This window comes from Muscardinus avellanarius, assembly GCF_963383645.1.
Source record: "Muscardinus avellanarius genome assembly, chromosome: 16".
Taxonomy (NCBI): Eukaryota; Metazoa; Chordata; class Mammalia; order Rodentia; family Gliridae; genus Muscardinus; species Muscardinus avellanarius.
Genome location: NC_137802.1, coordinates 52,789,630 through 52,856,975, shown reverse-complemented (window position 1 = coordinate 52,856,975; position 67,346 = coordinate 52,789,630). Strand labels below are relative to the sequence as shown.

Below are 67,346 nucleotides of genomic sequence, written 5' to 3'. Positions count from 1 at the left end.
AGCTGAGGCTGTCCGCGAACTGCTATCCTCCGATCTCAGCCTCCCGAATGCTGGGATTACAAGCATGCGCCACCTCGCCCGGCTTTTTATTCTTTATTTCGAAGCAGAGTCTCACTGAGTTGCAAAGGGCCTCACTAAGTAGCTGAGGCTGCCTGTGAACCGGGATCCTCCTGTCTCAGCCTCCCAAATGCTGGGATAGTGTATTTTTCTATCTGGGGGACCTTAGTGCGGTTGATGTAAGGATTTTTACTAAGTCCAGGAAGGCTGAAAACTCTGCCTGGTGAAAAGGTTCTGTTGCTTAGTTTTTCTTTCCCTTATGGTTGACCGTTACTAGCAAAATTAGCTCATCCTGGACTTACAGTCATTTAAAATTTCCACTGTTGCCGGGCGTGGTGGCGCACCGCGCTTGGGAGGCTGAGACAGGAGGATCGCGCAGGTTTGAAGCCAGCCGCGCTGGCTTAAGAGACCCTGTTTCCAAATAAAATATATATAAAAAATAAGTCTGGGAGTGTAGCCCGGAGGTAGAAGGGCTTCCAGGAACCCCAGTACCACCAAAAAAAATAAAATAAAATAAATAAAATTTCCTCTGTTTTTATCATCTGCTTCTTGTCCCACATCAGAATCCTTTGGCAGCCTCCGTTCCAACATTGTGACACTGTGTTTTGTAGTGGAACAGCAGAGGGTGCTGTGAGCCTGTGGCTGCAGAGGCCTCCATCAGAAAAACAGGACGGTGAGCCCTGCGAGTCACCAGGTGCTGCACACTCGTGCTCCAAAGACCTTGTCCAGGCGATGAGGGCAGTTCTCAGGACGCAAGCAGGGACTCAAGGGATAAGTTTTAGCCTTTTGGAAAATATCATACATGTGATCTATATGCATGCTGGGGATCGAATCCAGGGACATTCTACATCTGAGCTACACCCCCAGCCTGGTTTTATTTTTATTTCGAAACAGTGTCTGCTAGGTTGATGAGAGTCTCACTACTGGCTGAGGCTGTCCTCAAACCTGCAATCCTCCTGTCTCAGCCTCCCAAGTCACTGGTCACTGAGATTACAGACTTGTGCCACCACAACTTTTTTATTTTTTTAAGAGATGGAGGTAGGCCAGGCATGGTGGTGCACCTTTGTGATCCCAGCATTCAGGAGGCGGAGACCGGAGGATCGCAGTTCATGGACAGCCTCAGCTACTTAGTGAGGCCCTTCACAACTCAGTGAGACCCTGTTTCAAAAAGTAAAAAGACTAAGCCCTGCATGGTGGCGCACTGCTTGTGATCCCAGCATTTGAGAGGCTGAGACTAGAGAATCGCGGTTCGCAGAGAGCCTCAGGTACTTAGTGAGGCCCTCTGCAACTCAGTGAGACCTGGTTTCAAAATAAAGAATAAAAAAATAGGGCAGGGGGTGTAGCTCGGAGGTTGAATGCCCCTGGGTTCCATCCCCAGTACCGCAAATAAGTAAGTAGGTAAATAAATAAATAAATAAATAAATAAGACTTAAAAAAATAAGACTGGGGTTATAGCTCAGAGGTACAATGCCCCTGGGTTCCATTCCCAGTACTGCAAAAAAAAAAAAAAAAAAAAAAAAAAAAAAGTCATGATCAGCCAGGTGTGGTGGTTCATGCCTGTGATCTCAGTGTTTGGTCTAGGAAAAAGGGCAAGGAATGTAGCTCAACAGCATAAAGAGAAAGCTTTAATGCAAACCTGAGAGGGCTCTCTCTCGGCAGAACAAAGACAGCTACTAGGACAGTCTAGGATTGGCGTTTTTATGGGGCAAGGGCAGGGGAGGGGTGAGTCTATAGAGGACCTCATTGAAGACTAGTATAGATACATACTGATTGGGTCAAACTGGGGCAATCCTTCATTAGCACAGCAGGTTACCAGGTGCCAGTTTGTGGTCGGGACAGTGCAAAGAACAAGTGCTTTCCTGGTAAGGGTCTGGTGGAAGCGTGGTTACAGGTATAGGAGGATTCAGCCTTGGTGGTTTTCCTCTTGCACTAGCTCAGAGAAAGAAGAGTTCTAGTAGGCTGCCTCTTGCACCTGGGAGGCTGAGACAGGAGGATTGCAGGTTCAAGGACAGCCTTAGCAACCTAGTGCGAGGATTGCAGGTTCAAGGACAGCCTTAGCAACCTAGTGCGACTCAGCACATTTAGTGAGACCCTCTTGCAAAAACAAAAAATTAAAAAGGGCTGAACATGTATCTTGGAGGTAGAATACCTCTGGGTTCAGTTCTCTCTCTCTCTCTCTCTCTCTCTCTCTCTCTCTCTTTCTCTCTCTCTCTCACACACACACACACACACACACACACACACACACACACACTCATGATCTAAAAATAAAGCAAGCTAGCCAGGCGTGGTGGTGCACTCTTGTAATCCCCGCGCTTGGGAGGCAGAGACAGGAGGATCGGGCAGGTTCGAAGCCAGCTGCGCTGGCTTAAAGAGACCCTGTTTCCAAATAAAAATATAAAAATAGGTATGGGGGTGTAGCCCGGAAGTAGAAGGGTAGAAGGGCTTCCAGGAGCCCCAGTGCCGCCAAAAATAAATAAATAAATAAATAAAATAAAGCAAGCTATATTTGGCATCTCAGCCTCCCAAATACTGGAATTACAGGTGTGTGCCACTATGCCCGTAGACTTTCCAATAGTTTCCAACATTTCTGAAATGGTCTTTTTTCTAGTTCCTTCGTATGACTTTTTTCTCTAATTAGAAAAATAAGAACTATAATTTTTTTTTTTTTTTTTTTTTTTTGCGGGTCTGGGGATGGAACCTAGGGGCATTTGATCTCCGAGCTACACCCCCTGCCCTGTTTTTTTTAATTCTTTATTTTGAAGCAGGGTCTCACTAAGTTGCGGAGTAGCTGAGGCTGTCCATGAACCACGATCCTATAGTCTCAGCCTCCCAAATGCTGGGATTACAAGCGTGTGTCACCATGCTCAGCTCAAAAACTATAATTTTAATTTTTATTATTTATTTATTTATTTATTTTGCGGGGCTGGGGATGGAACCCAGAGACATTTGACCTCCTAGCTACACCCCCTGCCCTATTTTTTATTCTTTATTTTGAAACAGGGTCTCAATAAATTGCGGAGGGCCTCACTAAGTAGCTGAGGCTGTCCGTGAACCGCGATCCTCTGGTCTCAGCCTCCCGAATGCTGGAATTGCAAGCATGTGCCACCATGCCCGGCAAGAAATATAATTTTTAAAAGTTAAATAAAAGCACTCTGCCAGAGCAAGAAAGACCTGAAGCTCCCCAGATGTGAACTTAGCAAAACAACAAAAATAAAGCTCAGTCTCCTAGAACTTGCTTGGCTATGGTTTTCGGCCAGAAGGAGTCATTGTCTTGGAAGGATGTCTGGCCCTCAGGAGACTGCCTCCAACAATGGGCATGAAAGTCTGGCAGCCTGCTGGAGCGTGTGTGTGTGTGTTTGTGTGCGTGCACGCACGTGCATGAATGGTGGGGACTGTGTTTCCTGCAGGAGGAAACAGGAGGACAGGTGGCCAAGCAAGGAGACCCCAGCCAATGCACATCACTGTCCACAAGACCTGGCATAAGGGTGGTTGGCAAGGCCAAGGAAGACTCAACGCAAGAGAAAGAAATACAATCACCGTGTTTCCAAACAGAAATACTTCCAACAAGGTAAATTTTTTTTTTTTGGTGGTACTGGGGTTCCTGGAAGCTCTTCTACCTTAGGGCTACACTCCCATACCTATTATATATATATTTTTTTATTTGGAAACAGGGTCTCTTAAGCCAGCAAGGCTGGCTTCGAACCTGCGCGATCCTCCTGTCTCCGCCTCCCAAACACAGGGATTACAAGCGTGCGCCACCACGCCCGGCTCAACAAGGTAAATTAAAAGTTGCAGAGGGCCTCACTAAGTAGCTGAGGCTGTCCTTGAATCGCAGTCCTTAGGTCTCCACCTCTCGAATGCTGGGATTACAAGCGTGTACCACCACGCCCGTCCTTAATATTTTAATAAATTATATATTAACCTTTTTATTTTGAAGTCTTTCACAGACTTTTTTTATTTTTTGCAGAACTGGGGGTTGAACCCAAGGGCATTCTACCTCCAAGTTACACCCCTAGCCCTATTTTTTATTTTCTTATTTATTTATTTATTTATTTATTTATTTATTTATTTATTTATTTTGTGGTACTGGGGGTAGAATCCAGGGGCTTTTCTACCTCCGGACTATACTCCCAGACCTATTTTTTTTTTAATATTTTATTTGGAATCAGGGTCTCACTAAGTTGCTGAGAGCCTAAGTGGCTGAGGCTGGCTTAAAGGGGAAAGATGAAAACTTCCAGAGCTTGCGGCTGATCATAATGAGGTATAAAAAGCACACAAGCCGGGCGTGGTGGCTCACGCTTGTAATCCCTGCACTTGGGAGGCTGAAACTGGAGGATCATGCAGGTTTGAAACCAGCCTCAGCTACTTAGTGAGGCTCTCAACAACAACTTAGTGGGTCCCTGTTTCCAAATAAAATAGAAAATAGGTCTGGGAGTGTAGCCCAGAGGTAGAAGGCCCCTAGGTTCCATCCCCAGTATCACACACACACACACACACACACACACACACACACACACACACAAAATAGGGCTGGAGGTATAGCTCGGAATTAGAATAACCCTGGGTTCCATTCCCAGTACCACACACACACACACACACACACACACACACACACACACACACAAGCACACAAACATTTTTTTTGTGTGTGTGGTACTGGGGGTGGAACCCAGGGACTTTTCTACCTCTGGGCTATATTCCCAGACCTATTTCATACTTTATTTGGAAACAGGGTCTCAATAAGTCGCTGAGAGCCTTAAGTAGCTGATGCTGGCCGGGAACCATGATCCTCCTGTGTCAGCCTCCCAAGTACTGGGATTATAAACTTGCACCACCACACCTGGCTAAAAATGAGTTTTATTACCCCTGCAGTGCTTTGCATAGAATATGTTCCCTGTTTTGTGATGTTTGAATCATCATGAAGGTGCCAGAGAACTGGGAACAGGGACAGGGGCTGAGGCAATGTGGAATTATGAGGTAAGCCACCGGCAGGGTGTGTGACCATCAACCAAAAAGAAAAGGCCCCACACTAAAAGCTCATGAGGTTGGAACAGGATTTCGTTCATACTTCTCTCTTACTCTAGAACCTCCAAGGGTCCATCTAGATCTTGAAAAACAGCAACAAAACTTAGTCATGAACTCCCAGTAATAAGCATCTCCGTTTGCTTCCTGCCTATAGACCTTTCTGGAAGAAGTCAGAGTTGTACGTAAGCCTGCCCTGTCTGAATGTTCAGTATATATATGTACTAGAGAATGAACCCAGGAACATTCCTCTGCCTTTTTACTTTTTATTTTGAAACAGGGTCTTGGTAAGTTGCTGAGGCTTGCCTTAAACCCAAGACCCTCCTGTCTCGCCCTCCCAAGGACTGGGATTTTAGCGTGCACAGCTACGACTGTCCTTTTCCAATTTTGAATTGGGACTGCCTAAGAATATCTCTTTATTGGGTCATTTGTGGAATGCTAGTCTCCTTGAATCTATAATTTGTTAGCTGGTTTTCCAAGCTGGGGGTAAACAGCGCTATGTTGTTTATGACTAACAAAAGCATCCTGAGGACTCCTCCTTGCCTGCGGGGCCTGGCCAGGCACTGAGATTGAGCTCCCAGCAGCTGGAGCTATCCGCGGCCTTAGGGTCAAGGGGGGAAAGTGGACAGGGCTGCCTGAGAGGGAAAGTAGAGGGGGCGCTTCGGGAACTGGGCCAGGTGGACTTGAGACACGGTGGGCACCCTTCATTAAGGACGTGGTACCCAGTGTGGCGCCATGAGCTATGTGAAGGGGGGAGAGTGCTGTGTGCACAAGCCCAGAGGAGGCTGGATGTGGTCCGTGGAGAACACTAGAGGCCTCAGCTTGGTGCGTGGGTTGAGGGGATGTGATGTGTGGACAAGCCCCAGGCTGAGTGGACGTTGGGAGGCCATAGGAAAAAAAATTTTTTTGGTAAGAGCTTTATTGAGATATAATTTATAATATAATTTTGAGCCAGGCTTGGTGGCACACGCTTGTAATCCCAGCGCTTGGGAGGCTGAGACAGGAGGATCGCACAGGTTTGAAGCCAGCCTCAGCTACTTATAATTTTGTTTTGTATTGTTTGTGGTACTGGGGATGGAACCCAGGGGCATTCTACCTCCGAGCCACACCCCCAGCCCTATATTTTTATTCTTTCTTTACTTTTTTTTTTTTTTTTGCAGGTCTGTGGATGGAACCCAGGGGCATCGACCTCCGAGCTACACCCCCTGCCCTATTTTTATTATTTATTTTGAAACAGGGTCTCGCTAAGTTGTGGAGGGCTTCACTAAGTAGCTGAGGCTGTCCGCGAACCGCCATCCTCTGGTCTCAGCCTCCCGAATGCTGGGATTACAAGTGTGTGCCACTACGCCAGCTATTCTTTATTTTGAAACAGGGTCTCACTGAGTTGCAAAGGGCCTCACTAAGTAGCTGAGGATGCCGCGAAGCGCAATCCTCCTGTCTCAGCCTCCCAAATGCTGGGATTACAAGTGTGCGACACCACACCTGGTTTATAATATAATTCACACAATAAAATCCACCCATTTAAAATGTAATAATTCAGCGGGGCGTGGTGGCGCACGCTTGTAATCCTAGCATTTGGGAGGCTGAGACTGGAGGATCGCGGTTCGTGGATAGCCTCAGCTACTTAGTGAGGCCCTCTGTAACTCAGTGAGACCCTGTTTCAAAATTAAGAATAAAAAATCGGGCAGGGGTGTAGCTCGGAGATAGAAAGTGCCACAAAAAATAAATTAAAAAAAATAGGCTGAGGTGTAGTTCAGAGGTAGAAAGCCCCTGGGTTCAATCCCTAGTACAGCAAAATAAGTATTTAATTAAAATAATAAAAAAATAAAAAATGAATGTAGGGACATTCTACCATCTAGGAACACCTACAGCCTTGTTTATTTTATTTTATTTTTGTTCTGACACAGGGTCTTGCTAGATTTCTGAGCCTGGCTTTGAACCTGCAATCCTCCTGTCTTGGGCTCCCAAGTACTATGATTGCAGTGTGCACCAGCGTGCCTGGCAAAAGTCTTTTTTCTTTTAATATGAAAATACATAATTTTTTTCAGAGGGAAAACAACTTGAGATAAATCAGAAAACATCTACAAATTAATCATTCTTTTTATATACTTCAAAATTGTACTTAGTGCTTTTCTCTTTCTGGTCCTCCGGAAAAACACCTGGGTATTCTGGGAGAACCTTGTGTTTCTCAAAATCAATTTCTGGGGAAAATGTGTCACTTTCAAATTCCTATGTGACACTTGTCACAAACAGTTTAAAATGGCCTAGATTGCTCAGGACTTCTTTATAAACAACTTTCTCCTACTATCCCAGCCTTGTCCGCTTTACTTGCTAATTCTGGCTGCTCAAGAAGGTTTTTTTGAGCCGGGCGTGGTGGCGCACGCTTGTAATCCCCGCACTTGGGAGGCAGAGACAGGAGGATCGCGCAGGTTCGAAGCCAGCCATGCGTGCTGGCTTAGGAGACCCTGTTTCCAAATAAAAAATGTAAAAATAGGTCTGGGAGTGTAGCCCGGAGATAGAAGGGCTTCCAGGAACCACAGTACCACCAAAAAAAAAAAAAAAAAAAGAAGGTTTTTTTGTTTTTTTGTTTTTTCGGGTCTGGGGATGGAACTCAGAGGCATTCAACCTCCGAGCTACACCCCCTACCAAATTTTTTTATTCTTTATTTTGAAAAAGGGTCTCACTGAGTTGCAGAGGGCCTCACTAAATAGCTGAGGCTGTCCGCGAACCGCGATCCTCCAGTCTCAGGCTCTCCAATGCTGGGATTACAAGCGTGCGCCACACCTGGCTGCTTGAGAAGTTTGAAGGCATCGTCCAGACTTTATTTATTTATTTTTTTGGTGGTATTGGGGTTCCTGGAAACCCTTCTACCTCCGGGCTATAATCCTAGACCTATTTTGTATTTTTATTTGGAAACAGGGTTTCTTACGCCAGCGCGGCTGGCTTCGAACCTGCGCGATCCTCCTGTCTCCGCCTCCCAAGCGCGGGGATTACAAGCGTGCGCCACCACACCGGCTCGTCCAGACTTTTGGTGAGAAAATGAGTTCTCTGTGGAAGCTGCCTTCTACTGAAGAGGTGGCAGTCATTTTTTAAGAAATCCTTAAATTTTTTCAATCACCCAAGGTGCATTTGATCCACCTTAAAAAGTTTACATTATCACGGTCAGGCTCTCCCCTCCCCGTGGCACTGGGGATTGAACCCGGGGCAGCATGCTGGCCAAGAGCTGCTCCCCTCCATCTGCGGTCTTAAGTTCTCCCTGGACTGTGCCAGCCTCAGAGCTCATTAGCTGACATTACAATCAAGTTAGTTTTGGTTGCAGGAAGAGTCCCCTTCCTTCCTTCCTTCCTTCCTTCCTTCCTTCCTTCCTTCCTTCCTTCCTTCCTTCCTTCCTTCCTTCCCCCTCTCATTCCTCTTTCTTTTTATACTGAGAATTGAACCCAGGGGCATTCTGCCTCTGAGTTACACCTCCAGCACTATTTTTATTTGGAAACGGGGTCTCACTAGGTACTGGCCGAGGCTTTCCTTGAACCTGTGATCCTCCTGCCTCAGCCTCTCAGATACTGGGATTACAAGTGTGCACCACGCCTGGCCTCATCTTTATTTTTGTGTTGAAAATTCGTAGCTCCTTCCCCCACTGACGATTATGGAAGAAAGGAGGAAGGTTAATCTTAGTCGGCATCGTGGGAAACCTGGCTGAACATTCGAAATGCTCGTGTGTACCACGTCCTGCCTGGAGAAACTTCTGGCAGTGCGTAACAAGAGCTATGAAACTTTTCAAACCTTTGACCCGGTAATACCCGTTTTGGGAATATACCCCAAGGAAATAATAACCCAAAAGGGAAAAAATGTAATGTGTACAAAGATGTTCCCGTGCTATTTATAAGAATGAAGAACTGGAAATAATCCAAAGGCCAAATAAGGGAAAGGCTCAGCGCATTATGGTATGGTGACACAGGAGACACGGGGGAACACTTCTCGGCGGCAGGAATGTCGTGCCTGCCGGCTCCAGCAGATTCAGTTAAGTGACAAAAGAACACCAGATGGAAAGTTTAAAGCCATGTAAAATGTGTGGTGGACAAAGCAATTTGGGACTTAATCTTCAGGAAGGAGGAATGTAGTTTAGCGTCGGGATCGCATACCTCTTCTGCGAAGTTGCTGGTGAACTGCAGCAGTTACTGCGGCTCCCTCCGGGTCTGGCCATTTTGAGCCTAAGACGGCTATTTGAGCTAAGTATTAGGGCACATGCCTGTGCTTCTAGTACTTGGGAAGATGAGAGAGGAGGATCACAGTGCTGAGGCCAGCCTCAGAAACTTAACGAGACCATCAGCAACTTAAAGAGACCCTGTTTCTCCTCCTCCTCCTCTTCCTTCTCTTCCTGCTGTACTAGGGATTGAACCTAGGGGCATTCTACCTCTGAGCTATACCCTCAGCATTATTTATTTATTTATTTATTTATTGGCATTCTACCTCTGAGCTACACCCCCAGCCCTATTTTATTTATTTATTTATTTATTTATTTATTTATTTATTTATTTTTGGTGGTACTGGGGGTGGAACCCAGGGGCTTTTCTACCTCCAGGCTATACTCCCAGACCTTTATTATATTTTATTTGGAAACAGGGTCTCACTAAGTTGCTGAGAGCCTCACTCAGTAGCTGAGGCTGGCTTCGAACCTGCGCGATCCTCCTGTCTCAGCCTCCCAAGCGCGGGGATTACAAGCGTGGGCCACCACACCTGGCTTATTCTTTTTTTTTTTTTTTTTTTTTTTTTGCAGGTCAGGGGATGGAACCCAGGGCATTCAACCTCCAAGCTACACCCCCTGCCCTACTTTTTATTCTTTATTTTGAAACAGGGTCTCACTAAGTTGCGGATGACCTCACTAAGTAGCTAAGGCTGTCTGCGAACAGCGATCCTCCGGTCTCAGCCTCCCGAATGTTGGGATTACAAGTGTGCGCCACCATGCCCGGCTCTGACTTATTCTTTATTTTGAAATACAGTCTCACTGAGTTGCAAAGGGCCTCACTAATTAGCCGAACCTGGCCTTGAACTGTGATCTTTCTGTCTCAGCATCTTGAATGCTGGGATTACAAGAGTGTACCAACACGCCCAGTTTGTTTTTTATTTTTTGAAACAGGGCCTCACTAGATTGCTGAGATTCACTAGATTGCTTGTTGTTGTTGTTGTTGTTTTTGCGGTACTGGAGGTGGAACTCAGTGCCATTCGACCTCCAAGCTACACCCCCAGCCTTATTTTTTTATATTTTTATATTATTTTTTTTATATTTTGAAACAGGGTCTCACTGAGTTGCAGAGGGCCTCACTAAGTAAGTAGCTGAGGCTGTCTGCAAACCGTGATCCTCCTGTCTTTGCCTCCCGAATGCTGGGATTACAAGCGTGCGCCACCACTCCTGGCATGAGATTCGTGCTATACATTGCTGAGGCTTTCCTTGAACCTGCAATCCTCCTATCTCAGTCTCCTACATACCACAATTACAGGAGTGTGCCAGCATGCCCTGCCAAGACTCTTTCAAAAACAAAAAAGGAGCCAAGGGTGGTGGTGCATGTTTGTAATCCCAGTACTTGGGAAGCTGAGAAAGGTGGATCGCAGTTCGCAGTCAGCCTCCGCAACTCAGTGAGACCCTGTTTCAAAATAAAGAATAAAAAATTGGGCTGGGGGTGTAGCACGGAGGTCAAATGCCCCTGGGTTCCATCCCCAGACCTTCACAAAAAATTAATAACAATAAAAATAAAAAATAAAGAATAAAAATTAGGGCTGGGGTGTAGCTCGGAGGTTGAATGCCCCGGGTTCCATCCCCAGTGCCACAAATAACCAAAGAAACAAGCAAAGCAAAAACAAACAAAAAAAGGGCTGAGGGCATATTTTAGAGGTAAAACACCCCTGGGTTCAATCCCTAGTACCACAAAAATAAAATAATATTTAACCACTAGAAAGCAAGAACATGCCCGCTGGAATAATCTATTGGTACTTAAAAGTGTACACACATCATTTAAAACCCTGTGTTCTACTCAATCCTTATCTTAACAACATCATGAAAAGGCTATTTGGCCACCTGGGAACAGTGGCACATGCCTATAATTCCTGTACTAGGGAGGCTGAGGGAGGGGACTGCAGATTTGAGGCCAGCTTCAGTCATTCAGTGAGGACCTCGGCAACCCAGCAAGATCCTGTTTTCAAACAAAAAAAAGGGCTGCGAGTACAGCTTAGATGTAGAACACCCTGGGTTCAAGCCCCATTGTGAAAATAGAGGAAGTGGCGACATGGCCTCTTAAATTTTTTTCAACTTTAAACTGGTCTGGAGCTGGGTGTGATGGCGCAGGCTTGTAATCTCAGCACTTGGGAGGCTGAGACAGGAGGATCACAGGTTCAAGGACAATCTCGACCAGCTCTGAGGCTCTCATCAACCTAGTGTGACCCTGTTTGAAAATAAAAATAAAATAAGTTAGTGGTGTAGTTCAAAGGTAGAATTTACCTGGATTCAAGCCCCAGTAGCATACATACACACACACACTCATAAAATAGATACAAAATTGTGCTGGATGTGGTGGTGCACACTTGGGAGGCTGAGACATGAGTATCCCAGGTTCCAAGACTGCCTCAGCAAGTACTGCGATTCTCATCAACCTAGTGAGACTCTGTTTCAAATTAAAAATTAAAAAAAATAGGGCTGGGGGTATAGCTCAGAGGTAGAATGCTCCTGGGTTCAAGCCCCAGTAGCAAACACACACACACACACACACACACACACACACACAATCAACTTTAACTTGGACAGCAAAACATAATTCATTTAGGATCTTTTTACTAGTAACTAACAGAAAGTGAAATAGAAGTTTGTACCAGCAGTATTGGACCCCAATTTTTTTTTTTTTTCGGTACTGGGGACAGGACCCAGAGGCATTCTATCTCTGAGCTTCACGCCCAGCCCTATTTTTTAATTCTTATTTTTGAAACAGGGTCTCACTGAGTTGCAAAGGGCCTCACTAAGTAGCTGAGGCTGTCCATGAACTGCGATCCTCCTGTCTCAGCCTCCCAAATGTTGGGATTACAAGCGTGCGCCACCACGCCCGGCTCCTGGACACCAATTTTTGCACTGAGACCTCAAAGAGTACACCATGGGCCGGGGCGAGGCTCAGCGGTGGAGCACTTGTCCGGTGTGCGCAAGGCTGGGGTTGGATCCTGGTGCCTGAGCAGAGCAAGGAGGGAAAACCCCAAAGAAACAGATGTGCATATTGCATTCCTTTGGTTCCTGCTGGCATTCAGGACCAGTGTTAGGAGTTTGTCTTAACTAAGCTCTGTGTTTGTTCATGGAAAAATGTTATTTGTTTTACTCACTCTTCTCCCTGGTGATTTAACAACAATGTTGAGCACATCAAGAGCCTTAGGGAGAGAGTTTATCCACGGAACTCTTACAACAGGTGGCTCTCCTCCAGGGCCTGTCCATCTCACCCTGACTGTTGGGCTACAACTCTGGGTCAGTCCACACACTTTATCCTGTATGGAATGAGGTCCGCATCTGTGGGTCCTTGGTAATACCTTCCGCATCGGGGCCTCTACAACAAGAGTAGTTTTGCTTACGTGATCCCACTGTGATGATTCCCTTTGCTTTTTTTAACTTTTTATTTTTTGTGGTGCTGGGGATAGAACCGACGGCCTTCTACCTTCAGGCTACACCCCAGACCTATTTTTATTTCTTATTTGGAAACAGGGTCTCGCTAAGTTGCTGAAGCCTCACTAAGTTTCTGAGGCTGGCTTCGAACCTCTGATCCTCCTGTCTCAGCTTCCCAAGTATGGGGATTACAAGCGTGCGCCATGACACCTGGCTTGCTTTTTTCTTTTTGGTGGTACTGGGGTCCCTGGAAGCCCTTCTCCCTCCGGTCTACACTGCCAGACCTTTTATTTATTTATTTGGAAACAGGGTCTCTTAAGTAGCATGGCTGACAACGAACCTGCGCGATCCTCCTGTCTCTGCCTCCCAAGCACGGGGATTACAAGCGTGCGCCACCACGCCTGGCTTGCTTTTTTTTATTTTTATTTTTCAAAAAAAAATTTTTTTTTGTGGTACTGGGGATTGAACCCAGGGGCATTCTGCCTCTGAACTATACCCCCAGTCCTTTTTATTTTTTATTTTCAAACAGGTTCTCACTAAATTGTGCAAGGCCTCCCTAAATTGCTGAGGCTGGCCTTAAACCTGCGATCCTCCTGTCTCAGCCACCTAAGTACTGGGATTACAAGTGTGTACACTTGTACCCCCACACCTGGCTCCCTTTGACCTAGGGCTGGGGATGTAGATTAGTGTCACAAGGCTGAGCATACGAGAAGCTTTGGGTTCCAACCTCAGAAGCAGCATCTCTACCACCAACAAAAACCAAGCAGACTTGGTTGGAGGGAAAGATCTTGGGATTTAGAGTCTGCACAAGTAGTGTTCTGATGTTGAGTAGAAAAATAGGCTCTAAGCGAAAATTATTTATTTCAGGTAAATTGTGACTAAGCCTCCTCTTATTTTTTGTGGTACTGGGAATTGAACCTAGGGACATTCTACCTCTGAGCTACGCCCTCAGCGCTATTTTTTATTCTTTATTTTGAAACAGGTTCTCCCAGGGCGTGGTGGCACACGCTTGTAATCCCAGTGCTTGGGAGGCTGAGACAGGAGGATCACACAGGTTTGAAGCCAGCCTCAGCTACTTAGTGAGATCTGTTTCCAAATAAAATATAAAATAGGTCTGGGAGTATAGCCCGGAGGTAAAAAAAAAAAAAAAAGCCCCTGGGTTCCATCCCAAGTACCACAAAAAAGAAAGAAAGAAAGAAAGAAAGAAAGAAAGAAAGAAAGAGAAAGAAAAAGAAAAAAGAAAAATGAAACAGGTTCTCACTAAATTTCAGAGGGCTTCACTAAGTAGCTGAGGCTGGTCTTAAACTTGGGATCCAAGCCAGGCGTGGTGGTGCATGCTTGTAATCCCAGTGCTTGGGAGGCTGAGACAGAAGGATTGCACCAGTTCAAAGCCAGCCTCAGCTACTTAGTGAGGCCCTCAGCAACCTAGTGAGACCCTGCTTCCAAATAAAGTATAAAATAGGTCTGGAAGTATAGCCCGGAGGTAGAAAAGCCCCTGGGTTCCACCTCCAGTACCACAACAAAACAAAACAAATAAATAAAAACAAAACAAAACAAATTAAAAAACACCCCAAAACCCTGCGATCCTCCTGTCTCAGCTTCCCAAGCACGGGGATTACAAGCGTGCACCACCACGCCCAACTCCTCTTAATTGATTTATTACAGTCTGCTTTCATTCTGGTACTCTGAACATTTGGGGCTCAGTAGTTTTTTTTTTTTTTTTTGTGGTACTGGGGTTCCTGGAAGCCCTTCTCCTTCCGGGCTACAATCCCAGACCTATTTTATATTTTTTAATTTGGAAACAGGGTCTCTTAAACCAGCAAGGCTGGCTCCGAACCAGCGCGATCCTCCTGTCTCCGCCTCCCAAGTGCGGGGATTACAAGCGTGCACCACCGCGCCCAGCGTTGGGCTCAATAGTTTTTTTGTTGTGGGCTACTATGCATTTCAGGACCATGTGTAGGGGTGCTGGGGATTGAACCCAGGGTTATTCTACCTCCAAGCTACACGCCTGCCCCCCCCTTTTTTTAGGTGGTACTGGGGTTCCTGGAAACCCTTCTACCTCCGGGCTGCACTCCCAGACCTATTTTATATTATCTTAAGCCAGCGTGGCTGGCTTCGAACCTGTGCAACCCTCCTGTCTCCGCCTCCCAAGTGCGGGGATTACAAGCATGTGCACCACGCCCGGCGCCCCTGGCCCTTTTTAAATTCTTTATTTTGAAAGGTTCTAAGTAAGTTGCTGAGGCTGTCCTCATACCTGTGATCCTCCTGTCTCAGCCTCCCAAGCACAGAGATTACAGGTGTGGGACATCATGCTGGTCTAGGTTTTAATTTTTGTTAAAATAGGTTAAATCAGCCACCACATTCCTCAAGGAGGAATGCATTCATGAGTCTGATGGAGTCCTCATGTTGGGGGGGGGTAATTTATTCTTGGGAAGTTTCTAGAACCATATTTCATAGCTATGGAGGTAGAAGTTAGGGGAGAGGTCTGGTGGCCACCTTGACTAGCAAGCCTGGGGACAGAGCCAGATCAAAGACTGAGGCTGCTGCAGAAGTTTCTCCAGCGTCCATTCTGATACCTGTGGGGCACCAGCCCTCACAAGGCTCCTGAACCAAGGAAACCTTTGGAGGCTTTGAAACTGGGGTGTCTGGGGGGGTTACCAGTCTGCAGGGAGAGGATGCCACTCTCATTCCATCCCCATCATCAGGTGGGTAAACAGGGACTGGTAAGGAAGACCTTGGCAGCTTAGAGACACGATCCAAATAAAGAATCCTGACTGCCAGGCCTGGTGGCACGAGCCTGAATCCCACTACTTGGGAGGCCGAGACGAGAGGATCACAGGTTCAAGACCAGCCTCAGCACTTTAGCAACACTCTCAGCACCCTATCAAGATCCTTAAAAAGACTAAAAATGGGAGGCGGGGGCTGGGGGCTGGGGGTGTAACTCAGAGATAGAATACCTTTGAGTTCAAGCCCCAGTACCACACACACACACACACACACACACACACACACACACACACCCCTGATTAAAGCCACTGTGGTTGTTAAATCACTTAAGCCAAATCACATCTCTCCAGGTTCCCCTGATTTCACTACCGGTGTGGATCCAGCTGGGATCCGTTGCAGGGTTGCCAGCTGACTGGGGTTGAAGGAGGAGATTAGAAGGGAAAGACCGGAATGAAAAGTTGAAATTCCCCCATCAGAAGACGAGCTGTCTCAGTGAGTCCAAAACCAGCTCACAAAAGAGGGGAAGGAATTCCGTTTGCTCCTTTTGTCTCTGGAGAGGAAGGAGCTCAGATAAGAAAGGCTGGGAATCCCCAGTTCCTGGTGGAACACAATGAGGTGAGTCCTGCCAGCCTTCACATGTGGGAATCCAGTTGATCTAACCAGGAGGCCGGGCCTGTGGGATGCCCAGAGCAAGAGAAGAAAGTGCGAAAAAGGCAGAGTATTGAAAGTGTGCTGACTTAATCTGGGTGTGGTGGCGCATGTTTATAATCCCAGCATTTGGGAGGCTGAGACAGGAGGATCACAGGTTCACGGCCAGCCTCAGCTACTTAGTGAGGCCCTTTGCAACTCAGTGAGACCTTGTTTCAAAAAAAAAAAAAAAATAGGGCTGAGGGTGCGGCTCGGAGGTAGAATGCCCTGGGTTCCATTTGATTATCACAAAAAGGGAAAAAGAAAAAAATGTGCTGGCTCGAAAAGCAGACTCATGCTAAAAAAAATCCCCAAAGGTCTCCAAATCAAAAAACACCGTAAAAACACAGAACTGTTTCCTCTTAGAGTCAGTTATATCTCTGCCCTGGGGAGACTAAGGAAAGCCAAGGAAAAGAGAACCGCAGACTTGCTTAGGAGAAAGCCACCCTGAGCGCAGTGATTCTCGCTGCGGTTTGGTTCTGTCTCAGGCAAGCTGGCTCTGCCATTTCATGTCTATTTCTGTTGTAACAGTTGCATGTTGACACAGCAGCCCAGGTATGTGCAGGAGGCTGGCAGAGAGGAGACTGTGCTCTGCTAATAATCTGGGGCAACCTGGGGACAAGGTATGTTTGCAACTTAGATCAGCCATAAATCTTTCTCTCCTCAACTTCTAGATCTATGAAAAATAAAATTAAATTTTTATTAATTAATTATTAATTATTTTTTATTTCCTATTTTATTTTATTTTTTGGTTTTTTCGTTTTTTAAAATTTTTTATTGGTGCATTATATTCATACATCATATTGGAGTAAAAAACTTGTGTGGACATACACGTACACTCTATTTTTTGTGGTACCAGCTACCACTGAGCTACACCCCACTCCTATTTTTATTCTTTATTTTGAGACAGGGTCTTACTAAGTTGCAGAGTGCCTCACTAAGTAGCTGCGAACCTGGCTCCTCGAACCTGGCCGCGAACCTGGATCCTCCTGTCTTAGCCTCCCAAATGCTGGGATTACAAGCATGCACCACCATGCCCCGCCATTATTCCATTTCTAGATAATTTTTTTAAAGTATATTACCAGAAAGATATTTGGTGATTCTTCCATTCTTAAGAGGTTCCTGAAAACTCTTGGCTACAAGCCAGGTGTGGTGGTACAAGTGTATAATCGCAGTACTTGGGAGGTTGAGTCTGGAGGCTCAAAGCCGGCCTAAGAAATTTAGTGAGGTTTTCAGCAACCTAGAAAAACCCCATTTCCAAATAAGAAATAAATTAAAAAAAAACAAAACAAAACAAAACCAAGCCAGGCGTGGTGGCACATGCTTGTAATCCCAGCATTTGAGAGGTGGAGACAGGAGGATTGTGGTTCGTGGACACCCTCAGCTACTTAGTGAGGCCCTCTGCAACTTAGTGAGACCTGGATTCAAAATAAGAATAAACCAGGTAGCCAGGTGTGGTGGCTCACGCTTGTAATCCCAGCATTTGGGAGGCCGAGACAAGAGGATCACGGTTCACAGACAGCCTCAGCTACTTAGTGGGGCCCTCTGCAACTCAGTGAGACCTGGTTTCCAAATAAAGAATAAAAAATAGGGTAGAGGGTGTAGCTCAGACGTCGAATGCTCCTGGGTTCCATTCCCAGACCGGAAAGAGGAGGAGAAGGAGGAGGAGGAGGAGGAAGAGGAGGAGAAACAACCAGGCATGGTAGTGCACACTTGTAATCCCAGCATTTGGGAGGCTGAGACAGGAGGATTGTGGTTCGCAGACAGACAGCCTCAGCTACTTAGTGAGGTCCATTGCAACTCAGACCTTGTTTCAAAATAAAGATAAAAAATAGGGCTGGGGGTGTAGCTTGAAGGTAGAATGCCCCTGGGTTACATCTCCAGTACCGCAAAATAAAATATAAAATAAACAGTCTTGGGGTGCAGCTCAGAAGTAGAATGCCTCTGGGTTCAATTCCCAGTACCACAAAAAACTCTTGGATACAAATACACACCTATAATCCCAGGAGGCTGAGACAGGAGGATCACAAGTTCTAGGACAGCCTCAGCAAATAGTGAGACTCTCGTCAACCTTGCGAGACCTGGTTTCGAAATAAAAGTAAAATAGAAGCTGCACATGGTGGTGCACACTTGTAATCCCAGCATTCAGGAGGCTGAGACAGGAGGATCGTGGTTTGCAGACAGCCTCAGGTACTTAGTGAGGACCTCTGCAATTTAGTGAAACTGTCTCAAAATAAAGAATAAAATAGGGCAGGGGGTGTAGCTTGGAGGTCAAATCCTCCTGTGTTCCATCCCCAGACCTGCAAAAAAAAAAAAAAAGTAAATAAATAAAAGTAAAATAGAACTGGTAGTGTGTAGCTCAGAGTTAGACTGCCTCTGGGTTCAATCCCCAGTAACAAAAATTACATAAGTAAATAAAAATTTAAAAATAAAAAGGACTGAGGATGTAATTTTTTTACAGTTAAAGCCAAATAAAGCTGTATTTTTATACTATACAAAAGAAAATTTACATTCTTAATGTAACTAGATACACCTAGGGGAAAATTACACATCTCTCAAAAAACACAGTCTTTAATATCTTAGATTATTAATGCTTCTGCATTGCAGACTGATACTGAATTTTATACATCTTTATTTATAATAACAAAGTATTTTTCATCTCTGAAAGATATTTAAAGGTTAACAATGACTACATTTCACATTTCCACAATCAACACATTAATCAGTAAGACTGGATAATGGCTTACATGCACCAATATATATGATCTTAAATTGTGCGGGTATTTTTTTTTCTTCAGCTTTGAAAAAAAAAGAGAGAAATTTTCACTAGTCCTCGGTTAGAAGGACATCACTCAAGAGAGATCATTTTTCATTGCATATTCTATTTAAATTCTATTTAAATTTTCTAGCACCAGCCGGGCGTGGTGGCGCACGCTTGTAATCTCCGCGCCTGGGAGGCTGAGACAGGAGGATCGCACGGGTTCGAAGCCAGCCTCAGCTACTTAGTGAGGCTCTCGGCAACTTAGTGAGACCCTGTTTCCAAATAAAAAAAAATATAAAAACGGTCTGGGAGTATAGCCCGGAGGTAGAAAGCCTCTGGGTTCCACCAAAAAAAAAAAAAGTTTTTTCTAGCACCATTCTCTGAATACCAAGCTATATAGGTCGATGCTGGTAAAACAATAATAAAAGAGCTAATCTACAATATGAAAGTGGGATATTTTCTGTCTACTTGGCCATTGTAATAAAGATCAGATCACATAAAGCCGATGTAGTAAGAATCCTTCAGAAATTATGGCCAAATAATCTGGAGAAAAATAGAGGGAAAGTAAGATGATGTCATCTGAAAGGAGAATAACCCGGGTTCAATCCCCAGTACAAAAATAAAAAGACATTTGTTCTAGTTCAGCGATGACTACAGAGCAAAAAGCAATAAATATTAATAATTCAGCAGCTAAAATAATGGTTTTCGGAAGACAAGCCAGCAACTTTTGACAGGTCACAACCAGTCAATTGATTAGGCTGGAATTTCAAGTGTGCAGACGTGTCTCCAAATGAAATGACCCTGGAACATATATTGGAACAGCAAAGCTGTCGCCAACTGTGAGGGGGAGCGGGTGGGCGGGGGGGGGCACCCGCATTGCATCTAAAACCCGATGACTTGATCAATCTTGTTTTGAAATTCTTCCCAAGCGCCAGGTGTGGCGGCGCACGCTTGTAATCCCCGCGCTTGGGAGGCAGAGACAGGAGGATCGCGCAGGTTCGAAGCCAGCCGCGCGCGCTGGCTTAGGAGACCCTGTTTCCAAATAAAAATGTAAAAATAGGTCTGGGAGTGTAGCCCGGAGGTAGAAGGGCTTCCAGGAACCCCAGTACCACCAAAAAAAAAAAAAAAAAAGCAGACAGAGTTATGACACAGGACGTCATCCTAGAAAATCAGAAGAGATGGAAAAACTGAAAACACTGTAAAACTCTTCCTTCCCTCACCCTGTGGAAAATAGTCTTGCAGGTCCATGGAAGGTTAAATATAGAGTTGCTTCATAACCCACCAAGTCCACTCCTAGGAATACTTTCAAGAGAAATGAAACCAAACGTCCACACAAAAAAGGACAGAAATCTTCACAGCAGTAGTGTTCCAAATAGCCCAAAGTTGGAAACAAGCTTTGTATCCATCAACTGAGGTATAAGCGAAATGTGGCAGGTACCAACAATGAGATATTGTTTGTCCAGAAAAGTAAATGAAGCCGGGCGTGGTGGCGCACGGTAGTAATCCCAGCATTTGGGAGGCTGAGACAGGAGGATCTCGGTTTGAGGACGGCCTCAGCTACTTAGTGAGGCCCTTTGCAACTCAGTGAGACCTGGTTTCAAAATAAAGAGTAAAAAATAGGGCAGGGGGTGTATCCTGGAGGTCGAATGCCTCTGGGTTCCATCCCCAGACCCGCAACAAAACAAAACAAAACAAAAAAGTAAATGAAACACCAAAACATGTTTTTTTTTTTATCTTTTTATTGAAACAGGGTCTTTCTGAGTTGCAAAGGGCCTCACTAAGTAGCTGAGGCTGTCCGCAAACCATGATCCTCCTGTCTCAGCCTCCCAAATGACAGAATTACAAGCGAGCGCCAGCACGCCCGGTTACCAAAACATGTTATAACACAAATGAACCTTAAAAACTTCTCACTAAGTGAAAGAAGCCAGACCCAAAGGCTTTTACTGCAAAATTCATTCATATAAAATGTCCAGACTATCCCAATACTTGGGAGGCTGAGACAGGAGGATTGCAGGTTCGTAGCCAGCCTCAGCAACTTAGTGAGGCCTTGAGCAACTTAGTGAGAACTTATTTCCAAATTTAAAAATATATATACATATAATTTAGTATATGATTATAGATATAAATGTAATTATATATTATATCTCTAGGGATATAGCCTGGAGGTAGAATGTCCCTGAGTTTCTTCCCTAGTAACACACAGAGACACACACACACACACGTGCCCGGGTTTGATGGCACATTCTTTTGTTTTGTTTTTGGTGGTACTGGGGGTGGAACCCAGAGGCTTTCTACCTCCGGGCTATACTCCCAGACCATTTTTATATTTTATTTGGAAACAGGGTCTCACTAAGTTGCTGAGAGCCTCACTAAGTAGCCGAGGCTGGCTTCGAACCTGTGCGATCCTCCCGTCTCGGCCTCCCAAGCGTGGGGATTATAAGCGTGCGCCACCACGCCCGGCTGGTAGCACATTCTTGTAATCCTAGTACTTGTAAGCCTAACAGGAGGATCACAGGTTCACTGCCAGCCTCAGCTACTTAGTGAGGCCCTCTGCAACTTAATGAGACCCTGTTTCAAAATAAAAAATTAAAAAAGGGGGGGGGCTGGGGATGTAGCTTGGAGGTAGAATGACTCTGGGTTCAATCCCTAGTTCCACACACAAACACACAAAAACGTCTAGAATATGCAAATCTATGAGACAGAATGTTCATTAATGGCTGCCTAGGGCTACACAGGTTGGGGGGAGTGAGGGTGACTTGAATGGGTCTAAGGTTTCTTTATGAAACCCCAAAAATAAAATAAAATAAGACAACAATTATAAATTGATTTGTTGTAGTACTTGTACCACTGGGAACATACTAAACACCATTATGCTATTTATTTATTTATTTATTTATTTATTTTTGGTGGTACTAGGGATTGGACTCGGGCATTTTACCTCTGAGGTACACCCCCGGCCCTATTTTATTTTTATTTTGAAACAGGGTCTCACTAGGTTACTGAGAGTCTCAGTACCTGCTGAGGCTGTCCTTGAACCTGCGATCCTCCTGACTCAGCTTCCCAAGTACTAGAATTACTAGCCTGGGTCACCACGTCTTGCTTCCATTGTCCATATTTGTGAAGTCTCCAATCTAAGCAATCTTCCATAGTGTGTCTATTTTTTTATCCTTGTGTATAAATCTATATATCTAAACTACTTTCTAGAAATTCTATATTCTCACTCTAGCTGGATTCTAGAAATAGCAGGTTTCTTACTGTCTGGCCAGGATAGGGAGAAAATGATTTTTGAGCTCTTTTTTTTTTTTCTTTTTGAGGTACTAGAGATGGAACCCAGGGGCATTCTACCTTTGAGCTATACCCCAGGCCTATTTTTTTATTCTTTATTTTGAAACAGGGTCTCACTGAGTTGCAAAGGGCCTCACTAAGTAGCTGAGGCTGTCTGCGAACTGCCATCCTCCTGTCTCAGGCTCCCAAGTACTGGGATTACGAGCAGCCTTGTTCTGCACTGGGACTTGCGTGTCCCGACTGTTTAGTTTGGTAGTGACCCTGCCTTCCGCCCTCAAGTTGCAGCTTGATTCCACAAACTGTTCACGCTGACCTGTGATCCAGTACCTGGTGTTCGGTCTTGGCCAACAACGTATCTTTCTGGTTCTGAAGCTGAGCACTGAGACCATATCTCCTGCTCTGATCTCCATTAAACTTCAACTGACCCTGGTCTTCCTCTAGAATCAGGGGAAGCATGTTGTCTTCCATTGCAGGGAGTTTGGTGATCAACAATGGGGTCTCTGGGCAGCAACCCCTTTAACATATCTCATTGTGTAATATGTTACGAAATACTCATGGGCAAACTGATCCGTGACAAGAATAGCCTGAGAAAATAAGAAGCTTTGTTCTAGAGATCTGCAGAACTGAAAAGCATGTTGTGACTAGGCGTTTAGATACCCATCATTTGGCCACAAACCTCCACCTGTGAGAAGGTGCCTGTCAGGCTGTGATCACTCATCTCCTGACCCCAAATCAGCCTCTCGGGAGGACGGCCCTGTAGGCTGCCGTCTTCTGACCTGGAAGCTTATCATAATGAAGTTCTTTCTCTCCCACCACATCACCTGTCACTAACAGACTCACTGTGCGTTGAGCAGAGAGAGCCCGTGTGTAGTAGCGGTTCTGTGCAAATACTGTGCCCACATTGATCTTGTCCAACTCTACCTGTTCCCCCGTGGATCCTTTATGAGTCTTCCGACCCCTACTGGAGTCCTGGTCAACTCAAGACAGAGTACCTTCTTTCTCTAAAGGGAAAATGTAGGTGCAGAAAAAAGAGAAAAAGGTAGAATTTTTATTTTTTGGTACTGGGGATTATTCTATCTCCAAGATACACGCCCAGGCCTTTTTTTTTTTTTTTTTAAACAGGGTCTTGCTAGATTGCTGAGAGTCTTACTAAGTTGCTGAGATCTGTCTTAAACCCGAGATCCATGGGCCAACATGCCACGCAAGACCTAAAAATTTAGCTGGGTCAGAATTAGAACTTTCCAATCACATTGCATCTAAAATACAGTAATCAACAAGACTTCATTCTCTTTTCTTTCTTTCTTTCTTTTTTCTTTCTTTTCTCTTCTACTCTTGCAGTGCTGGGGATTAAGTCCAGGGACCTTTTACCGCTGAGCTTCAGCCCAGACTATTTATTTATTTATTTATTTATTTATTTATTTATTTAGGTGGTACTGGGGGTGGAACCCAGGGGCTTTCTTTTCTTTTATTTCTTTTCTTTTTTTCTTTTTTTTTTTGGGTGGTACTGGGGTTTTTGGAAGCCCTTCTACTCCAGGCTACACTCCCAGACCTATTTTATATATTTTTTTAAATTTGGAAACAGGGTCTCCTAAGCCAACACGTCTGGCTTCAAACCTGCGCGATTCTCCTGTCTCTGCTTCCCAAGCGCAGGGATTACAAGCGCGCGCCATCACGCCCAGCAACCCAGGGGCTTTCTACCTCCATCCAGGCTGTACTCTCAGGCCTATTTTATATTTGGAAACAGGGTCTCACTAAGTTGCTGAGAGCCTCACTAAGTAGCTGAGGCTGGCTTCGAACCTGTGCAATCCTCCTGTCTCAGCCTCCCAAGCGCTGGGATTCCAGACCTTCTGTTTTGACACAGGGTCTTCCTAAGTTGCCCAGGCTAGCCTTAAACTCTAAAACCTCCTGCCACAGCCTCCTGAGTAGCTGGGATCACGGGTGTGTACCACTGCACCTGGCTTCAACAAGACTTCATTCTTAACTAAAATATTGTTTTAATAAAATATGTACATATATATTTTCAAAGATGTTAAGAGCAAGATGGTTGGTGTAAATGATAATATATGGTATTCTTCATTATTAATAGCAAAAACAAGGAGTCTGAAATAAAGAGGCTTTAGTTTTTTTGTTTTTTGTTTTTTGAGGACATACTCTGCAAATCAGCTGAGATTGGGAAACAGGCACGGAGGCGTCGGCGTTTCCTCTACGGATGTGCTCTCGGTTGGCTTGGGATACAGGCTACAGAAAGGAGTCATATTTATCCTCCAGGGATCGAAAGTAACGTCGGAGTGACCTTCTGAAGAGAGGAATCCTGGCCCTCTCCTTGCCATTTTGCCCCAAATTTTAGAGCTTAAGTGAAACTCACAAAAGTATTACCCATGAGTCAGGCATCTGAGGATCCAGCCGGGTGGATGTGGAGACAGTGGGAAACTCTGGGGAAAACAGAGCTGATCTACTGAGGAGGGAGATGTGATCTGAGAGAAGTCAATGATGCCTGAATGTTCTGACCTAGTACAACATCCCAGTGCCTGCAGCCCTTCAGAAATTCAAGTAAATATACTGACCGTGTATCTAAGGTAGAAAACTACCCAAAGCAGAATTACCCCACTAATCGCAGTGTACTTTAAGTTAATCTACCTAAGGTTTTTTTTTTTTTTTTTTTTTGAGAAGATATTAGGGTGTTAACCTAGGGACATTCTACCTATGAGCTACACCCAGCCTACTATATTTATTTATTTATTATTCAGTTAGTTAGTTTGGTACCGGGGATTGAACTCAGGGACATTCTACCTCCAAGCTATGCCCCCAGCCCGATTTTATTTTTTTATTTGAAAACAGGGTCTTACTAGATTTTTGAGAGCCCAGCTCTATTGTTGAGGCTGGCTTTGAACCTGAGATCTTCCTGTCTTAGCCTCCCAAGTACTGGGATTACAAGCCCTGCGCCTCCGTGCCTGGCCACTTTATTTATTTATTTATTTATTTTGAAACAGGGTCTCGCTTGTTTGCTGAGAGTCTCACTGCATTACCAAGGCTGGCTTTGAACCTGCAAGCCTCCTCTCTCAGCCTCCCAAGTACTGGGATTACTGGCATGTGCCACCATGCCCGGCTAGGACGACCCAAGTTCTAACAGTCATGGCCATTAACTTCTAACAGTCAAGGCTTTCTCAAATACTTAAAAAAACAAACAAAAACTCCCCCAAACACCATCCAATGCACCCAGTATTGGGGCAGGAGGAGAGGGTGACCTGAGCTAACTTTAACGCCTCTAGTGTCCAAATGGCCTGGCAGAAGACCTTAGTTTTACCCAGTCCTCGGCACAGTCACCCACTTGAAATACTGAAGACCCCACATGCTTTACAGAGCCTTCCTGTGCTGCTGGCCCAGGACCCGGGCGAGGCAGAAGGGAATGACACTGACGGACAGCAAGGGCACCGTCATGCTCTTGCAGAAGGACAAGGCGTAGAAGACCAGCTCGATTCGGGAGGGGGGTTTCAGAGAGTCAAAGAGGTGCAGGAGGACGAGGGAGGCCACGATGCAGCCCAGACGGAACGGGAGCCACGTGCTAAGGCCGCCTCTGCAGCTCTGCCGGTACATGCCTGAGTTGAGAGCCAGCCCCAGGCCGAACAGGGTCCCCAGGTTCTTGAGGAGGCTGGCGAAGGGCGTGGTGTCAATGTGGACCCATTCTGGCCGCTCGCACCACCTCTTGGCTTTCTCCAGGGTCCACAAGAGGTCCACCCCCAGCCCCTTCAGCACCAGGTAAAATCCAATAGCAAAGCTGAACAGGGAGAAGGTGACGAAGAAATATTTCTTGAGACTGGCGTTGTAGATGCTCTGGATGTGACTGAAAGTTTCGGCAACAGCAATGCCTAAGCAGGAGAAAGGCCACCGTGAGACATACACAAGATCCTGGACTTTCACTAGAGGTGGCCGGGAGCCACGGATGACACGCCATCTCGGCCTCCCAAATGCTGGGATTACAAGCATGCACCACCATGCCTGGCTATAATTCGTTAACTTTATTTTTATTTTTTTTTATTTTTTTGCGGGTCTGGGGATGGAACCCAGGGGCATTTGACCTCCAAGCTACATGCCCTGCCCTATTTTTTTATTCTTTTATTTTGAAACAGGGTCTCACTAAGTTGTGGAGGGCCTCACTAAGTAGCTGAAACTGTCTGCAAACTGCGATCCTGTGGTCTCAGCCTCCCAAATGCTGGAATTGCAAGCGTGCGCCAACACGCCCAGCTATAATTCATTAACTTTAGTAGACTCCCTGAAAGCAAAACTAGGGGCCACTTCCAACTAAAGATCCATAAGAAGTAAAGAATTTAAAAAGCTTGGTGATTCCGGGCCGGGCGTGGTGGCGCACGCTTGTAATCCCCGCGCTTGAGAGGCAGAGACGGAGGATCGCGCAGGTTCAAAGCCAGCCGCCCGTGCTGGCTTAGGAGACCCTGTTTCCAAAATAAAAAAACCTAAAAATAGGTCTGGGAGTGTAGCCCGGAGGTACAAGGGCTTCCAGGAACCCCAGTACCACCAAAAATAAAAAAATAAATAAATAAATAAAAAGCTTGGCGATTCCAAGTTAACTTAGTTGAGCGGGTTAATCCGATGTCTGGCAGCCTTTCTGCAGCACGCTTGTATAGATCTGGGCAGCCCTGGAGAGATGAATCATTTCAACGTGCCCACCCTTGACTTTCTTTTTTTTTTTTGTGGGTCTAGGGATGGAACCCAGGGGCATTTAACCTCTGAGCAACACCCCCTGCCCTATTTTTTATTCTTTAGTTTTGAAACCGGGTCTCACTGAGTTGCGGAGGGCCTCACTTAGTAGCTGAGGCTGTCCGTGAACCGCGATCCTCTGGTCTCAGCCTCCCGAATGCTGGGATTACAAGCGTGCGCCACCACGCCCGGCCACCCTTGCCTTTCAAAGGTCTGAAATGCTCAGCATTGGGGACAGGCACATGGCGGGATGCTGGGGTTTTGTCCTGATCAGGGAGTATGGAATGGGGGAGGGCGGTGGGTAGGAGAGAAGGAGGAAGTTAAGGTAGCTGATACCTGACAAGACTCCAGCCACAACCTGGTGGGGAAAATGAGCCGCGAGGTAGATTCGTGACAGACAGACGTTCAGCTGCACCATCCAGAATCCCAGCCACAGAAGGACGGGCAGGAGCCTGCAACGGGAGAGAGGATCGCACCGGCCGGGATGAGGACCCTCCAGCGAGGGAAGCAGCCAAACTTGCCATCAGCGGGGTGTTTGTGAGGGGCAGCCCTGCTCAGAGGCTCAGAGATGTCGGTGGGGAGGGATGAGCCCTGGCTTTTATGAATTGTAACCTCCCAGTTGGATCAGTTCGGTAACTAACAGATTTACACAGTGGTTAGAAATCCCTGCAGTGGGAATGTCTTCTGTCTCTGTTTATTTGAACCTGGATAGAACATCTCTGTGATTGGTACAGAAATGGGTTAAGCCCTGACACTACCTGAAAAAAAAAAATTCCACTACCTGGTCTATTCCATTTCATTTCATTTGGCACTGGGGATTGAACCCAGGGGCATTCTGACCCCGAGCTACACCTTCTGTAGCCCCCCCCCCCTTTTGTGGGTCTGAGGAGGGAACCCAGGGGCATTCAACCTCCGAGCTACACCCCCTGCCCTATTTTTTTATTCCTTAATTTTTTTTTATTTTATTTTTTTGGTGGTACTGGGGTTCCTGGAAGCCCTTCTACCTCTGGGCTACACTCCCAGACCTATTTTTACGTTTTTATTTGGAAACAGGGTCTCCTAAGCCAGCACACGCGGCTAGCTTCGAACCTGTGTGATCCTCCTGTCTCTGCCTCCCAAGCGCGGGGATTACAAGCGTGCGCCACCACGCCCGGCTATTCCTTAATTTGAAACAGGGTCTCACTAAGTTGCAAAGAGCCTCACTAAGCAGCTGAGGCTGTCTGCAAACCCAGATCCTCCAGTCTCAGCCTCCTGAATGCTGGGATTACACCACTCCCAGCTCCCAGCCCTTTTTCATTTTGAAACAGGGGGTCTTGCTAAGTTGCTGAGGCTGGCCTTGAACCTGTGATCCTCCTGTCTCAGCCCCACCAAGTGCTGGGATTCAGGGTGTGAGCCAGTGCATCCCGCCCCACTACCTGATCTTTAGAAGCCCCTTCATAGGTTTGGCTTCATTTTCTTGTCTGTAAGCAAGGGTTGCACTAATGAGACCCTTTCTAGCCCTAACATCTTGTCCTGTGACTCTAGGGTTCGCATCCAGCAGCATCACTGCAGCTCTAAGTCATGCCAACCCAGGCTGTGGGAAGCAGGCTAGGGGATTGTGAGGAAGAGCAAAAGTGAGCAGGCTCCAGAGAGTGCCGCCTCCCGCCCCGCCCCGCCCAAGCTCTTACCGAAATCCGTGCGTCGGCTTTTTCTTTCCCCGAAAGATGGAGAGGGTAGCCGTGACCATCACATAGTACACACCTGCCGAACCCATGGCATGCCCGGAAGGACTTCCTAAGGGGCAGGAAAGAGACGAAAACGCTAACAATGAGAGCAGGCCAGAGAGCATCCTCTCCTCAGCCGCCCATCCTGCCACCATCCTTCCATCCATCCACCCGTCCATCCACCCGTCCATCCTTCCATCCATCCACCCATCCATCCACCAGCCCTACCATCCATTTATCCATAGCTTGTTTACTTAACAAACGTGAGTTCCTACTAATGTGTCAGTACTGTGCAAGGCTCCTGGAGTACAGAGGCCTTTGAATTACATGGTAATTCTTGTGTGTGTGTGTGTGGTTCTGGGGATTGAACCCAGAGGCATTCTACCTCCAAGCTACACCCCCAGCCCGATTTTTTATTCTTTATTTTGAAACAGGGTCTCACTAAGTTGCAGAGAGCTTCACTAAGTAGCCAAGGCTGGCCACGAACCGCGATCCTCCTGTCTCAGCTTCCCAAGTGCTGGGATTTCAAGCGTGCGCCACCACGCCTGGTTTATTACATGGTAATTCTAACTGCATACACATTATATGATCTGGAGGTTACACAAAGCACCAGCCTGCTGCGTGCACAGTCCGCGCTGATCTGCTCACCGGACTTCTCTCCTTCTCAACGAGTCCTACTCCCTCTGACCACTCTGCTTAACCATGTAGCATGTCCCCATTCCTGAATGTGCCACCCTGAGGATCACAGGTCCTGACGTGTGCTGCCCTGACCCCTCTTAGGCTGAAGGGCCGATCCGATCTCCTGGGTGTTTAGTTTGGATGCAGGTGCTCCTTGGCTCCCAGCTTTCTCGGGTGTTTCCCTGGCCTGAAGAGAGCCGTCTTGATCCAGGTTACCCTGTCCCTGGGGGCTTGGTGGAGGCTGAAGCACAGCTGGACTGCACCCTCTGCCCTGTCGGCCTGTCCCGTCCACCCCAAGTGCTGCTCCACTGTGTCCCTGAACACCTGCTCCCTCCTCGCCACCTGAGCCAGCTTTGCAGGGAATCTTGTGGGTTCAAGATTCTTTTCTAGCCGGGTGCGGTGGTGCACCCTTGTAATCCCTGCGCTTGGGAGGCTGAGACAGGAGGATCGCACAGCTTCAAAGCCAGCCTCAGCTACTTAGTGAGGCTCTCAGCAACTAGTGAGACCCTGTTTCCAAATCAAATATAAAATAGGTCTGGGAGTATAGCCCAGAGGTAGAACAGCCCCTGTGTTCCACCCCCAGAACCACCAAAAAACAAAAAAAGATTATTTTCTTTTTTCTTATTTTCATGTAAATTATCATCTTTTTCTTTTTTTCAGTACTAGAGATTGAACCCAGGGGCATTCCACCTCCAAGCTATACCCCCAGCCCCTTTTTAAAATTTTTAATTCTTGCCGGGCGTGGCGGCGCACGCTTGTAATCCCCGTGCTTGGGAGGCAGAGACAGGAGGATCGCGCAGGTTCGAAGCCAGCCCCGCGCGCTGGCTTAGGAGACCCTGTTTCCAAATAAAAATGTAAAAATAGGTCTGGGAGTGTAGCCCGGAGGTAGAAGGGCTTCCAGGAACCCCAGTACCACCAAAAAAATAAATAAAAAATTTTTAATTCTTTATTTTGAAGTAGGGTCTCACTGAGTTGCAAAGGGCCTCACTAAGTGGCTGAGGCTAGCTGCGAACCTGCGATCCTCCTGTCTCAGCCTCCCAAGTACTGGGACTACAAGCGTGCGCCACCAGGCCTGGCTCATAAATGATCATCTTCTAGTAGCCTGTATGCTTTATTTCTTTACTGTGACTTTTGTATATGGTATCTCCCCATTCGGATCCCAGCTCCTCAAGGGTGGGAGCTTTGTGTCTGTTTCGTTCACTGACAAAGATTTCCCTGGCACCTACCACAGTGTCTGGTGCACAGTGAGTGCGGAATGAGTCAATATTCTCTAAAGAGAGCTGGCGTGGTGGCGCACGCTTATGATCTCAGTACTTGGGAGGCTGAGACAGGAGGATCACAGGTTCAAGGCCAGCCTTGCCTACTTAGTGAGGCCCTCTGGAAGAGGGCCTCTTTCATAATAAAGAATAAAAAATAGGGCTGGGGGTGTAGCTCAGACGTAGAAAGCCCTGGGTTTCATCCCGATGCCACACACACAAATTCAAATACATCCGTCATAATGTGACTGCGTGAACCCTGTGCTCCTGGGGGTTCCTGGACCTCTTGGGTCCTGAGAGCATCAGACAGATTTTCAAAGCTGTGCTGTCCAGGAAGGGCTTACTGAAGTGAATCAACCGAAGACTGACAAGACATTTAGTCACGCTCTGCCCGCAGCCCTTCCAAGGTCAGCGTTGTCCACCGTGGATGCTAACAGATGCCTGTGAGGACTGAAGTCTACTCCGTTTCCATCACTATGAGGCTGGGGCTCTCACCCGGTCCGGTCTCGCAGGTGACAGGGAACTGCTTTATTAGCGGCACGGAAGTGTTGCGGTAGTAGTCGGTGTCCAGGACCCACCAGTATGGCCGCTGTCCAAAGAGAATCCTGTGGGAAAGCAGGAGCGGGGGTTGGAGTTACTCAGGGCATGCTTCTGCCCGAAGCCCACACTGCCAAGAAGGGACGGGAGCTTGAAGACAATTAATTGTGTGTTTCCTCCAGGAGGGAAAGCTGGGTGGAGTGAGAGGCCTGGCGGGAAAGTTTTTCATTTGTTTGTTTGTTTGTTTATTAACTTACTTGTTTGTTTGTGGTACCGAGGATTGAGCCCAGGGGTATTTCGACTACGAAGCTTCATCCCCAGCCCTATTTTTTCTTTTTTTTCGGTCTGGGATGGAACCCAGGGGCTGTCTACCTCCGAGCTACACCCCCCAGCCCTATTTTTTTATTCTTTATTTTGAAACAGGGCCTCGCTGAGTTGCAAAGGGCCTCACTAAGTAGCTGAGGCTGTCTGCGAACTACAAACCTCCTGTCTCAGCCTCCCAAATGCTGGGATTACAAGAGTGCGCCACCACCCCTGGCTTTGATTTTATTATTTTATTTTAATTACTTTATTAAAAAACTTTTATTGGTGCATTGTAGTCAGACATCTTAGTGGAGTGCAAGGTGGTAGACGCATACATGCACACATCGTTCATTTAGCCCTTCCTCAAGTCCCCCCAGCCCCTCCCGCCCATTTTTTATTTTTATTTATTTATGTTTTTGTGGTACTGGGAATTGAACTCAGGGACATTCTACCTGAGTTATACTCCCAGCCTTATTTTTTATTTTGAAATAGGGTCTCACTAAGTTGCGGGTGGAACCTGGTCTCAAACCTGTGACCCTCCTCTCTTATTCTTCTAAATACTAGGATTACACACATGTACCATCGTGTCTGGCCCTGTTTCTTTATAAAAATAAATGAACCCAGGATCCAAAAATTTACATTAATGGCAGCTATGAAACTTTTTTTTGGTGGTACTGGGAGTGGAACCCAGGGGCTTTTCTACCTCCAGGCTATACTCCCAGACCTATTTTATATTTTATTTGGAAACAGGGTCTCACTCAGTAGCTGAGGCTGGCTTCAAACCTATGCGATCCTCCTGTCTCAGCCTCCCAAGCTCTGGGATTACAAGCGTGCGCCACCACGCCCGGCAACTTTTTTGTTTTAAACCTCAAGAAGAATTGATCCTGGAAGGATATATATGAAACTACAGTTTGCAACTTAAACTTGTATATACCACAAATTCCCTCTTTTTCTTTAGGTCTTAGGAAGTTTTGTGTTTTCTCTAACATCAGAGAATGTGTCCCAGTACTAAGAACCCCACCTCCCCAGGACACCTGGCCTCCATTCTCAGAAATGGTAAGAATAAGCCGGGCATAGTGGCTCACGCCTGTAACCCCAGTGGCTGAGAGAGGAGGCTCGCAGTTCTGAGGCCAGTCTCTTCAATTTAGTGAGATTGACGAGGAGACTGGCCTCAGCAATTTAGCAGGCCCCTGTTTAAAAATAAAACAAGTAAGAAACCAGGCGTGGTGGCACACGCTTGTAATCCCAGTGCTTGGGAGGCTGGGACAGGAGGATCACACAGGTTTGAAGCCAGCCTCAGCTACTTAGTGAGGCCCTGTTTACAAATAAAATATAAAATAGGTCTGGGAGTATACCCCGGAGGTAGAAAGCCTCTGGGTTCCACCCCCAATACCACCAAAAAATAAATAAAAATAAAAATAAAACAAATAGCCGGGCGTGGTGGTGCACACTTGTAATCCCCGCGCTTGGGAGGCAGAGACAGGAGGATCGCGCAGGTTCGAAGCCAGCCGCGCGCGCTGGCTTAGGAGACCCTGTTTCCAAATAAAAATGTAAAAATAGGTCTGGGAGTGTAGTCCGGAGATAGAAGGGCTTCCAGGAACCCCAGTACCACCAAAAAAAAAAAAAATAATAAATAAATAAATAAATAAATAAATAAATAAAACAAATAAAAGGGGCTGGGGATGTAGCTCAGAGGTAGAACGCCTCTGTGTTCAATCCCCAGCAACACACACACATACACACATACACTGATGAAAATATACCAACAACGATACATCCTTACAGATGTCTCTCTGGAAGTATGTACATAGCTTCAGTAGCTCGCCCGGTATCCTCGCATCCTCTCTGCTTTTTTTAAAATTTAATGTGAAAACAAGTCCAAAGGCCAACAAGATGCAGTCTTTCCCTTGCAATGGTAAAAGCATGATTTCTCCTCCTCCATCCTCCCTCCTCCTCCATCCTCCTCCTTCCTCCTCCATCCTCCCTCCTCCTCCATCCTCCCTCCTCCTCCTCCTTCCTCCTCCTTCCTTCTCTCTCCTCCATCCTCCCTCCTTCTCCTCCCTCCTCCTTCCTCCTCCTCCTCCTTCCTTCTCTCTCCTCCATCCTCCCTCCTTCTCCTCCCTCCTCCTTCCTCCTCCTCCTCCTTCCTTCTCTCTCCTCCATCCTCCCTCCTTCTCCTCCCTCCTCCTTCCTCCTCCTTCTCCTCCCTCCTCCCTCCTCCCTCCTCCTCCTCCTTCCTCCTCCCTCCTCCCTCCTTCTCCTCCCTCCTTCTCCTCCCTCCTCCCTCCTCCCTCCTCCTCCTTCCTCCTCCCTCCTCCCTCCTTCTCCTCCCTCCTCCTTCCTCCCTCCTCCTCCTCCTCCCTCCTCCATCCTCCCTCCTTCTCCTCCCTCCTCCTTCCTCCCTCCTCCCTCCTCCTCCTCCTCCTCCCTTCCTTCCTCCTCCTCCTCCTCCTCCTTCATCTCTTTGGCACTTGGGGATCAAACCCAGGGTGTTGCACTTGCAAAGTGAGCACTTTTCCACTGAGCCACATCCCAGCCCAGAAGAGTGATTTCTTCCTGAAACGGAGGACAGCCACTGTGATCTCTACCAACTCAGAAAGAGTCCATGGTTTTTTCAGGAGATCACATCTTTTTCTTTTTAGGGTCATGCTGATTAATTGGGAAAGTTACAGATAAAATTTAGTAGTTTTCGAAAAGAGGTTTCAGGGATCATCAATATGCCTTGGGCTTTAGTATCCAATAACAAATTATTTTTGTGGTCCCTGCAGCCAGGGGCATTCTACCTCCCAGCTACACCCTAGCCCTATTTATTTATTTATTTATTTATTGGTGCTGGAAATTGAACCTAGAAGGATTCTATCTCTGAGATACACCTCCAGCTCTATTTTTAAATTTTTTTGTTTAATTTAATTTTTTGCAGTATTGAAGATGGAACCCAGGGACATTCTACCTCCGAGCTACATCCTAAATAAATAAATAAATAAATAAATTTTATTTTATTTTATTTTATTTTATTTTGTGGTACTGGGGATTGAATCCCAATTTTTTATTTTGAAACAGGGTCTCACTAAGTTTGAAGGGCCTCACTAAGTAACTAAGGCTGGCCGCAAACCCTGATCCTCTTGTCTCAGCCTCCCAAGTACTGTTATTTTTTATTTTGAAGCAGGGTCTCACTAAGTTGTGGAGGGCCTTACTGATTTGCTCCTCCTGTCTCAGCTTCCCAAATGCTGAGATTACAAGCATGCAGCACTATTTTTGTTGTTGTTGTTGTTTGGTAACCCTTCTATCTCCAGGCTACACTCCCGGACACCTATTTTATACTTCTTATTTGGAAACAGGGTCTCTTAAGCCAGCGCGGCTGGCTTCGAACCTGTGCAATCCTCCTGTCTCCGCCTCCCAAGCAGGGGGATTACAAGCGTGCTCCACCACGCCCAGCACTATTTTTATTTTGTATTATTTGTGGTCTTGGGGATGGAACCCCAGGGCCTCTACCTCTGGGCTACACCCCTGACCTATTTTATATTTTATTTGGAAACAGGGTCTCACTAAGTTGCTGAGAGCCTCACTAAGTAGCTGAGGCTGGCTTTGAACCTGTGCGATCCTCCTGTCTCAGCCTCCCAAGAGCGGGGATTACAAGTGTGTGCCACCATGCCTGGCTTTTTTTTTTTTTTTCTCTCAAAAGAATTTTCATTGTGTATGGCCAAAGAATATTGGAGTTGCAACTTCCTTCCTTCCTTCTTTCTTTCCTTCCTTCCTTTTTTCCTTTCTTCCTTCCTTCTTCTGCCAGGGATTAAACTCAGGGGCATCCTACCTCCAGCTATACTCCCTGCTCTTTTTATTTTATTTTATTTTATTTTATTTTATTTTATTTTATTTTATTTTATTTTATTTTGTGGTACTGGGGATTGAACCCAAAGGCATTCTACCTTCAAGCTATAATCCAAATCATATTTTTATTCTTCCTTTATTAAAATATTTTTTTTCAGTATTGGGGATGGAACCCAGGGGCATTCTACCTCTGAGCTATACCCCCAGCCCTATTTTTTTTTTTTTTGGTGGTACTGGGGGTGGAACCCAGAGGCTTTCTACCTCCAGGCTATACTCCCAGACCTATTTTGTATTTTATTTGGAAACAGGGTCTCACTAAGTTGCTGAAAGCCTCACTAAGTAGCTGAGGCTGGCTTCGAACCCATGCGATCCTCCTGTCTCAGCCTCCCAAGCACAGGGATTACAAGCGTGCGCCACCACGCCCGGCTTCCTAATTTTTTTAATTATTTACTTTGAAACAAGGTCTCACTGAATTGCAAAGGGCCTCACTAAGTAGCTGAGGCTGGCCGCGAACTGAGATCCTCTTGTCTCAGCTTCTCAAGTACTGGGATTACAAGTGTGAGTCACCACACCTGGCCCTTTTATTTTTAATTCTATTTATTTATTATTTATTTATTTATTTATTTATTTATTTATTTATTTATTTATTTATTTATTTATTTATTTGCAGTACTGGGGATTGAATCCAGGGGCATTACAAGTATGTGCCACTACACTCGGCTTTTTATTCTTTATCTTGAAACCGTCTCACTAAGTTACAGAGGACCTCACTAAGCAGCTGAGGCTGGCCACAAACCTGTGATCCTCCTGTCTCAGCCTCCCAACTACTGGGATTACAAGTGTGAGTCACCACACGTGGCCCTTTTATTTTTAATTCTTTTTTTTTTTTTTTTTTTTTTGCGGTACTGGGGATTGAATCCAGGGGCATTCTATCTCCAAACTACACCCCCAGCCCTATTTTTTATTCTTTATTTTTTTGGAACAGAGTCTTACTAAGTTGTAAAGGGCCTCACTAAATAGCTGAGGCTGTCCGCGAACCAATGATCCTCCTGTCTCAGCCTCCCAACTACTGGGATTACAAACATGTGCTACCATGCTTGACTATTTTTAGTTCTCAAACAAGATCTCATTAAGTTCCGAGGCTGACCTTGAATGTGTCATCCTCTTGTCTCAGCATCCCGAATACTGGGATTACAGGTGTGCACCACCACACCTGGCTTGCAGTAGATTTTTTTTTCCAGTACTGGGGTGGAACCCAGGGGCTTTCTGCCCCCGACTATACTCTCAGACCTGTTTTATATTTTATTTGGAAACAGGGTCTCACTAAGTTGCTGAGAGCCTCACTAAGTAGCTGAGGCTGGCTTCGAACCCGTGCGATCCTCCTGTCTCAGCCTCCCAAGCGCAGGGATTACAAGTGTGCGCCACCATTCCTGGCTTTGCAGTAGACTTTTAAATCACCAGGGGCTGGGAGTAAGTTTAGGAAATCTTACCAAAGATGTAGAGGTACTGAGCTCCACCCCCAGTACCACATTCTAGGCAGGTGCTCTACCACTGAGATATACCCCTAGTCCTTAACATAGATGATATTATTATTATTATTATTATTATTATTATTATATTTTTTTTGGTGGTACTGGGGTGGAACCCAGAGGCTTTCTACCTCCGGGCTATATTCCAGACCTATTTTATACTTTATTTGGAAACAGGGTCTCACTAAGTTGCTGAGAGCCTCACTAAGTAGCTGAGGCTGGCTTTGAACCCGTGCATCCTCCTGTCTCAGCCTCCCAAACGAACATAGATGATTTTAGGGATGGTAAAGGTCTTAGAGGGCACAGGTCCCTTACTTGCCTCCTTTTATTTTTTTTCTATTTATTTATTTATTTTATTTATTTTTTTTTTTTTGTGGTACTGGGGTTCCTGGAAGCCCTTCTACCTCCGGGCTACACTCCCAGACCTATTTTTACATTTTTATTTGGAAACAGGGTCTCCTAAGCCAGCGCGCGCGGCTGGCTTCGAACCTGCGCGATCCTCCTGTCTCTGCCTCCCAAGCGCGGGGATTACAAGCGTGCGCCACCACGCCCGGCTTCTCTCTATTTCTTTTGTGGTACTGGGGATTGAACCCAGGATCATTCTATTTCTGAGTTAACACCCAGCCCCATTTTATTTTTTATTTTGAAGCAGAGTCTCACTAATTGCTGAGGCTGGCCTTGAACCTGCGATTCTCCTGTCTGAGCCTCCCATGTACTGGGATTGCGGTCATGCACCACCATGCTCAGCTGGTCCCCTTTATCTTCTAGATGAGGAAATAGAGGCCATCCAACAGTGTGCTAGTCAGCGGGCCCTGGCTAACAGGAGTCGATTGCTAAATATGCAGGATTTTTGCAAGCCAGAACTGTCATTATCTTGAAAGTGGCCATATTTGAAATGTTTATGCAATGGAAACTGGCAAAGACTAAAATCAGGTAGTTTAGTGGCTCTGGATATAATGTAGCTCTTGAGTGTGTGGCCTCTGAACCAGCCGGCTTTGGGCTTCAATCCTGCCTCAGCATTTTACTAACCACGTTGGTCTAGCTAGTGAAAACACAGTAAGTACTTTGGCCTCTTCTGTGACAGCAGTAACTACCCCACAGAGAGCAAGTGGCCTGGCATTGTTTAATAAATGTCAACTATGATCGTTCTTATTAAGAGTCTGGAGATAAGCTAAGCTTTTTTTTTTTTTTTTTTTTTTTGTGTGTGTGTGTGTGGTGCTGGGGATTGAACCCAGGGGCATGCTACCTCCGAAATATCCCCCCCCAGCCCTATTATTTTCCTCTTTGTTTGTTTGTTTATTTATTTGTTCATTTTGCGGGTCTGAGGATAGAACCCAGGGGGCATTCAACCTCTGAGCTATACTCCCAGACCTATTTTTTTTTTTTTTATTTTGAAACAGGTCTCACTAAGTTGTGGGGGCTTTCACTAAGTAGCTGAGGTTAACCTGAGATCCTCCTGTCTCAGCCTCCTTAGTACTGGGATTATAAGCGTGCGCCACCACACCTGGCTACAAAAGGCTTTTGAATAATCTATTTAAAAAATATTTTTAATATATTTTAGCCGGGCGTGGTAGCGCACACTTGTAATCCCCGCGCTTGGGAGGCTGAGACAGGAGGATCGCACGGGTTCGAAGCCAGCCTCAGCTACTTAGTGAGGCTCTCAGCAATTTAGTGAGACCCTGTTTCCAAATAAAATATTTAAAAAAAAGGTCTGGGAGTATAGCCCGGAGGTAGAATGCCTCTGGGTTCTACCCCCAGTACCACAAAAAAAAAAGAAAAAATATATATTTTAAAATATATTTTAAAATATACTTTTTTGTATATCATCTATCTATTGTGGTGTGTGTGTGCGTGCGTGTGTGTGTGTGTTACTGGGAGTTGAACGCAGGGGCATTCTATCTCTGAGCTACACCTCTAGTCCTTTAAAAAATTTTTTTTACATTATGCACTGTTTGTTTGTTTGTTTGTTTGTTTGTTTGTTTTGCAGTGCTAGGGATCAAACCTAGGACCTTGTACTTGGAGGCAAGTGCTCTGCCCCTGAGCCAGGTCCTTGGCTCTTTTTTTCTGGAACAGGGTCTCCCTAGGTTGCTGAGAGTTTCACCACATTGCCGAGGCTTTTTTTTTTGGGGGGGGGGTGGTACTGGGGTTCCTGGAAGCCCTTCTACCTCCGGGCTACACTCCCAGACCTATTTTTACATTTTTATCTGGAAACAGGGTCTCCTAAGCCAGCGCGCGCGGCTGGCTTCGAACCTGCGCGATCCTCCTGTCTCTGCCTCCCAAGCGCGGGGATGACAAGCGTGCACCACCACGCCCGGCTGCCGAGGCTGTCTTTGAACCTGACTCTGGTGATCCTGGTTTGAGTATTCAGATTAGAGATGTGCGTGCCACCACACCCAGCTTCACACATATATCCTTATGTTATCTAGTCTACTTCAACATTAAAAAACTGTTTCTTTTTTCTTTTTTTCAGTACTGGGGATGGAACCCAGGGACATTCTACCTCTGAGCTTCACCTCCAGCCGGATTTTTTATTCTTTATTTTGAAACTAAGTTTCAGAGAACTGCACTAAATAGCTGAGGCTGGCTGCCAAGCCGATCCTCCTGTCTCAGCTGTTCAAGTACTGGGATTACAAGCATACGCCACCATGCCCGGCTCAGAGCTTTCCCTTTATGTCAAGCCTGTAACTCAGTCTTTTCACGGGATTCATCGGACCTTCTTTCTGGTATTTCCAACTCACCGACAGGGTTTTCTGTCTTCCTTCTCTATGTAGAGAAGCCTCCCAACTCAAAGTAGGAGATGTGTGTGACTTCCTGAATAGCCAGGGAAGCCCAACGCTGATGGACAGGCACTTCCAGAGAGAACAGCGCAGCCTCGTTCGTTGCCCGCGTCCCCTCGGCCTGGTTCTTACCACTTAAAGACGAGGTTCAGCCAGTCTCCAATCACTGCTACCCAGAGGAGTTTGATGCCCACATTTTCTCGAAGATGGAACCAGATGGGGAAAAGGACATAGAAGGTGTTTCTGAGGTCGGCGACCATAGACACCAAGATGAACCAGCCCTGGGAGTCTGGGTAATTCTCCTGGAGGTAGCGCGTGGACCGAATCCCAAAGTCATGGAGCATGTCCATCCCCTGCTCCATGCTCGGCCCTGGGCACCCGGCGGCTGCGGCAGAGCCCGGGCAGCTGTTTCAGGCTGGTGGCGCTCACTCTGCTATCAGCCGGCGCCTTGCCCCTGTTTTATATGCCCTGAACGCAGTCTGCAGGTCAACCCAGCCCTGATCTTTGGACTCAAAATCCACTTTTGTCTAAATTCTATTGATCAAAGGTGCATCACCGGTAGGTTGATGCAAGCACGTCCAGGGTGATTTACGTAAAATAGCAAAACAGGCACACAAAAACAGCCTGATCGGCCATTGGCAGGGCCAATGATTAACTTGGGCATGCTGCTTGACGGTGCAAGGGGCTGCTCTCCTGGTCCCTGGAGCCAGGGCAGAGACCCAGGGCAGAGTCTAACTCTTCCATAGTTCTTGCAGGGGCATCTGATGTTCCAAGTCTACAACCGCACTTATTTGGGGACAAAGGAGAGTCATGGTGCTCTGGGTACCCAGGTTTTAAGTTATTGATTTTATTTTATTTGAAACAGGGTCTTGCTGGGTTGCTAAAGGTCTCACAAAAGTTGCTGAGGCTGACGGCAAACCTGCGATCCTCCTGTCTCAGCCTCCCAAATATGGGGATTATATTATTAATTTTTTTTTTTTTTTGCGGTTACTGGAGATGGAATCCAGGGACGTTCTACCTCCAAGCGACACCCTCAGCCCTACTTTTTTAATTTTTAATTTTTAATTTTTTATTTTTGGTAGTACTGGGGGTGGAACCCAGAGGCTTTCTACTTCTGGGCTATACTCCCAGACCTATTTTATATTTTATTTGGAAACAGGGTCTCACTGAGTTGCTGAGAGCCTCACTCGGTAGCCCAGGCTGGCTTCAAACCTGTGTGATCCTCCTGTCTCAGCCTCCCAAGTGCGGGGATTACAGGCGTGCGCCACCACGCCTGGCCAGGAGGCTTCATTATTAATTTAAAACATACAATATTAAGTTCTGTTCTACTGGGAACTGTCAAGTTATTGGTTCTTCTTTAACTTCACTAAGGCCTGGGGCTGCTTCCGATTTGGGAGATCAACCCTCTTCCTAGTATTGGTGCCAGAAGTAAACATTTAGGGCCAGAGTAATCATTTTTTAATGCAGTGATTAATTCGTTTAAGGACCTTAAAGTGAGGACCTTTGGGGTCTTAGCACATAACTTTAAGCAATAGAGTGAATACGCGTTCATGCAACAGCAACAAGATGCACACTTGGCTCTAAATAGGAACACCAACCAATTGGTAACTGGGGATTCTGGAGAGAAACGGAGACATCTCCAGCTTTTTTTGAGAGCCAGCTCCAGTATCTTTAGCTTCCTCCATATGTGTTTATATAACACATATGGGTCTCAGGAGAGAGACCCAGAACCTCACCCTAGGCCGACTAAGGGCTCAGACAGAGCCGAGAAGTGAGTTTGGCTATGATTTATTTTATGTTTTTGTGTGTGTTACTGGCAATTAAGCCCAGAGGCATTGTATCTCTGAGCTGCACCCCCTGCCCTATTTTATTTTTAGTTTGAAACATGGTCCTGCTAGGTTGATGAGAGTCTAATTACTTGCTGAGGCTGTCCTCAAACCTGTTATCAAGTATGAGGATAACAGGTTACGCGTCACCACATCTGGCTGTAAGTGATAAATTTATGCATTTTCAAGGAAAAGAGTAAATGAGGATAAAACTTTTTTTAATTTTATTTTTATTGGTGCATTGTAATCATACATCACATTGGAGTACAAGACTTGAGAGGATATACAAGCACACATCATCCAATTAGCCCTCATCCAGTCCCCATCCCATCCCCTCCCCCTCCCTCCATCCCATGCTTGTTTGGTGATTAACTTTGATACATATGTTTATGTACCTCCTGCTTTTTAAAGAGGCTCCATCCTCCCCTATTCCATACCCTCTGATTGGTCACCTTAATTGCTTCACTATAGGGCCCTTTCTATAGCTCGACCACTTCCTGTTGCCTGTTTCCTCCTAGTTATTGCTGATTAGGGGAAGCATCTGGTTTTAATTTTCTGCGATATTTCTCTGTGCGTGCCGCATCGCAATTACCGATACCACTCTTGACGGCCCCAGTTGTGGCCTGGCTACCTGGTGGACTGATCCAGACCTCGCTGGCTCAAGCAGCAGCCTTGCCTCATGGGAGGCCCCGGTTCTGGCCTCGCTGGCCCCGACACTGGCCTAACCCCTCAGCTGGCTCCGATCCCAGCCTCGTTGGCCCCATCACCGGCCTAACCCCTCGGCAGGCTCCGATCCCGGCCTCAATAGTGGCCTTGCCTCCCAGAAGGCTCCGATGCCGGCTAGTGGCCCCGGCACCAGCCTAACCCCTCAGCAGGCTCTGATCCTGGCCTCGGAGGCCCCACACCGGCCTTGCCTCGCGGCAGGCTCAGATCCCAGCCTCACTGGCCCCGGCACCGGCCTAACCCCTTGGCAGGCTCTGATCCCGGCCTTGGAGGCCTCAATAATGGCCTTGCCTCATGGAAGGCTCCGATGCTGGCTGTTGGCCCCAGCACCGGCTTAACTCCTCGGCAGGCTCCAATCCCGGCTTCGGAGGCCCCAGCACCGGCCTAGCCTCACGGCAGGCTCTGATCCCGGCCTTGCTGGCCCCGGCACCAGCCTAACCCCTTGGCAGGCTCCAATCCTGGCCTTGGAGGCCCCAGCATCGGCCTTGCCTCACGGCAGGCTCCGATCCCGGTCTCGTTAGCCCCAGCACTGGCCTAACCCCTTGGCAGGCTCCGATCCCGGCCTCGGAGGCCTCAATAATGGCCTTGCCTCACGGAAGGCTCCGATGCCGGCCGTTGGCCCCAGCACCGGCTTAACCTCTTGGCAGGCTCCGATCCCAGCCTCAGTGGCCCCAGCACCGGCCTTGCCTCATGGCAGGCTCCGATCCCAGCCTCGCTGGCCCCGGCACTGGCCTAACCCTTCGGCAGGCTCCGATCCCGGCCTCACTGGCCCCAGCACCAGCCTAACTTGTTGGCAGGCTCCAATCCCAACCTCAGAGGCCTCAATAGTGGCTTTGCCTCACGGAAGGCTCCGATGCCAGCCAGTGGCCCCAGCACCGGCCTAACCCCTCAGCAGGCTCTGATCCTGGCCTCGGAGGCCTCAGCATTGGCCTTGCCTCGCAGCAGGCTCCGAGAGAATAAAACTTTTTAAAACAACTTGAAGCCGGGTGTGGTGGTGCACGCTTGTAATCCCAGCATGTAGGAGGCTGAGACCAGAGGATCGCGGTTTGCGGACAGCCTCAGCTACTTAGTGAGGCCCTCTGCAACTTAGTGAGACCCTGTTTCAAAATAAAGAATAAAAAACAGGGCTAAGGGCATAGCTCAGAGATTGAATGTCCCTGGGTTCCATCCCCAGACCCACAAAAAAAAAAAAAAAAAAAAAAAAATTGAAAGCTGGTTGTGGTGGCGCACACCTATAATCCCAGTACTTGGGAGGCTGAGACAGGAAGACCACAGTTTTTAGGACAGCCTTGGCAATTTAGTGAAACGCTGAGCAACCCTAGCAAAACTTTGTTTCAAAACAAAATATAAAAAGGGCTGAAAGTGTAGCTAAGAAGTAGAATGCCTCTGGGTTTAATCCCCAGTACGACAAACAAAACAAAACAGAACAAAAACCTGAAGAACTGGCATGGTGGCACACGTTTGTAATTCCAGTACTTGGGAGGCTGAGACTGGAGGATCACAGGTTTGTGGCCAGCCTCAGCAATTTACCAAGGTACCCTGCAACTGAGCAAGCCCCGGTTTCAAAATAAAACAGAAAATCCGGGTGTAGGGATGCACATTTGTAATTCCGGTACTTGGGAGGCGGAGACAGGAGGGTAGCAGGTTTGAGGATGGCCTCAGCAAGTAGTGAGACCCTCATCAACCTAGCGAGGCTCTGTTTCAAAAGAAAAAATAAAATACGGCTGGAGGGTATAGCTCCGAGGTAGAACGCTCCTGCACTCAATCCCCAGTAAACACACATACACACACACACACACACACACACACACACACACACAACCCAAAAAACAAAAAACCTGAATTTTCCATTAGTAAGTCCATGTTGACATAGAAGGGGTAGGTTGGGGACACTGAAAAGGAACTCAGGACTCATGAGTCTGTAGTAAAAATTCCTAACAGTCCATGCTGGAATGATCATCCAGGAGGAGCTGGGTGTGGTGGTGCACACCCTTAATCTCAGTTTATGGGAAGCTGAGACAGGAGGACCACAGATTTGAGGCCAGCCTTAGCAATTCAGCGAGGTCCGCCTGCCCATCCAAGGGGTACAATGTGGAGCCTCATCCCCACTTCCAGGGGCTCCCTGCAGCTCAAGTAGACTTCAGTTGCCCTTGACCACGTCTCTGCTGGTCCAAGGACCTTATCCTGCCACGTCTATCCAGCAGGGCAGGTGACAATGGTGGCATCTGTGATTGGACTGCAGAGGACGCAGGTGCTGGGCAGTGCTGGGGCCGGGGGCTGGGGCACGTGTGTTGTGCGTGGACAGGGCTGTGGGGCTGCGAGTGGTGGCCTCGCCAGGAGAGGCAGCTCCTTCCTCCAGCAGGTAAGTCCTAGGAAGTATTGGGTAATGACTGCGGTGATGCCTGGGTCTGGGGTTTCTATGCTCTCGGGTGAGCCGAGGGCAAATCGGGCAGATCCTCTGACAAGGCGTCCACAGGCCACTGCAGGGCCACCGGGAGCCCAGATCTCTGCATCAGGTGGACCTGTCATGTGCTCAGCGTGTGGGGAGGAAACGGAGGGAGCCCTGTCTCCTGAGGGGCCTCAGGGAGAGTGTGCGTGGTGATAAGGAGCCGCAGTGGGGCTGACATACCGTCTGGGGCACGCAGAGGTGATGGGAGAGCCCTTCGGGCAGGCTGCCCGCCAGGCGGGGACCCTCTTTGGCCTGAATAGCTGCGGATTACATCATGAGACTGATTACTAGACCCCGCCTTTGACCTCCCAGCCCTTACCTGCTTCCTCAAGCAAATTTTTATCATGTGCACAAAGAAGATGAGGCCCCAAAGGAGCCCAGCCTTCAGGGAAGCTGACTGGAGAGAGGAACTGTGGGTCCTTAAAGGTCTTTCACATCTATGAAGTGGACATTGTGGACAAAGCATTGGGGTTGCTGGAGGTTTTGCTAAAAATCTACTCATTTTTTTATTTTATTTTATTTTTATATTTTGCAGGTTTAGGGATGGAACCCAGGGGCATTTGACCTACGAGCTACACCCCCTGCCCTATTTTTTATTCTTTATTTTGAAACTGGACCTCACTGAGTTGCGGAGGGCCTCACTAGGTAGCTGAGGCTGTCCGCGAACCGCGATCCTCTGGTCTCAGCCTCCCGAATGCTGGGATTACAAGCGTGCGCCACCACGCCCAGTGAATCTACTCATTTAAAGGACTATCTCAAGCCCGGCGGCGTGGTGGCGCACGCTTGTAATCCCAGCATTCGGGAGGCTGAGATAGGAGGATGGCCGTTCCCAGACAGCCTCAGTTACTTAGTGAGGCCCTCCGCAACTTAGTGAGACCCAGTTTCAAAATAAAGAATAAAAAATAGGCCTGAGGGTGTAGCTTAGAGGTAGAATGCCCCTGTCCAGTACTGGGAAAGAAAAAAAAGAAAGAAAAGAAAAGGAAAAAGAAAAGGAAAAAGAGAAGAAAAGAAAAGGAAGGAAGGAAGGAAGGAAGGAAGGAGTACCATCTCAGGGCTAGAGCACTTGCCTAGCATTCCCAAAGCCCTGGGTTCAATTCTCAGCACTTCATAAACAAACAAAAGCTATCTCCGCAGAGGGGATCCCACCATCTACCTCTAACTTGTCATCTTCCCTTTCAAGAAATTCTCCAATTTAATTCATTCCTGAGCCAAGCACTGTGCTCAGGAATTCAAAGTCAAAGCCTGGTTGCCCTGTGGCAACTTGACCCCCTAGTGGGGCTGGGCGGCCAGACAGTGAACAGCAATGTAAGCTGGGGGTCCTTGTATCGAACACGAAATCCCACGTACACAAACACCAGTGAGCGCCTACTTACTGGTCCTTCCTGGGGAAGACTGGAGACTTTTTACTGCCCTCAGGGGAAATACCAGTAGCGTCTGTAGGCAATGAGAATGGAAAGTGACTTGGAGTCCTCTTTGTTAAGGTTTGCCAGAGCGGCACTCCCCAGGCAATTTCTTCACAAATAGAAATCTGTACAGTCTGGGATCTTGGTTCAATTGGAACATGAAGGAAAGGTGCCAGAAAGTACAGTCTGGCCCACCGTTAAGTCAATATGGCGGGTTCCAGTGTCCTGGCTGACACCTGCTTCCCGGGCAACCTTGACTCATTCACTACTTATGTTGGCTTGCCACCAGGAAGGCAGAGCAGAGTAGAAACCATAATTCACTGCATGCATCACCCAGCAATGGTGTTTATTATTTTTGAAAAAGTCTGATTTTATCTGCAGCTGGATCCTTTCTTCTGGCTGGGGTGCTGGGTCCCGTTGAGAGAGAGACACTACCTTTATTTTACTAGTTTTTATCACTAGGATGGGTCTTGATGACACACTGTAGCCAGTGTAAAAACCCAGCTGTAATCCATAGTTGTACCTGAGCAGCAGTGTACATGATTTCTCTGAAGGGCTACAGCCCACGCTGCAAGATATATAGTTTGATTTTTGTATAAATTTCTTTTTCAGCCGAGAGTGGTGGTGCACGCTTGTAATCTCAGTACTTGGGAGACGGAGACAGGAGGATTGTGCAGGTTCGAAGCCAGCCTCAGCTACTTAGTGAGGCTCTCAGCAATGTAGTGAGATCCTGTTTCCAAATAAAATATAAAATATGTTGGGGGTGTAGCCCAGAGGTAGAAGGCCCCTGGGTTTCATCCCCAGCACCACACACACACAGAAATTATTAATTATTTTTCTATTTTTCTTTTCTCCTCTTTCTCTTTCTCTCTCTCCTGGGGTTCATTGAAACCAGATCTTTTTTAGTTGTTAAAGCTGACCCCAAACTTGTGCTCCTCCTGCCTCAGCCTCCCAAATACTGGGATTATAGGCACGCACCACCACACCAGTCTTGCACGAATTCCTCTTCAGGGCTAGGGATAGCTTAGTGGTAGAACAGTTGCCTAGCATGCAATAGGCCTTGTGTTTGATCTCCAGCAAAACACACACACACACACACACAGCCGGACGTGGTGGCGCACGCTTGTAATCCCCACACTTGGGAGGCTGAGACAGGAGGATCACACAGGTTCGAAGCCAGCCTCAGCTACTTAGTGAGGCTCTCAGCAATTTAGTGAGACCATGTTTCCAAATTAAAATAAAAAAAATAGGTCTGGGAGTATAGCCCAGAGGTAGAAAGCCTCTGGGTTCCAGTACCACCACAAAAACAAACAAACAAACAAATCCCGCACACACGCATACATTTTTGTTTTAAATTTGCATCTTTAGCCGGGTGTGGTGGTACACGCTTGTAATCCCTGCGTTTGGGAGGCTTTGACAGGAGGATCGCACAGGTTCGAAGCCAGCCTCAGCTACTTAGGCTCTCGGCAACTTAGTGAGACCCTGTTTCTTTTCTTTCTTTTTTTTTTTTTTTGGTGGTACTGGGGTTCCTGGAAGCCCTTCTACCTCCGGGCTACACTCCCAGACCTATTTTATATTTTTTATTTAGAAACAGGGTCTCCTAAGCCAGCGCGCGCGGCTGGCTTCGAACCTGCGCGATCCTCCTGTCTCCGCCTCCCAAGCGCGGGGATTACAAGCGTGAGCAACCACGCCCAGCTTGAGAGACCCTGTTTCTAAATAAAACATAAAATAGGTCTGGGAGTATAGCCCAGAGGTAGAAAGCCTCAGGGTTCCACCCCCAGTACCACCAAAATAAATAAATAAATAAATAAATAAATTTGCATCTTTTTTTTTTGTATATGTGGTACTAGAGATGGAATCCAGGGGCTTTCTACCTCTGGGCTACACTCCAGACCTATTTTATATTTTATTTGGAAATAGGACCTCACTAAGTTGCTGAGAGCCTCACTAAATCTGCTGAGGCTAATTTACATCTTTTTTTTCCCCCTCCTACCTAGTAACCAGTGGGGGAGGTATTTTGTGATGGATCGTAGAAACTGGCCAGCTCAGCTGCTGTCACCTTCAGAGTGAATGATCCAGTTCATCTGCTAGAAAAACAGGTGGAGGTAAATTAATCATTGTTAGCAGTGAAAATGGCTGACTTATCTCTGGAGCGGTGAGAAAGTTCAGCTTTAGGACCTTGAACTGTGCATCTATTGACCAGGCGGCGGAAGCCTGCATCTCAGGAAGGGCTGGACATTCTGTCCACAGAAACACACCTGAAGGCATTTGCTTCACTACAAAGAAGGTAAGAGGTCCCCATTCCGCTCCTCCTGTCACCCCATGGCCAGCCTCCTTCCAAAATCAAATGAAGCTCCAGTCAGGCAGGGTGGTGCACACCTGGACTCTTAGTACTTGGGAGGCTGAGACAGGAGGGTCACAGGTGTAAGGTCAGCCTCAACAAATTAGCAAGGTCTCCAGCAACTTAATGAGCACGCTTGTAATCCCAGCATTTGGGAGGCTGAGACAAGAGGATCACAGTTCTCAGCCTCAGCTACTTAGTGAGGCCCTCTGCAACTTAGTGAGACCCTGTTTCAAAATAAAGAATAAAAAATAAGGCAGGGGTGTAGCTCAAAGGTAGAATGCCCATCCCCAGACCCGCAAAAAAAAAAAAAAGGGCTGGGAGTGTAGCTCGGAGGTAGAATGCCCCTGGGTTCCATCCCCAGTATCACAATAAACAAACAAACAAACAAACAGGGCTGGAAGTGTAGCTCAGATGTAGAATGTCCCTGGGTTCCACCCTCAGTACCACCAAAAAATAAAATTAAATAAAAAATAAACTCCAGAGTCTTTATGGGAAAAACAGCCTGCCCTTCCTCTTCTCCCCTCCCTCTTCCTTAAGCCTGGTCTCCCAAAGACGCCATTGTTCCCACCAGGAAATATCCTGTTTTCACAAAGAATCAAGTTCCACAAGGACCAGTTCCCTTGCAAACAGATGGCACACTCGTTTTCCATTACCAATCTATCCTTCGGTCCTGGGCCAAATCACTCTAGCAGTTAGGAAACATTCTTGCTGTCAAATGTAGGTCCTTCCTACTAGGAGGTAAACTCAGTTGATGGCCACCGCAGGAGCACAAACAATGGAAGGGAGCCTTTAAAAACGTGTTTGGAATTGCTTTCATGATTTCTTTCTTGGCAACCTTGTTATTGGCATATAAATATGCTACTGGTTTTTGTATGTTGATTTTGTACCCTGAAACTTTACTGAACTTATCAGCTTTAAATAGTCTTTTAGCAGCTGAGCATGGTGGCACACGCTTGTAATCCCAGCATTCGGGAGGCTGAGACAGGAGGACCGCGGTTCACAGCCAGCCTCAGGTACATAGTGAGGCCCTCCACAACTCAGTGAGGCCCTGTTTTAAAAGAAAAAAGAAAAAATAGGCTGGGAGTGTAGCTCAGAGGTAGGATGCCCCTGGGTTCCATCTCCATTAACACACACACACACACACACACACACACATACACACACACACACACACACATGATTGAGCTGGTGTGGTGGTGCACGCTTGTAATCCCAGTAGTTGGGAGGCTGAGACAGGAGGATCATAGGTTCGAGGACAGCCTTAGCAATTTAGTGAAGCTCTCGGCAACCTAGTGAGACCCTGTTTCCCAGTAAGAAAATCAGACAGGGGTTGCAGCTTAGATGTAGAATGCCTCTGGGTTCAATCCCCAGTACCAAAATATCCCCCAAACCAACCGACCAACCAACAAACAAACAAACAAAAGCAAAACCAAATGTAATTAGAACCAGGTGTCATGGTCATCTCTGTAATCCCAGTACTTGGGGGACTGAGACAGGAGTATCATAGGTTTAAAGCCAGCCTCAGCAACTTATCAAGACTGTTTCAAAATAAAACAGTCTGGGGATTCAAAGGCTTCTGGGTTCAAACCCCAGTCCAAAAAAAAAAAAAAAAACAACAAAAAAAAAAAACTGTGGTTGAAACCATTGGAAAAGGCTACTTTCCCCCTCATCCTGTTCTGTTCCTCAGTAGCAAATCAGGCCTATAGAAGGAGAGAAAGGACATGGGACTTGAGCTAAGCAACCAGCCCCACACTTTTGTCCCTCCTTTTTTTTTTTTTTTTTTGGGTACTGGGGTTCCTGGACGCCCTTCTACCTCCGGGCTACACTCCCAGACCTATTTTATATTTTATTTGGAAACAGGGTCTCTTAAACCAGCTGAGGCTGGCTTTGAACCTGCACGATCCTCCTGTCTCAGCCTCCCAAGCGCAGGGATTACAAGCATGCGCCACCACGCCTGGCCTTATATTTTATTTGGAAACGGTCTCTTAAGCCAGTGTGCACCGCGATCCTCCTGTCTCTGCAGGGATTACAAGCGTGCGCCACCACGCCTGGCGGTGTCCCTCCTTGTTTAAACTCCGAGGTTCTCTGGAAGAATTTGAGAATACTTTAAGAAGCAGAGAAAGCTGCTGAGCTGCCCTCGAACCTGCAACCCTCCCAGCTCAGCCCGGAGCGGGTGGGGCGGGGTGGGCCAGGGAGGAGATGCGTGTGGGGCAGCAGATGCACATTGCCTTTCCTTGGGAGACACTTTCAAGCCTCCAGCCCCTCCCCCACGGCCATCAACAGGATTCCAGACGTCAATAAAAATCACTAAGGGGCAAGAGCTGCAGGACCTCGGCTGAGTTGCTGGAGGTCTCTGGGTTTTCATTTTGCCAAATGAAAAGTGAGATTGGGGACCCTCATCCTCCTTGGGCCTTTACATTCTGTGAGTCAATGGAGGCCTTTTGAACATAGCTCTAATAAGGTGACACGAGGCTTGGATAATCTAACAGAAGTAAATGATTAGTTATCGCCAGGAGAAAAAGAATGGCTCCTGTTTTTTAAGTTCAAATATTGCCAGCCAAGGCGCGATGGCACACACCTGTAGGCCCAGCCGCTTAGGAGGTTGAGGCAGGAGGACCTCTCAAACCCAGGAGCTCAAGGGCCAGCCTGGACTACAAAGCAAGACCCCATCTTTCTCATTTTATTCCCTTGGGTTACTAGGGATTGAGCCCAGGGGCATTCTGCCTCTGAGCTACACCCCAGCCCAATTTTATTTCTTTTATTTCTTTTTTCTTTTTTTGTACTGGGGATGGAACCCAGGGGCATTCTACTTCTGAGCTACACCCCTAGCCCTATTTTTTATTCTTTAATTTGAAACAGGGTCTCGCTGAGTTGCAAAGGGCCTCACTAAGTAGCTAAGGCTGTCTGCGAACCGGGATCCTCTGTCTCAGCCTTCCAAATGCTGAGATTGGATTACAAGTGTGCGCCACCACGCCCGGCTCCCGACTTTATTTCTTTATCTTTATTTTGAAACGGGGTTTCGCTAAGTTGCTGAGGGCCTTGCTAAGTCATCAAGGCTGGCCTCAAACCTGAGATCCTCCTGTCTTAGCTTCCCAAGTACTGATTTGCAGGTATGTGCCACCATGCTGGACTGAGACCTCATCTCCTAAGGGAAAAAAAAAATTCTTTTTCAAAAGTAATACATTCAAGCCGGTTGTAGTAGCTCACACTTGTAATCCTAGTACTTGAGAGTCTGAGACAGGAGGATTGCAGGTTCGCGGCCAGCCTCAGCTACTTAATGAGGCTCTCTGAAACTTAGTGAGACCCTGTTTCAAAATAAAGAATAAAAAAAAAAAAAAGGGCTGGGGATGTAGCTCGAAGGTAGAATGCCCCTGGGTTCAATCCCTAGTACCAATAATAATAATGATAATACATTCTCATACTTTCTTTTTTTTTTTTTTTTTTTTTTTTGGTGGTACTAGGGGTGGAACCCAGAGGCTTTCTACCTCCGGGCTATACTCCCAGACCTTTTTATTTTATATTTTATTTGGAAACAGGGTCTCACTAAGTTGCTGAGAGCCTCACTAAGTAGCTGAGGCTGGCTTCGAACCTGCTCGATCCTCCTGTCTCAGCCTCCCAGGCGCGGGGATTACAAGCGTGTGCCACCACGCCCAGCTTTTTCGTACTTTCTTTTTTTTTTTTTTTGGTGGTACTGGGGTTCCTGGAAGCCCTTCTACCTCCGGGCTACTCTCCCAGACCTATTTTTACATTTTTAATTGGAAACAGGGTCTCCTAAGCCAGCGCGCGCGGCTAGCTTCAAACCTGCGCGATCCTCCTGTCTCTGCCTCCCAAGCGCGGGGATTACAAGCGTGCGCCACCACGCCCGGCTTTTTCGTACTTTCTAAAAAGGCAAAAAATTTGAAAGATTACCCAGCCGGGCATGGTGGTGCACAATTGTATTCCTAGCATTTGGGAGGCTGGGACAGGAAGGTCACAGTTCGCAGCCAGCCTCCGCTACTTAGTGAGGCCCTCTGCAACTCAGTGAAACCCAGTTTCAAAATAAAGAATGAAAAATAGGGCTGGGGGTGTAGCTCAGAGGTCGATGCTCCTGGGTTCCATCCCCAGTACTGCAAAAAAGAAGGAGAAGGAGAAGAACGGAAGGAAGGAAGGAAGGAAGGAAGGAAGATTACCCAGTGAAGTCAGTTTTCCTCATGCCCCTGGACACCTTCTAAACACCAAGGCCGCCAGAACCCAGCTCTGACTCAGGGCCCCCACCCCTGCAGCTCTGCTGGAGAGTCAGCGCCTCACGTCAGCCGGGCTGCCCTCCAGATGGGACTCTTTTTCCTCCAGCTCTGTCCTCAGAATCCCTACATCAATTCTCTCTGTAATAGCTGGGACAGTTTCATCCCACTCTAAACCCCCACGTTGGAGGGTAGGTTTCCTTTTCCTGGAGCCCATCCGGGGCAGGTAATTAGGTAATTACTAGTTCCGGACCCTTTGGACCCACACCTTGTCACTGGAGTTTCCAGATGAGCACGACCGGCCTGGAAGGGAAGAAAGGAGGTTGGGAATGGTCGCTAGGTGAGTGGTTCCCTGGCGCTCTCCCTCAGCCCCGGGTGACGTGTGATGTGAGCATGCCTATTTTTAGATAGGAAAACACAGCAGGGTTCTTCTGGGAAGTAGCAGCCTGCCAGAGCCTGATCCTTGCTGGAGAAAGGAAGAGTGGGTCAGGGACAGTCCACCCTGCCTAGACTAGCCTCCAGGCTGGAAAGGAACAGCAGTTGTTGTTTTTAAATTTATTTTATTTTTGTGGTACTGGGAATTGAACCTAGAGGAAATCTACCTCTGAGCTACACCCACAGCCCTTTTTTTTTTTTTTGGGGGGGGGGAACAAGGTCTTGCTAAGTTGCTGAATGCCTCACTAAGTTGGTGAGGCTGGCCTTGAACCTGCAATCCTCCTGTCTCAGCCTCCCAAGTACTGTGATTGCAGGCATGTGCCATGGCTTGTTTTATTTTTAAGATATTCACTTCTGCAGGTTTGGAGTGGAGAGAGAGAGGGTGGACCCAGGGTTGGGTGAGGGCAAGAGATCTCTCCATCCACAAATGCAGGATGTCTGTTGCCCCTCTTCAGACTCCGTGGGACTCAGGTCTGCTCCGCTGGACTGGGTGTTTTTTGTTTTTGTTTTTGTTTCTGCAGTACTGGGGATGGGAATCAGGGGCATTCTACCTCTGAGCTACACCCCAGCCCTATATTTTATTCTTTATTTTTGAAACAGGGTCTCAACTGAATTGCAAAGGGCCTCACTAAGTAGCTGAGGCTGTCCGTGAACTGCGATCCTCCTGTCTCAGTCTCCCAAATGCTGGGATTACAGTTGTGCGCCACCACACTGGGCTTACTGGGTGGTTGACAATGGCATTCTCATTATTAAATCTGGCCATTCCTCATCTTTCTTCCTAATCATCTGAGCACTTTTTATTTTTTATATTTTTTCTGGCACTGAGGATGGAACCCATGGGCCTTCTATCTCTGACCTATATTCCCAGCCCTATTTTATTTTGTATTTGGAAACAGGGTCTTTTTATTGTGTGTGTATGGTACTGGGGGTGGAACCCAGGGGCTTTTCTACCTCCGGGCTATACTCCCAGACCTATTTATTTGGAAACAGGGGTCTCACTAAGTTGCTGAGAGCCTAAGTAGCTGAGGCTGGCTTCGAACCTATGCAATACTCCTGTCTCAGCCTCCCAAGCGCTGGGATTGCAAGCATGTGCCACTATGTCCGTCTTGGAAACAGGGTCTTGCTAAGTTCCTGAGGCAGGTCTGGAAGCTGTGATCCTTCTGTTTCAGCCTTCCAAGTACAGGAATTGCCACCACACCCAGATAAATATATTTTTGTTTTTTTGGGGTTTTTTTTTGCATATTGAGCGTGCGCCACCACGCCCGGCCTTCAGCCCTGCTTTCTTACACAGTATATGGAACACTCAGTAGATGCTGGTTAAATATAGTAATAAGAAGTGTAGGCCAGGCGTGGTGGCGCACGCTTGTAATCCTAGTATTTGGGAGGCTGAGACAGGAGGATCGCGGTTCAAGGACAGCCTCAGCTACTTAGTGAGGCCCTTTGCAACTCAGTGAGACCCTGTTTCAAAATAAAGAATAAAAAATAGGTCTGGGAGCCGGGCATGGTGGCACAACTTATAATTTCAGTGCTTGGGAGGCTGAGACAGGAGGACCGCACAGGTTCAAAGCTAGTCTCAGTTACTTAGTGAGGCTCTCAATAACATATTGAGACCCTGTTTCCAAATAAAATATAAAATAGGCCTGGGAGTGTAGCCTGGAGGTAGGAAGCCCCTGGGTTCCATCCTCAGTACCACACACACACACAAAATAAATAAATAAAAATAAAAAAGACATAGAGAAAGAGAGAATACTAGCTAGCATTCACTGACCATCTACTGTATGCCAAGGACTAGTTTAGGCAAATTCCATGGATTAACTCATCTAATTCTCATAAATACACTAAGGTAGATTTATTACTATCCCCCACTTCACAGACAAGACAAATGAGGTAGAGAGATGCTGAATAACTTATCCGAGGTCCATTTTCTGGGCAAACTCGCAAAATCCAGCTCCAGAAGCCACGCTATGAAGCACTATACCATGTGCCCCTGCTTACCCACACTGAGAAAAACATTAACTTACTGATTTGCTGCTCCCAAACATCCCCCTTTCCATACGTGACATTATTTCGGGGCCAGTTCCTCAGCCTGTGATTTGAACTCTCCATGCCCTCCCGGGTCTCGGCCTGTAAACCCTGGGCCCCTCCTAGACTGTCTGAGGAACCCATTTACAGGTTTACCAATACCCACGCCTCCTTCCTGCAACCTTTGCTGGATTGCTGGCTCAGGCAAGGGCAGGTCTCATCTGCAAAGGAAGCACTTGGGCTCAGCGTGCCTGTATTGCCCTTTGGCCCCGTGTCCCAGCCTGACCTGTGCAGCCGGGGTGATTTTTTTTTTTTAAATCAGAATTTTTGGATCCAGGTGTGGTGGCACCTGTGACTCCCAGTACTTCGGAGGCTGAGACGGGAGAATTGCAGGTTTGCAGCCAGCCTCAGCAACTTAGTGGGACTCTCAGCAACCTAGTGAGACTGTCTTAAAACAAAAAAATAAAATAGGGCTGGGTATGTAGCTCAGGGGTAGAATGGTCTTGGGTTCAATACCTAGTATCACAAAATTAAAAACAATATTTTCAACCTCTTTTTTTTGTGTGGTACTGAGGATTGAAGCCAGGGGCATTCTACCTCCAAGCTACACCCCCCAGCCCTATTTTTTATTCTTTTTTTTTTTTTTTTTTTTTTTGAAGTACTGGGGATGAAACCCAGGGACAGTCTACCTCTGAGCTATACTCCCAATCCTTTTTTTTTTTTTTTTTTGCGGGTCTGGGGATGGAGCCCAGGGTCCTCTACCTCCGGGCTACACCCCCAACCTATTTTATATTTTATTTGGAAACAGGGTCTCACTAAGTTGCTGAGAGCCTCACTAAGTAGCTGAAACTGGCTTTGAACCTGTGCGATCCTCCTGTCTCAGCCTCCCAAGTGCTGGTATTACAAGTGGGCACCAAGTGTGTGACACCATGCCCAGCTTTATTCTTTATTTTGAAACAGAGTCTTGCTAAGTTGCAGAGGGCATCGCTAAATAGCTGAAGCTGGTTGTGAGCCTGTAATCTCCCTGTCTCAGCCTCCCAAATGCTGGGATTACAAGCGTGTGCCACCACGCCCAGCCTTTTTTTCAAACCTCTCCTTTTTTTTTTTTTTTTTTTTTTGCGGTACTGGGGATGGAACCCAAGGAATTTCTACCTCTGAGCTACATCCCCAGCCCTATTTTTTATTCTTTATTTGGAAACAGAGTCTCACTGAGTTGCAAAGGGCCTCACTAAGTAGCTGAGGCTGTCCGCGAACCGCGATCCTCCTGTCTCAGCCTCCTGACTGCTGGGATTACGAGGGTGCACCACCACGTAAATCTTTCCTTTTGAGACAGTTAAATGAGAAGTTAGATGTGAAATGGCTTTTGCTGTTGTTGAGGGTCTCGCTATGTTTTGTAGGCTGGCCCTGAATTCCTGCACTCCAGCAATCCTCCTGACTCAGCCTCTACAGTAACTGGGACTACAGGTGTGTACCACTGTGCCTGGCTCTGAAATGGCATTTGTTTGTTTGTTTGTTTGTTTGTTTGTTTATTGAGGTACTGGGGATGCAACCCAGGGGCATTCTACCTCCAAGATACACCCCTAGCCCTATTTTTTAGTCTTTTTATTTTTTGAAGCAGGTTCTCACTAAATTGCGAAGGGCCTCACTAAATAGCTGAGGTTGTCCATGAACCGCAGTCCTTTGGTCTCAACCTCCCAAATGCTGGGATTACAAGTGAGTGCCCCACACCTGGCTTACTTTGTATTTATTTGGTACTGGGATTAAACCCGGGGTTATTCTACTTCTGAGCTACACTCCCAACCTGGCTGTAGTGGCTTTCAAAAAGACAAAAAATTGCTGGGTGTGGTGGCACAGGCTTATAATCCCAGTACTTAAGAAGCTGAGATAGAAAGATCGCAGGTTCACTGCCAGCCTTGGCAATGCAGGGAGACCCTATTTCAAAAAAAAAAAAAAAAAAGGAAGCCAGGCATGATGGTGGAAACTTGTAATGCTTGTGATGCTGGGGCATTTGGGAGGCTGAGACAGGAGCATTGAGGTTTGAGGACAGCCTTAGTTACTTAGTGAGGTCCTTCGCAATTTAGTGAGAACCTGTTTTAAAAAAAAATTGTTTCAAATAAAGAATAAAAAATAGAGCTGAGGGTATAATTCAGAGGTAGAATGCCCCTGGGTTCCATCTCCAGAACCACAAAATAAATAAATAAATAAATAAATAAATAAATAAATAAATATAAATTAATTAATTAAAAATAAAAAAGTAAGCTGAGCGTGGTGGTACACACTTGTAACCCCACTTAGTGAGACCTTGTTTCAAAATAAAATAATAAAATTGGGTCAGGAGTGTAGCTCAGAAATAAAATGCTCTTGGGTTCCACCCCCAGCACCACTATAAACAAAGAAACAAACAAACAAACATAGAGCTGGGACTGTAGCTCAAGGTAGAATGCCCTTGGGTTCAATCCCCAATGCCAAAAAAACAGAAACAAAAGTTACTTGAGTGAATAATCACTACTGTTGATTGAAATTTCAACAGTCACTGTATTTGAGCACACATAAGTGGACACAACACCATGCCGAGCACCGGGCCACCAGGCCAATGGGACATGGTTCTTGCTCCAAAGAGGTCCAGCTCTAGGATGAGGAGTGAGAGGGGGATGGAAGCAGGAAATGGACTAGGCTTCAGTGTGCGAGCCTCCATCACAGAGTTCTAAACAAATGTACTCGGAGTGGGGAGAACAAAAAAAATCATATTACTCAGGAAAAATGGGCAGGAGTGTTACAATTTGGGTCTGGATGGTCCTCTCAGAAGCTCACGCGTTGGGAGCCTGCTCCGGTGCAGCAAGGCTCAGAGGTGGGGCATGGCTGGAGGATGTGGGTGCCTGGGGGTGTGGCCCTGAGGACTAGAGTCGTCCCTGGCCCCTTCCTGTCTCTCCCGGCTTCCAGTTTCCATGAGTTGAGCAGCTTTCCTTCACCACGCGCTGCTTCCATGGTGCTTCCGCCTTGGAGACGGCTGACTACAGACCCAATCCTCTGAGACTCTGAGTCAAGATAAATTTTTCTTCCTCTGAATTGAGTTTGTTAGGTATTTTGGTCACAGGGACAAAGAGCTAACTTCGAGGAGGAGTGATATTTGAATAGGGCTTTAGAGGATGAAAATGGCGTCACCAGATGAAGAAGGAAGGAAGAGAAAAGAGGAGGGAGCCAGAGAAACGAAGGGAGGGGAGCACTGGGCAGGGGCCTGAGTGGACAGAAGGGGCTGTTTAAGGAAAGGTATGTGGTCTCTGGGGTGTTGGGAATGGGGGGCATCAGGATGGTGGGGGGGAGCAAGGGGCTGCCACTCAACGTGCCCTGCAAAGAGCGGGAAGCGCTGAAGATTCATCCGGGGCCAAGGATAGACTGTGGGAGGAGAGTAAGGAGGGTGGGAATTCACTCCCATGAATCCTGTGCTCTGGAAGTTAGAAGCGAATTCTGTAGCCAGGCTGGTGTGTTAGGAGAGGCCCAGCTGATGCTGCCCACAACACTTCAAGATGGTTCCTTGATGAATTCGCCACAAGCCAAGGGAGGAATGAATCAGAAATCTGATTCATCTGCTCATCAAGGGAGATCGTCTTCCGGGGGAAGATCTGTATGTTCTGAAGAAACACCTGCAGGCTTGCAGTAGCTGTCAGAGCAAAGGCGGTTACTGTCAGAATGCCATTAGCTCATTTAGAACAAGAGAAACAAACGACATATCCATTTTCTTCCCGTGACCAGGATGCTGTGGGCAGCTGGCCTGGTGATCTGAGGGCCAGAACTGCCCGCCAGGTGGTCCCAAGGTGGGTGTGACGGGCCTGGCGCCTCCATCTGCGTGGCTCGGGTGCCTCCAGGGCCAGATGTGGCCTGACCTCGGGCCACGTCCTCTGTGTCTCACGTGGCTGGGTTGTCCCTCTGAAGAAGGCTCTATGATGCTTCTTTCCTGTGGCTTCTGATGGACCCGTTCTTCATCTATCTTAGACTTTCTGGTCAGTCTCCTCTGGCAGGCTTGGAACTGAATGACCGTCTCCAGAGCCTTCTACACCTTGGCTGAGTGTAAGCATCAACAGAAGAGAGTTAAAATTGCTAACGGTTTGCCAGGTTTGGTGGCGCACACTTGTAATCCCGGCATTCGGGAGGCTGAGACCGGAGGATTGCAGATCACGACAGCCTCAGCTACTACTTAGTGAGGCCCTCTGCAACTTAGTGAGAACTTGTTTCAAAATAAAGAATAATGCCAGGCGTGGTGGCGCACGCTTGTAATCCCAGCATTTGGGAGGCTGAGACCGGAGGATCGTGGTTCGCCGACAGCCTCAGCTACTTAGTGAGGCCCTTCGCAACTCAGTGAGACCCTTTTTCAAAATAAAGAATAAAAAATTGGGCAGGGGGTATAGCTTGGAGGTCAAATGCCTCTGGATTCCATCCCCAGACCCGCAAAAAATAAATAAATAAATAAATAAATAAATAATAGGGCAGGGGGTGTAGCTCGGAGGTCGAATGCCCCTGGGTTCCATCCCCAGACCCTCAAAATATAAAGTAAATAAATAAATAAAATTGCTAACGTCCTAGCCTCACCCTCGGAGGTTCTCATTTGATTGGTCTCGGGTGCGATCTGGGTGTGTTGGGTTTTACAGTCTCCCTAGGTGGTTTTAGTGCACAGTCAAGGGTGAGGGCCTGTGGAAGAGGAACTGCATATTTCTGGTCTTGTTCACTGAGTGTTCATTTTGCTCTTCTGAATTTTTTTTTTTGTACTAGATATCGAACCCAGAGGCATCCTACCTCTGAGCTAGACCACCAAGCTCTATTTTATTTTGAAACAGGGTCTCACTAAATTGCTAAGGTGCTGAGTCTGGCCTTGAACCTGCAGCCCTCCTGTCTCAGCCTCCAAGTATTGGGAGTATAGGCACGTGCCACTACACCCCCACGGGGTTATTTATTATTTATTTATTTAGTGATACTGGGGATTAAACAGGGGAATTCATTCTACCTCCAAGATACATCCTTAGCCCATTTTATTTTTATTTGAAAATAGGGCCTCTCTAGGTTGACGAGAATCTCGCTACTTGCTGAAGTTGTCCTTGAACCTGTGATCCTCCTATCTCAGCCTCCCAAACACTGACTGGGATTACAGGTGCGCACCACCAGGCCTGCTGGCTTCTTCTCTTCAGCGAGAGAAGTAGGCGAGACTGAGGAGCGAGCCCTCTCACTCCCTGAGGGCTCCCAAGCAAGGGAGCGCCCCCACTGCGTTCCGGCCCTTGCAGGCTGCATGAGGGACATGCAGTTGGAAGGTGCTGAGGCCTGAGCTCCGCCGAGAGTGTAACAACCTACTTCCCCTGGTTGGAAGAGGTCTCCCTGGCTGCTGCAGGGAAGCTGGGGCTAGCAAGCCTGGGGGAAGGAGAATCCGCTCTAGGGGAGGGAGAGAAGGGGCAGGTGGGGAGCTCAGGGTGCCTCCCGGTCTCAAGGGCCATCGCAGGCATTTTCTTGTTCCAGCAGCTTCTTCCCCGGTGTAGCCAGGGAACAGACCGTGACTGTGCCTGCCTCCCAGTGCTCCTCACACGCGCACTGCCTAGTGGACCAATCCCAACACTGCTGTCAAGGAAGATGGAGTGGCAGCCTCAGCATAGCGGTAGACAGCTCCAGATGTCTGTCTGTCTGTCTGTCTGTCTCTCTCTCTCTCTCTTTGGTACTGGGGACTGAACCCAGGAGCATGCTACCTCCCAGCTACATCCCTAGGCTTTTTTCTTTTTGTTTTGAAACAGGGTCTCACTAGGCTGATAAGAGTCTCCCTACTTGTTGAGATTGTCCTTGAACCTGCGATCCTCCTGTCTCAGCCTCCCAAGTACTGGGATTATAGGTGAGCACCACTGTGCCTGGCTAAATGTCCCCTCTTGAGTCTCCAGAACTCACCCGCCCCAGACATTCTTTGTCCAACTGACCAAGGAAGGCAAGAGGGTGAAGGGGACACTTTTGTAGGTCAGAAGCTGTGGAGACTCCATCCCGACCTCATTGTCTTCAAATAGTTCCTTCGGTGCATCGCAGGGGGACTGTGGAAGAACTTTCCAGTATCACAAGAACCTACCAGTGCCTGAAAAGATTCTGAGTAATTCAAATACAGGAGCATGATACAGATGAGAACATGGACTCAGATGGGTTAGGTGCTCACTCAAGGCCACCAAGCTGTAAAGATGGACCCAGCTGACGCCCAGAGTCCCTTTTAGTTCTGAGCCTGTGTGTCTGCTAAGTAAACCCATTGTTCAAAGCCAAGGCCCAAGGGGACCATCTTTCCACTTGACAGCAAATCGGAACTAACTCGCACACCCAGTGAAGAAGAATTAGCTTACTATGCGCTTGATGGAGTATCTCATTCTTTAAAACCCATCCTTGTGAGTGTTACATAGCAACCAGTAAAAATGTTTGTGATGTGAGCTTAAAAGGGGAGAGGATACCAAAGTGTATTTAAACCGTCCTTACCCAACTAGGCAACAGCCCAAGAGCAGAGAGACAAGAACCAAGGCGAAACTTGATTGAGTGAAGAAGAGAAGATGCCGGAGACCTCTCTGGATGCTCTTCTGTTATGAGGCTCACGTGGCTTTTTGGGTCTTTGTGGCTTAACTGATCGTGCCCTGCGTGACATGGGTGGCCTAGCTCATCCTGGCCCCATTCGTTTCCTGTGGTCTGTCACCCCCACCCCTGGTTCCGTGCAGTCACTGGAACACGGCACCAGGAGCTTCGTGCCAGCGTCCCTGCCAGGAACATTCTGTGCTCCAGCTCACCACCTGATCAGACTGAATGCACTCATCCCCTCCAGGGACACAGCCCCGCTCCCAGCAAAGAAGACCACAAAACACTCATGACACTGGTTGGGTTCAAGGAGGGACTAACAACAGAGATGGGATGGAGACACATACCTTTTTTTTGGTACTGGGGCTAAACCCAGAGGCATTCTACTCCCCCCCACCCCCCCGTGGTACTGGGGATGGAATTCAGGGGCATTCTACCTCCAAGCTCTACCCCAGATCTATTTTTTTTTTTTTTTTTTTTGGGCGGTACTGGGAATGGAACCTAGGGACATTCTATCTCTGAGCTATACCCCCATCCCTCTTTTTTTTTTTTTTTGGTGGTACTGGGGTTCCTGGAAGCCCTTCTACCTCCGGGCCACATTCCCAGACCTATTTTATATTTTTTGAAACAGGGTCTCTTAAACCAGCACGGCTGGCTACAAACCTGTGCTATCCTCCTGTCTTGGCCTCCCTCCCAAGCTCAGGGATTACAAGCGTGTGCCACCACGCCCAGCTCCCCATCCCTCTTTTTTATTCTTTATTTTGAAACAGGGTTTCACTGACTTGCAAAGGTCCTCACTAAGTAGTAGCTGAGGCTGTCCTCGAACCACGGTCCTCTTCTCTCAGTCTCCCAAATGCTGGGATTACAAGCGTGAGCCACCACGCCCGGCTTCTATTTTTTATTCTTTATTTTGAAACAGGGACTCGCTGAGTTGCAAAAGGCCTCACTAAGTAGCTGAGGCTGGCCGCAAACTGCGATCCTCCTGTTTCAGCTTCCTGAATGCTGGGATTACAAGTGTGAGCCACCATGCCCAGCAGCATTCTCCCTCTGAAATCCATTCCCAGCCTGATTTTATCTTTATTTGGAAACAGAGTCTCACTAGGTTGATGAGATTCTTACTACTTGCTGAGGCTGTCCTCACACTTGCAATCCTCCTGTCTCAGCTTCCCAAGCACTGAGATTACAGGCACGTGCCACCATGCCCGGCTTCATATGCCCTTTTAAAAAATACAAATGTCCCCGGGCGTGGTGGCGCACCCTTGTAATCCCTGTGCTTGGGAGGCTGAGACAGGAGGATCGCGCAGGTTCGAAGCCAGCCTCAGCTACTTAGTGAGGCTCTCAGCAACTTAGTGAGACCCTATTTCCAAATAAAATATACAATAGGTCTGGGAGTATAGCCTGGAGGTAAAAAGCCCCAAGGCCGGGCGTGGTAGCGCATGCTTATAATCCCCGTGCTTGGGAGGCGGAGACAGGAGGATCTTGTAGGTTCGAAGCCAGCTGCGTGCGTGCGCTGGCTTAGGAGACCCTGTTTCCAAATAAAAATATAAAGTAGGCCTGGGAGTGTAGCCCGGATGTAGAAAGGCTTCCAGGAACCCCAGTACCACAAAAAAAAAAAAAGTCCCTGGGTTCCACCCCCAGTACCATATGTTAAAAAAAATGTATTGAGATTTAAGTCACATACTGTATCATCTGTCCATTTAAAGTGTACCATTTGCCAGCTGTGGTAGTGCACCCTTGTAATACTAGTACTTGTGAGGCTGAGATAAGAATCATAGTTTTGAGGAAGGCCTCAGCAAATAGTGACACTCTCATTAATGTGTGTGTGTGTGTGTGTGTGTGTGTGTGTGTGTGTGTTACTGTGATTAGAATCCAGGGGCTTTCTACCTTCTGGCTACACTCCTAGACCTATTTTTTTTTATATTTTATTTGGAAAAAGGGTCTCACTTAAGTTGCTGAGGCTGGCTTTGAACTTGCACAATCCTCCTGTCTCAGCCTCTCAAGTACTGTGATTATAAGCATGTGCCAACCATGCCCGGCTCTCATTAATCTATTTTTTTAATAAAAAAAAAAAACAAGGCTGGGGGCATAGCTTGGTGGTAGAATGTCCCTGGGTTCAATTCCTAGTGCCCTCCCACACTAAATAAATAAATATAAAAATAAAATTGGAAGCTGGGTGTGGTGGCGCACACTTGTAATCCCAGCATTTGGGAGGCAGAGACAGGAGGATCGTGGTTTTTTAACAGCCTCAGCTACTTAGTGAGGCCTTCTGCAACTTAGTGAGACCCTGTTTCAAAATAAAGAATAAAATAAAAAATAGGGCAAAAATAGGGCTGTGGGTGTAGCTTGGAGGTAGTGGGTTCCATCCCCAGTATGGGGGGAAAAAAAAAGAGTAAACTTTGGGCTGGGGTTGTAGCTCAGAGATAGACTGCCCCTGGGTTCCATCCCTAGTACCACAAAATAATAAATAAATAAATAAATAAATAAATAAATAAATAAATAACAAAAGAAAACAAAACAAAATTGGCTGGGGGTGTATCTGGAGTTGGAACGTTCAATCCCTAGTGGCACATACAGTGCACCATTCAATGGTTTGTAGTACATTCACGGAGCTGTGCACTCACCACTCTCCTTGTGCTGTTTAGGATTTGTTAACCTGTGTGTGTGTGTGTGTGTGTGTGTGTGTGTGTGTGTGTGTGTGTGGCTTTGGGGATGGACCTCAGGGCCTCAGACATGCTAAGCAAGTGCTCTACCACTGAGCCATATTCCTAGCCAACTTTCAGCTTTTTGAGGGAAAGATTGGGGTCACTCATCTGCAGTGTGTACCAGTGCACGCCGGCATCCCAGAAGACTCCAAGAAGTGTTTGGTGAATGAATGAAGTCTTCTTTGCTTCAAGATAGTTGGGGTACGGTAGTGCAGGCTGTCACTCAGCGAGACCAGAGGGCTGCTCAGCACCCCCCCCCATGTCTATTTCAGCCTCATCCGTTCCCATCTTGGTCCTCATCTCACCCCCTCCCTATGGCTAAGTCCCTCCCACCCCCTACCTCCGCCTGGCTCCATCTTAACCCCCCACTCCTAAACCAATCCTCATCTCAGGCGTCTCTCCTCTCTCTCTCTGTCTCTCTCTCTGTGTCTGTCTGTCTGTCTCTCTCGTTCTCTTGGTACTGAGGGTTGAACCCAAGGGGCGTTCTGCCTCCAAGATACACCCCCCAGCCCTGTTTATTTCTTGTTTTGAAACAGGGTCTTGCTAAATCGCTGAAGCTGGCTTCAGACCTATGCTCTTCCTGGCTTGGCCTCTTAAGTACTAGGATTGCAGGAATGTGCCACCATGCCCTACATCCCTCTCTGTTTCTTGGATAGACCCAGTTTTTGAAATGCTGGTCTCTTGGGACAAGCAGTAGGCGTTTTGTGGAGTCAGAAACAGCCTTTTTATCAGTGTCCCTTCCTCCACATTACTGTGAAGGCAGTTTTATGAACTAAAATGATTATGGAATGAGCAGGGACTGGAAGGTACTTGCAGAGTGAGTAAAAGGGTAGCTGAGCTGGGTGTGGTGGCGCACGCTTGTGATCCCAGCCTTCGGGAGACTGAGACCAGAGGATCACGGTTCGCGGCCAGCCTCAGTTATTTAGGGAGGCCCTATGCAACTCAGTGAGACCCGGTTTCAAAATAAAGAATAAAAAAAAATAGGACTGGTGTGTATCTTGGAGGTTGAGTGCCCCTGGGTTCCATCCCCAGTACCACATTACCTGGAGGAGAGGGGAAGGCAGCTGTGGACACTGCGCACTGGCACCTGAGGAGTCTGGGCGGGACAAACACCACCAGTTGTCAGCCGGCAGCCACGCATCAGAATGAGGACGCTGGCCCCGGGAGGAATCTAAACCGGACCACAGAGCAGGGTGGGGATGACCCTACAGGACCCCCAGGGAGAGCCGGAATGGAAGCTGAGACCGGAGGATCACAGGTTCAAGGACCACCTCGACAAATTAGTAAGCTTCTCAGCGACTTAAGGAGACCTTGTTTCTTAACTAATTAATTAATTAATTAAAAGTTCTGGGGTTTAGCTTGGAGGAAGAATACACATACAGGATCCCCAGAGAGTTTATACTGACCGTGTGTGTGTGTGTGTGTGTGTGTGTGTGTGTGTGTGTGGTGTTTCACATTGTGAGACCTGTAGGCCTAAGGGTCCCCAGAAAGCCCACCATTCCTAAGGCTTCCTCCCTCCAGAACTTTGCAGTTCAGACGGACCTTTTGGGTTTCCTGAGATACTTTCTCTGCAGAGCCTTCTCATGGGGCTGCATTGGGGCTTCTCCCTTGGAGCCCCCAGTGCATGCCCTCCCTCGGGGTACTTGGGCCATGCCCTGTGACCTCCCTTGCACACGCGAGGCCAGCAGGCGAGACACAGCAGCAGCCTCACACAGACCTCCACCGGCCACGCGCCCCAACCCGTCCCATCTCTGCCTCTGGAGGAGCAGCGACGGCTTAGCCCGCAGGGTTTGTTTTGGAAGCAAGACAAGAGTATTTCCACCCATCACAGTCAAAATTTCTTTAAATAAGAAAACAGAGGAAATCCAGAACAAGATGTTTATCCGGGCTGCGATGGTAAAAGAGAGGCTGAATCATGGAGCTGGGATGCAAAATGGAGAGAATCAGCAAGTTAAGCAAACAGGCCCTGCCTTGGTTCCCCCGGCTAAGCCCCTTTCATGCTTTCCTTTTGAGAGCTTGGCTCCCAAACTTCTAAGCTTTTATTTTATTTTTTGGTGGGGGATGCTGGAGATTGAACCCAGGGCCTTCTGAATTCTGTATAAGAACTCAGCTACATCCCAGCCCTTTTTATTTTTTAATTATTATTTTATTTACGTATTTACTTTGGTACTGGGGATTGAGCCCAGGGGCATTCTACCTCTGAGCTAGCCCTCTAGCCCAACTTTATTATTTTAATTAGAAACACGGTCCTACTAGGTTGATGAGAGTCTCACTACTTGCTGAGGCTGTTCTTGAACCTGAGATCCTCCTGTCTCAGCCTCCCAAGTACTGGGATTATAGGTGTGCAACACTGCACCCAGATAAAAAATGATGAGCTTTTTTGTTTTGTTTGGGTGTGGTTTTTATTTACTTAGCTAGTGCTGGGGATTGAACCCAGGAACTCACACACGCTAGGCAAGTGCTGACCCACTCAGCTACGTCCCCAGCCCATCCCTTTCTTCTTGAACTCATGGCCCATGGAAAAGACACCGACAGATGTGGACAAGCTGTCTACGCAGCGGTGTGGACTGCGCACACTAGCGTGGCTTGGTCTTTGAGCCCTATCTCCTCCCCACCTTACTCCTGACCCAAATCCCTTCCTGGAAAATATCCCAGTTCTGATTTATGTCCATCCAAAGTCCACACCGCAGGAGGGGCAGCAGCCCTGAGGCTGTTGCCCTGACCAGCCAGGAAGGCCCCGGGGAAGCACCTGACTTATTTGCAGGCCCACCCGGGACCAGGCAGCTCCTGCCTGAGCTCCTCAGACTCTGACTCTTACCATCAGAGACATTCTTGTCACCTGTGCTGACTACTGCACAGTAATAGGAGCCACTGCCGCCGGCCCTGGGAACAACCCGCCATCATTAGGGTCCCAAGTCCCTCTGAGCCGCGGCTGGTACCCGAGCATCCTCCCCCTCATGAACGCACATACCATAATGGCATATGTAAATGACAGGCACTTGGAAGAGGGTTGTTTGGCAGTGTAGATGAATAGCAAGATGATGGAAGGAAGATTTTATTCAGATACTGAGAGGGAGAGAGAGAGGGAGGGAGAGGAGGAAGAATGAGGGAGTGAAGGAGGAGAAGAGGAAGAGGGATGGGGAGGAGAAGGGTGGGGAG

The 67,346-nt window shown here is 47.3% G+C and overlaps 1 protein-coding gene across 1 annotated transcript; it reads right to left on the bottom strand.

Annotated features, from left to right (window-relative positions):
- Positions 1 to 25,523: 25,523 nt before the first annotated feature.
- On the bottom strand, positions 25,524 to 39,855 carry G6PC1 (glucose-6-phosphatase catalytic subunit 1; the record flags this gene model as incomplete). Its single annotated transcript, XM_080712158.1, has 5 exons — positions 25,524 to 26,035; positions 27,219 to 27,334; positions 28,550 to 28,655; positions 31,015 to 31,124; positions 39,626 to 39,855. The coding sequence occupies 5 exons, from the start codon at positions 39,853 to 39,855 to the stop codon at positions 25,524 to 25,526; spliced, it is 1,074 nt and encodes a 357-aa protein (XP_080568284.1).
- Between the last annotated feature and the right edge of the window lie 27,491 nt (positions 39,856 to 67,346).